General features: G+C 38.3%; 2 protein-coding genes across 2 annotated transcripts in view; both read left to right on the top strand.

Annotated features, from left to right (window-relative positions):
• Nucleotides 1-4,105, top strand: part of ZC3H15 (zinc finger CCCH-type containing 15) — a 12,469-nt gene extending 8,364 nt beyond the window's left edge. The window contains exons 6-10 of the mRNA XM_075710674.1: nt 917-1,099; nt 1,796-1,942; nt 2,110-2,214; nt 2,458-2,584; nt 3,300-4,105. Coding sequence (XP_075566789.1) covers nt 917-1,099; nt 1,796-1,942; nt 2,110-2,214; nt 2,458-2,584; nt 3,300-3,493 — 756 coding nt within the window. The 3' untranslated portion in view covers nt 3,494-4,105. The remainder of the gene's footprint in view (nt 1-916; nt 1,100-1,795; nt 1,943-2,109; nt 2,215-2,457; nt 2,585-3,299) is intronic.
• Nucleotides 4,106-19,973: 15,868 nt separating this feature from the next.
• ITGAV (integrin subunit alpha V) lies at nt 19,974-68,041 on the top strand. The gene is made up of 30 exons (XM_075710090.1): nt 19,974-20,131; nt 24,824-24,951; nt 37,101-37,192; nt 37,697-37,811; nt 39,773-39,834; nt 41,455-41,500; nt 43,034-43,159; nt 43,874-43,918; nt 44,108-44,151; nt 44,239-44,295; nt 44,764-44,816; nt 45,243-45,445; nt 47,307-47,498; nt 47,610-47,655; nt 48,249-48,350; nt 49,111-49,169; nt 50,199-50,353; nt 51,922-52,059; nt 52,791-52,858; nt 54,036-54,183; nt 55,358-55,450; nt 56,506-56,585; nt 58,739-58,819; nt 59,865-59,970; nt 60,943-61,101; nt 63,810-63,923; nt 65,524-65,637; nt 65,731-65,838; nt 66,864-66,986; nt 67,367-68,041. The coding sequence occupies exons 1-30, from the start codon at nt 19,974-19,976 to the stop codon at nt 67,460-67,462; spliced, it is 3,111 nt and encodes a 1,036-aa protein (XP_075566205.1). The 3' UTR covers nt 67,463-68,041.
• Nucleotides 68,042-71,766: the final 3,725 nt, after the last annotated feature.

Below are 71,766 nucleotides of genomic sequence, written 5' to 3'. Positions count from 1 at the left end.
TATTTAAAAAACCCAAAACCACACCAAAGTTCTTTCAGTCATCATAAGGTTGTTTCTCATGTAAAATATAAATGGGTAATAGATTAAGTGCTTTCAAAATAGAAATGCTAAAGAATTTGGTGATTATATCTAATGCATCTTACTTGTATAGAAGATTAAAGTATTGTGATTAGTTAGGTCTGTCTTCGCATTCCAGTGATTCCTAGATATATGTTACTCAGTACATAAATAAGCCAATATAAGCATATGAATTTAAATTTTCTCCTGTAAGCCAAAATGTGCTAATTGAGTCATTTGTAGTTCCTGACCTCTAACTTCAAGAATATTCTTTAGTTTGTGCACTAAATGGTATAATATCTTAATCTCAATTTTGTTCTTCAGAACTATTTCTTTGTCTTCAATACCAAATAATTAACTATTCTATTGATACTGCTTAAATTTGCAAAAGTTAAAATTTGATATGGCTAAGTGTGAACTATGAATTTCTTGTTAAAAATTCCAGAATGGCATCTTTACCTCAGGATCATGAGCTGGAAGGTTTAACATCTGAGGCAGATTCAATTTATTATGATTAAAACTACACTGATGTTGGTGAGCAGGAAGAGAAAGACTGTCAACATGCTTTTACATGTGCAGCTGGGTTTACAGTAATACACAGTTGCCAGTCTTCTGAGTCATCCCGTCTTTTTAAATTGGGATTATATTAAGGGGAAAAAGCTGTTGACTACATGAGTTTTAGATAATTAGTTGCATGTCTTTTGTTTACTTTTTTTAGTAGCAATGCATTTCACATGTTTCTTCTGTTTTGAGCACAACTGGCTTTGAATTACTGTACTACTGTACACGTAGTAGCTATACATGTAAAATGCTGGGGATGAAAAGAGAATGCAGTGCTAACAACCATTGTTTTATACAGGTCTGCAAATATTTCCTTGATGCTATTGAAAACAACAAATATGGATGGTTTTGGGTCTGTCCAGGTGGAGGAGACAACTGCATGTATCGCCATGCACTCCCTCCAGGTTTTGTATTAAAAAAAGATAAAAAGAAGGAGGAAAAGCAAGATGAAATTTCTTTAGAAGATCTAATAGAAAAAGAGGTAAAGTTGTCAGACAGGTACCTTTTGGTGGTATTTGTTTTTTGTTACTCTGAAGAGACAGTTGTAAATAACTTCCTAATTAATAATTAAAGTATAAAATGTTTTTATAGCTGTGTGAGCTAGGGTGAAGGATGCATAGTATTTGATTGATGTTTTTGTTTAAAACTATTACCTAGTGAATAGATTAAACTATAGCTGCATACTTAGTGCAGGTGTTGCTCATCCTCTTTTAGGGGGCTTCTATTTCTTACTGCTATTTTTCCTTTGTCTATTACAACTGTTTCTATGGGCCTTTCTCATCCCCAGCTCACTGCCTCCTTAGTTCTCACATAACTCTGTAATGAGGAAGCAACACAAAGTGAACGGGGCCTTCTGAAGGTGTTATGTTGCTGCACTGCTTATTTCTGTCATCATTGCCTAACAGTGTCAATGTGAGGAGAACCTGAGCTATTATTGTTGGTTTCTTTCCTCCTCCACTTTTCATGTTAACTTTCATGTCAATGTGTCTTACTAACTGGAAAATCATGTGTTGAGTCAAACTTGATATGCGAAGTTGATATGCATGTTTTAACAGTGGTAAGAGTGAAGGAGTTAGAAATGTTTTCAGTTAGCTTCTGGAAAAGAGTAAATAAATGTCTAATTTGTTCTAGCCTTTGGAAACAATTTCTAGCATTAATCAGTCTCTCTACCTGACAGCGTGCTGCCTTAGGACCAAACGTTACCAAAATTACTCTAGAGTGTTTTATTGCATGGAAGAGAAGAAAAAGACAAGAAAAAATTGATAAGGCTGAGCAAGATATGGAGAGGAGGAAAGCAGATTTTAAAGCTGGCAAAGCATTGGTGGTATGTTCTACACTCCAATTCTTAATGTAAGAAGAAAAAGTAATAAGCTTTTGTAATAAGGTAGCTGGACTGGGATTGCTTTGCTTTTTTTCTTTTGTCTTTTTTTCTTTTTACAGCAGTATAAATTCTATCAAGTGATAAATTAACTTTTCTTTTTCTGTGACTAGATTAGTGGACGTGAAGTATTTGAGTTCCGACCAGAGTTGGTTGATGCAGATGATGAAGAAGCAGATGACACCCATTATATTCAAGGAACAGGAGAAGATGATGAGGTGAAGAACAGTATTAACTTGAATAATATTGCAAGTTACATTCAAGTTTGAAAGCTTAATTTGAGACCTCTTACAGTGCAATTAATAAGCTTTGGTCTTAATTTAACACCACTATAGAGTATATTTTGTCAAAAGTTTGGTGTTGAAAGGAAGTTTTGGTGTTAAAACTTTTCAGAAATCCTGCAGAAATTAGAATTTCTGTAGAAAAGTAATTAATGGAGAGCATCTTGGTTTATTTTTCAGATGGAAGACCCTGTGTGCATAAATGATGTAGACTTGAACCTGTATGTCCCAAAGGCTGTAGATGAGACTGGTATTACTGTGGCTAGTCCAGAGCGGTTCAGCACATACACTTCAGTAGAAAAAGATGGTAAGTTCATTATTTAGGCATCACTAATGTGGAATTGAATTGTTAAGAGCTTCCAAAAGGTAGATAGAAATGAATTATTGATCTGGTGAAAAGAAGTATTTCTTTAAAAAGGGCGGGGGAGTGAGATTACTATGTAGTTACTAAAGAAAAAGCTTGTAGTAAATGCTATGCACTTCTTATTTTCTTAAATTAAAGTTTAAATAGAAGGTAGTGTTTATGGCCACTTCAAGGAAATCCTTAAGATGTTTGTTTTAGCAGTTTCCTTTTTTTTTTTCCAGATTTAGTAAATGATTGAATGAATATCAATGAAAATCCAAGCTTTTCTTCATATTCTCTAGCTAGCTTAAGTTAGCTTCTAATTTCTTAGAGCAAAGTCTTGATCTTGGTGTGCTTGTGGAATGCATACCCTGATCTCTAAGATCCTGAGTCTTTTAAGGGCAGACATGGAGTAGGAGCAGCTCATTAAGTTTGACCCAGTTATGAAAAGAGGAGTTGGGAGTTCAAGGTTTTTTTTTCCAACCTGTTTTAATTAGTGATGATCCAAACCTCAATATTAATTGGGTACATGCAATTTAACCAATGTAAGTCTACATAAGTTTCAAATGAAGTAACTTCTTTATAGTTTCAAGATTTTAAAGCCTGTTTAGTAGGATTGTGAATTAGTGATTAAGAAACTTGTGACACTGAAATGTGTAAGAATTATTTTTATTTTCAGATAATAAATTAAGTGAAGCTTCTGGTGGTGATATAAACAGCAGTGAGCAAAATGAATTAGAGGAAGATAATGATGGAGATGTGGAGTTGGAAAATGGAGTAATTGATGCAGTACCAGTTGATGAAAATCTTTTTACTGGAGAGGACTTGGATGAACTAGAAGAAGAACTAAACACTCTTGATTTAGAAGAATGAATTAAAAAGCTCAAGTGAGGAGTTAAATCTGTGTGACAAAGTGAAACCGACTACATTTTTTCTCCTTTTTGAATAGAAATCTTAAAACAGGATGTTTATGGTTACCCAGCTGATTCTGATGAGCACGTCATATACCAGGAATATTTTCCTTCAATCTCATCTACTCCGATCTTGACTATGCTCACAGTAAAATATTCAGAGTAGTTCAGAATTACCCAACAGCTGAATTTCAGAAAATGAGATTATAACTTTCAACTAAAAGTAGGAAGTGTAACTGCTTTGCCAGTATGCAAGTATAAGTGGGCAATTTGATACCAGGTACAGTATAAAAATCAAAGTATACATTCTTCACCAGAACTGCATTTTTATTAGTGATTGTGTTGATTTAGAAGCTGCCTGAAGTGTTGTTAGGCAGTATACTCTTAACAGAGCTGATGCAGATTATGCTTCTTTAAGTGGTGATTAGCTTTATTTGATCAGCTGGATACTGAAGATTGTGAACTGATACATCATACAATACGGTGCCCTCTGTTTAAAATGTTTTAAACTTTCCCACCACCTTTTGCCAACAAAACTGTAAATAAAAACTACCAACTTTAAAATACCTGTGTTGATTTTTCTCTGTTAGAATATCATACCAAACTGTTAGTAGCTTCATTTTCTAATACATTGATAAACATTTTTCTCTGCAGTCCCGATACAGAACTGATTATGTTGGCTTCAGTTAAATTAGGGCTAACTGCAATTACAATTTTTTTTTCTACACTTCATGCAGTGTAAAATTCATCAGCTGAGTCTTTTCTCCTACTGTTCTTATCTCCTACCCATCCATTAACTGATTTGATACATGCTATAGATCACTCACTGCTATTTGAGTCTCAGTCTTTTCCCACTGTGTTTTGTATATTAGCAAAGACATCAAGCTCTGTAGAGCAGGGATGTTACGGTCCAAAAAATGCCTGTCATATCTTTGGTGTTCTATAAATAGCACAAAGTTACGCAGTAGTAAGTTGCCTCAAAGCAGAGCAGTATTGTACCCTGCTATGCGTGCCCTGCAGGGGGCACTTACTGTCAGGCTTAAATGAAGCCAATGTGCCCTTTTAAAATTCATCGAAACCCTGCCATAAAGATTTCTCAGTAGTGGTGCTTTCTCAAGGGGGCTGTAGGTTATGCCTCCTTGTCATACTCCTAATAGTATCTGCAACAGTATTGCTGTACTAATGATACTGTTTGTATCTATTTTTCTAAAGCTTTTAAATTGCTACTTAAAGACCATTAAGATTCATGGCATTGTTAGTGAGCTTTCTCAAACTGCTTTTGGGTGGTAATATTAGCTCTGATGGTTATTTCTGACACTGCTAAATTGACTCTTGTATCTTGAATGCTATTTCTAAAATAGCTGACTTTGACATTTTTTGCCCTTTTGGGGATCTTTGGAATTTGTTTTCTCCCATAGGAACAAGAAGCAGTGTTTGGGAGAAAGAGGCCTACTGAAATTGACTTCTAAATGTAAGTGTTTAAGGAAAAGCTGCAATATCGGATATAAATACTTATTTATGGAGATTTTTCTCCTGTGGCCATAAATAAACAATGTCGAGGGATTATTGTATTATACTGGCCAGCAATAGGATACCTGGATATCAGGACACGTAAGAATGCAATTCCTATTTGAATGTATGATGCATAATTTTTCAAAGTTGTATATTTTAAATGGGAATAAAAATAACTTAATCATTATCAAGGATGAAAATGGCTTTCTATATTTTGTGTCTTAGAGGCTGATATATTGTATGTAATACTGATTTCTGTAATACTGATCTCTTTCACTGATGTAAATAGGTTAAATCTTTGCCACAATTGTGTCAATGTTAATTATTTGCATTTTGAAGTGGAAGAATGACAGGGTAACTCATGCTAATTTCGGCTAATAAAACACTGAGATAGATGGGCAGAGAGTGCGTGCCTGTGCACTCTTTTGGGTCTAAAGGGCTCAGTTGTGATGCATAACTCCTTTGTGCGTGCATCATTTAAACACTATCACCTTGTGTAGTATTTAAATATGTTGAATATCCGTAAGTTAGTTAAAGACAGACTTATTTCATAGGCAGTAGTTACTGACAGATTACTTCACGTGGTCAGCAAACAATAGTTTGCTATCCTTTCTTGATTTTTCACCCTTTCCTTTCAACTTATTCTGGCACATCTCCTGACTGGACCTGTTCTAGCCTTCTTGGCTTGGTTGGTCTGTCTAGATTTCTAACTGTGAAAGCAAGGTGACTGCTTTTAAAGAAGTCTTTGTTAGTGTAGCATTCAGGCATACTTTTAAGGATTAGTAGCAACGTGCTGCTACTTGTTCCTTCTGCTTGAAGATAAGCTTGAACATAACTTGTTCAAAGGTCTCAGTCTTGTGAGTTAAAGAAGCCTAAATTTGCAGCTGATGGGGAGTTTCAGTCAATAAATACTCAATTAAAAATTAATGCAAAGGCCTTACTTAGGGTAGGTTAATTATTAATATTTTGGAAGTGAGCACTGTGATAGAATGGAGTCCACCTGAATGTGACTTACCACTGAGTTGTTCCTACTGATGCAAGTTTCCCGAAATTAATCCAATGTAAAGTGAGTCACTCACTTATGGAAAAATGAGATATAATCTGAATCCAAAAATAGCAGTATCTTCAGTGACTGTCCAGTTTGTATGGGTCAAAAATACAGTATTTCACTTTTACAGGAGCAGGAAGGCTTGGTCTGAGACACTTGCTGGGTCAAGGTCAGACTGTAAATGATCATAAGCCAGGGAATAAACACCTCTGCAATAAACTTTATTCCTATCCCTTGCAGCCTGCACCGTTTGCATCACCTTGTTTTTCTCTTAACTTAAATGAGTACTGTGCAAGAAGTGTAGTGTAGCTATGGCTTTAACATTTCTTGAGGAAATAGGCTTGTGTAGCACTCTGCCTTCACAGCACCTGTGTTAGTGGACACCTGTGTGGACAAAAACAATTTTAAAAATGCTGCAGAAAACCCATGCCTTTCCTTCCTCGTGTTTGCTCTTGTGGAAGTAGACTAATTGTTGGCTTCAAATCTTGATGTATGTTAAAATCCCGTTTCTGTCACACAAAAATTGCTTGAACTGCTTAAACTGGCTAGCTCTAAATTCTCATAGGATTTTTTTTTTCTTAAGACCTGCGTGACTGATTTTTATGCTTGCCACTGCTTTGTTACTCAGAGCTCCCTACTTGTTTTATAATAAACACTGTTGATAAAGGCCTGGAAAAAATTTGGAGAAAAATGTAATATTTAAGGTCAGTCTTTACATTATCTGTTAGCTGTTTGTAATAGAAATATTGCCATTTCTTAATGGACAATGCTCCCCAACTGCTTTTTATCAAGGGGAGGTTTTACTATTGATAAAGTTTGGATGAAGCAGTGGTACTTTTCTTGGCAATTCAGTATTATCATAAATAGATTGTGTTTATTTAGCAAATAGATTGTACAGAAAGAACTTACACATAAAAATTAATATATTTTTATTAATATTTTCTTTCATAGTTCTTCAGTCATAAGTGTAGAATAACAAGTGTCACAAAAGTATGTCTCGGACATGGTGAATGCGGATTTCTACTTATTTTGCAATGTTTATGCCCCTTTTTAAAAATTACCTAATATAATAAGCAATGCAGGCTTAAATATTTTGGAAGCGTATGTATCTTGCAAATTATATACTTGGAGTTTCATAAACAGTGGTTGTATTCTTGTTCTATGTGCTGCTTTTGAATAACTTACTGAAACTGTAGAGTGATTAAGTGACTAAACTAAAAATCTTACAAAGTTAGATGTTTGTTTCCCTCACAGTGAAATTATTACAGCCCTAAGTTGAGAGAATGAGATTGCTCTCATATGCAAATATCTTTCATATATATTCACCTGAAGTATCTCAAGAGGAATACCCCCTGAATAACATCAATAAGAATAGGAAGAAAATTTGAAGAATGAGATCTGGGAATGCCAGAGGAACTGCCCAAAAAAAAAAAAAAGTAACAGTAGCTGCGCTGCATGAGGCCGAGACCATTTATCACACTCCAAAAACCAGACACATGGGGAAGAAAGAGGTAAGAAAAGGACAAACCTATGTACTTCTTGGGACTGCATGTCATATGTAGCTTCCTACTATTTTTAATCTAGAAGATTTCCTCTCCTAGATACAGCCTGTGATGGCTTTCTCTTCCAAGTATGTTCCCTGTTTCTCCCTTGAATCCCTATACATTTTTAGCATCTTCGGGAAACCAAACAGTTCCACAGCTCTGCTACATCTTGTTTTGAATATGACTCCTATTGGCTTGTATTATTAGATCTCTAGGGAAAAATACTTAGAGGAAGTGATATCCTATGCCTTCCTTTGCTTTGACTTAATGCCAAGTAGAGAAAGTGGATATAAAAAAATGAGTTGATGTATTTTAGTTGCGAAGAACACAATCTCTTGATGTATTTCAGTGCTAGAAACTTCTTTACAAAATTAGAAACTCTCTCTCAAGGTGCTTGATTCTTTGCTACAAATGGGCCTTAATCAGCAAAATCTTTAATGAGGCAAATAGTCTTTGTTCCCAGTTATGTGCTGGATGTATTTTATGTAGCTATGATCACATTAAGTGCTTTTACATTGATATCTGCAAATGGCCCTTTTTCCCCTCACCCTAGTATTAGAGGCTTAGAAGTGACCTTGGCTTAGTCCGTCACTTTTAGTTCTTCTGTTTCAATAGATGCTCTGTCTCTTTACAGAGGGTGGCTGTTGCTAGTATTAGCGATAAGGCCAAGATGTTTTATTCATTTATGATGTTATGGCCCTAATATGTGACCACATTAGGGTCCTTCATAGCACATTATTGAAATGAATGGCAAAAATAATCAGTTCTTTTGATCATAAAATAGCAGCATTTCATTTGTGTTTAGTGAAAGAGACCTCAGAGGTAACCTCTTTATTTTACATTTCTGATTGAAAATTGTTAGAGTGTAATATATTTGGACATAGATTTGAGCAAGGCTGTCTTAAAACTAGAAATGTTCCCAAAGTACACCCAATCAGAACTCAAAAATGAGATGGACTCCTAAATTAAAGCAATATACAATGGAAAAGAAACCATCACAACTTTCCTTGAAGGTGGGGCGGAACCCAAAACAACCTACACTACTATATACATTGTGTACAATGCACGTAGCATGGGCAACAACCAGGAGGAGCTGGAAGCCCTTGTGCAGCAGGATGGCTATGACATAGTCGCCATCACAGAAATGTGGTGGGACGACTCTTATGACTGGAGTGCTGCACTGGATGGCTACAAGCTCTTCAGAAGGGATAGGCAGGGAAGGAGAGGCAGTGGGGTGGCTCTGTATGTTAGGAAGTGTTTTGACTGTGTAGAGCTCGACAGAGGTGATGATAAGGTCGAGTGCTTATGGGTAAGGATGAGGGGGAAGGCCAGCAAGGCGGACATCCTGTTGGGAGTCTGCTATAGACCACCCAACCAGGATGTAGAGATAGATGAAGCGTTCTACAAGCGACTGGGAAAGATTATGGAGCTGTTCATATTGAGTGAACTCAACAGGCAAGTGCAGGTCAGCCAGGGGATCAGGCCCAGTCAGCACGGGTTCATGAAAGGCAGGTCCTGCTTGACCAACCTGATTTTTTATGACTCGGTGACCCGCCTGGTAGATGATGGAAAGGCTGTGGACATCATTTACCCTGGACTTTAGCAAAGCCTTTGACGCAGTCTCCCATAATATTCTCCTTGGGAAGCTGGCAGCTCATGGCTTGGATGGGCGTACTCTTCGCTGGGTAAAAAACTGGCTGGGTGGCTGAGCCCAGAGAGTAGTGGTGAATGGAGTTAAGTCCAGTTGGCGGCTGGTCACGAGCAGTGTTCCCCAGGGCTCTGTTTTGGGGCCAGTCTCATTTAACATCTTTATCAATGATCTGGATGAAGGGATTGAATGCACCCTCAGCAAGTTTGCAGATGACACCAAACTGGGTGGGAGTGTCGATCTGCTGGAGGGTAGGATGGCCCTGCAGAGGGACCTGGACAGGCTGGAGCGAGGGGCCAAGGCCAACTGTATGAGGTTTAACAAGGCCAAGTGCTGGGTCCTGCACTTCGGTCACAACAACCCCATGCAATGCTACGGGCTTGGGGAAGAGTGGCTGGAAAGCTGCCTGGCCGAAAAGGACCTGGGGGTGTTGGTCGACAGCTGGCTGAACATGAGCCAGCAGTGTGCCCAGGTGGCCCAGAAGGCCAACAGCATCCTGGCTTGTATCAGGAATAGTGTGGCCAGCAGGAGCAGGGAGGTGATTGTCCCCCTGTACTCGGTGCTGGTGAGGCCGCACCTGGAATACTGTGTCTGGTTTTGGGCCCCTCACTACAAGAAAGACATTGAGGTGCTGGAGCGTGTCCAGAGAAGGGCAATGAAGCTGGTGAAGGGTCTGGAGCACAGGCCTTATGAGGAGCGGCTGAGGGAACTGGGGTTGTTTAGCCTAGAGAAGAGGAGGCTGAGGGGAGACCTTGTTGCTCTCTACAACTACCTGAAAGGAGGTTGTAGTGAGGTGGGTGTTGGTCTCTTCTCCCATGTAGTTAGCGATAGGACAAGAGGAAATGGGCCAAGCCTGCGCCAGGGGAGGTTTAGGTTGGACATTAGGAAAAATGTCTTCACGGAAAGGGTAGTCAAGAATTGGAACAGGCTGCCCAGAGAGGTGGTGGAGCCACCATCCCTGGAAGTGTTTAAAAAACGGGTAGATGTGGCACTTCGGGACATGGTTTAGTCTAGTCTACCCTTAATTGGTTTAGTGTGGGCTTGGTAGTGTAAGTTAATGGTTGGACTGGATGATCTTAAAGGTCTTTTCCAACCTAAACGATTCTCTGATTCTATAAGTAGAATCATTCCTGAAGGGAAGAGAGGAGCAAATTTTTATAGAAGGCTCACAAGGCAAAATGACATTCTTTATGCAGTCAGCCATTAGGGAAATGGATTTTATGGATGCTGCATCCTTGGACCTGTGTTGGAATGAAACTGTCTTGTCAGCATATAATATGGGTGTAGTGCATCTCTTGTAGCTGTAGAAAATCAGCTAAAACCTTACATTTCTCAGGCCTCTAATAAATTTTAACAGGCTTGCTGTTGTAGGAGACCTTTTGTCCTGTTCATGTTTCATCTCCATTCATGTTTTATTCCTTGGTTTACCTTCTCACACTGAGGCTGTCAGTCTTGTGCTCTGAATGCTGCATGTAAAGACTGGATTGAAGACGATACGGTAGTTTGGTCTCTATGCAGTAATACAAATCCAGTGCAAACTCTCGATCAGTGTTTTCTACCAATCTTAGTAATGTCTGACATGTCAAGTAGTTTAGCTGTCATGGTTTGGAACAGTAGACTACTTAAGAAAAAGATTAATTGATGTCCACTTTAAAAATTCCATGGCTGCAACGTAATGCCTCCTTAAAATTAGATAATGGGAACATTTCTAGTCAAGAAACCTTTAATCTTCACTCTTCATCACTTTCTTTTGTTGTCTTCTCTCTCTTCCAAGTATAAACAGTGCATAAGGGAGGCTTTTCTGACTGACCTCTCTAATCCATATCAACTGGCTTATTAATTGCTGTGTAAGCCAGTGGGCTGTGTTCTCCCTTTGGGCTCCTTCCACAGGCATGGAGCAAAGCACAGTATTGCCTGGTAGTGTGCTCTCCTAACATGGCTCTAAACAATTCAGGGTTTTGTTTATAAAATGGAGAGAAAAAGGATTAGGGAAGTTGGTCAGAAAGGACATGGCAAAGATGTTATCTCTTTAAATGTCCGTCTGACTAGAGTCAACATGATAAGAGGGGATAAGCTATAAGGTATCAAAAGGAGTTAACTGCTGTTGTCTAGCTTATGTGAACTTCTTTCTTGAGTAAGAAACTAGTAGGTGTCAGAACTGCATGTTTTGTCAGTAGTATCAGCCTTATACCACAGGCTTTTCAGTCTCTTTTCTTGTCAATACAAAAAGTCTGTATTCTATAAATAGTGGTTCTGGATTTTGTGTCCCACACAGAAATACAAAGTTACAGTCTGCAGAATACTTGCTATACATAAATAATTGGCCATTATGTATGGGGAGGCAGGAGGAAGTGGAAAGAGGACTCTTTCCCCCAGGACAGCAAAAAGGAAAAAGCTTTTAAATGTGCTCTTTATTCAAAGCACAGAAGTGTCTGCAACTTTGATCACTGATAACTCCTGTCAGCATTAACTGGCAGGCTTCATTTTGATAGATGCAAAAAAAAGTTTTCACCAGCAGCACCCAGCTGGCAGTCTATTGCAAAAAAAAAACCTGGCAATTGCAGGCTAATGTCTTAAAGGCAAATAAGGACTTCAAAACAAACCCACACTGAAACTCCAAGCCCCCTGTTAAATGCTTAGAGACCTGATTCTGTTTTGATCCATTTTCTTTAGCTTTATTCCTTGACTTAAATATTTATTCTTTAACCCAGCAAAGATGTAGTTACCAGTATAACATTTTGTAGATAACAATGTGCTTTCGTTTAATATTAATGCCGGAGAGGAGAGTACTCCTTGGATGTAGAGTATCAAAATATAACGGCTTTCAAAGTGAGGGTGAGTTTGGGTTCTTAGCTTGTTTTGGGAGAAAGGGGATTTTTGGATGGGGAAGACAGAGGAAGTTTGAACTCTGAGGCATTCTGTAAGATGGTAGCATGTCTTCTGAAGTCAAGAGGCTAGAGCTGATGGCTGAACTTGTTTATCAAGGCCCGGGATGCTGGGGCTCAAACACTTGAAACACTTTCTGAGAGTGAGGGGGAGGGGAATATCTTTTTCCATGTCAGTTTGTCTTACTGCAATCTTTTAGTGGTTTTGTATTCAAGTGTAAAAGAATATTCAGAGTAACAGGTTTAGTATGTTAGAGGATTTCTGAAGTATTAACACATCATGATATCCCTTTCCCTATCGGATAAAAAGGAGCCTGGCTCTACTTTACCCCATTACCTTTCGATCCTATTTGCTCTGCATGCTGTTATTATTTTGTCTTATAATTCTTCAACACGTTTCAAGACTGAACTCATTACTAAGCATAGAGCAGTCTGAAGAATCTTTTTTCACATTGCTAACCAGGGAATTTTTCATAGTTTTAAACTTGGTTTTGTTCCAAATCCTTTAGCAAGAACACAGAAGTGTTACTGTAATACAGGAGCACAAGAGGACAGATGCTTCAAGGCAAGATGTGGCATTATGTTTTTGGAATAGTAAATTAAAAAGCAAAGACAACTGTTCTGCGAGACTGCACTTTATTAGATTACTTGGAAAATGTATAATGAAAAAAATGATAGAAAAAAATCTGAAAAATTCTCAAAAAATGGGGAATAAAGTTATAAATAAACTGTCATGCTTTACTAAACAGATTATTTGCACTATCGACAGGAATGGCAATACCTCTGTAACAGGAAGTAGTGATCTCCAGTATTTCTGTAAAACCAGAAGTAGGCATTTTCTACTTTTCTTATGTTCTTGCCTCATCTTCTGGAAATTCTCCATAAGTGAAATCTACTAGAAAATGATCCTTGTCTTCTGTGCCTAGAGATCCTGGTTGCAGGGAAGTGTTCTGTTTCTCTTTGTTCCTAGTAGAATACTGTTTCACAAGTACTTCTGCCAGGCATAGTCACTTCCACTTTCTAAATAAAAACTGTGTGTGTGTTCTAGTAATGTGCTCTGTATGCGTTTGCTAAGGCTGATGGCCTCATGAGAAAGGATGGTACCTAAAATTGTATGAAAACAATGACAGGTAAAAGAAGGGAAAGGTTGTTAGGAAAGAAATTTAGATGCAACCAAGAATAAGATGACAGACAAATAATGATTTCTTCCTCGCCTTTGGGGAACTATACAAAAGCAGTGTGTTCTAGAGGATCTTTTGTGAATGTAAAAAGGTAAATCCATGGCATAGAGCGAGCAATTTACCTTCCCTGGAAAGGAAGAAAAAGGTGGAGGAGAAAGTGATGAAGAGACAGTAGGGATGATTATTTATTCAAGCGTAACATTGGCACTCTTGTATTAATTGTGCCGGCCGTGTATTTACTGGCTCTGCAGGATAAGAACAGAAGGGTGGATTAGGAAGAAGCTCAGGTCTAATCTGCAGACAGAATCACCCTATAAAGGAGCTGCCACTGCAGTACTAACTGGCATAGGGAGCTGGAGTTTTTTCATCTAGCTGTCTGATGCTGTGTAGCATCTGAGTAGCTGTTTCAGTACGGTAGGAGAAGCAGAAATACAGAAACACCTTCTGTACACCATCTTGCATAGGATATGCATATTAAAGAGCAAAGAAAGCCTGTGATTTCGGTGTTTCCTCTCATCTGTTTTCTTTTCCTACTCTAGAAGCAGAAAACCAACTCCATTACACTCTCTGTATTAGCAAATTCTCCCCATGCCCTTCTAGAAAGCTCTGCTGAGACCTTTCCCACCAGAAGACAGAGACCCTCATCTCTCCCTGCCTGTCTCCTGAAAGCTTCTCCACAGTTAGCCCAGGGTGCCGTGCTGATTCTGGAGGTAGGTGTGGCAACTTCCCAGCCTTTCCCCTCTGGGCTGGTGTGTTCCCACACCCCATCCCTTACAGAACAGGGTGGTATGTAACTTCTTGTCTATTACATCTCCTATATGCATGGATATTATGAAAACATTTTTGAGATTATGTAGAGAATTTTAGAGGTGGGTTTTTTTCCCCCAGATCAGTTTCTCCTTTATTCCATTATTTCCTGTGTATCCTTTTCTCTAGAGTAAAAATACTATTTAAAAATATCTTTAAAAAATATTTAAGTCTTTAAGGGTGTTACTGAGTGACATCAGGATATGTTTGTTTGTTAGACCTGCAGAAGTGCTCTGTGAAGTAAAAACTGAGACATACATACAATTTTATAAAGACTAATTTTGTCAGACTGAAGAAATATGAATCCTTTTGTAAATCAAGCAGAGCTGTCCCTGAATTTGATGCTATGAAATCCTAATGTAAAAAAAGGCCTGGTGAGTAACTAGCATCCCGTAAAACACTAAAAGGGGATGGTAGAAAGACATTGACCAATCCTGAAGTAATACAGCTATCAGTACTGAACTAACCAGAAAAAAATCCTGGTATGACTCACTTCCTTTTGAGCTGGAAGAGTTCAAACTCTATGCTGAGAGTTGTTCACCAGCTAGAAGCTGATTTTTAAAAACAGTCATACCTTTGTTGTCCTAAAAAAAAACATTGCCCTATAGCCTGTGGCTAAGGACAGCTTTTGCATAACACCTGAATGAGATTTTGCTGGTATGGTGAATTGCTCATAGGAGCAATAAGGCAAATCAAGCTTGCAACATTGCTGCATGTTTCTCACCCAGTAGTGCTTCCATAGTTTTTGGATTTAATGGGTTTTTTCTTTCCCCAAGAAAATGAACACTAAACAAAATAGAAACAAAAGGCATCAACTGACCAAAAAAAAAAAAAGTAAAATCCATCTTTTTGGTCAAGTTAGGCTTGCTTTCTACTGCCTTGTTAGAAACTGAGTTATTTCTTAAAAGATGTGTCCCAGGCAGCTAAGCTGCTTTTACAGGTCCAAGTGTCTGGACGGCACAAGAGCAAAATATGTAGTTAAAACTCTCATGTCAATAAAGGCTTTTCTGGGAGACTAATAGTAGTATCGGTGAACAAATCAGTAGTAATCCTTTCTTTGCTCCAGATATTAATAGTACTGATACTGTAAAGCACTGGATCTGCTAAGAGGCTGAAGCTTATCGCTTACAGGACATCTTGCTGAGCCTTTTAAGACAGCCCATGGTTCGTTTCTTGCTGATGAGTGTAACGTCATGAAGAGGCGACATAATTGCAAAGGAAAAATATTCTGAAATACTCTATCCATGTTACAGGCTGGAGACTCAGGAATAGCAAAAAAATTAATACCTGTCCGCCAAAAGTGCTTTACCTCTTGCAAAGTTTTATTCAGCTGTGTTAATAACTAGTTGTATGAGTAAAAACTAACAAGGCTAACAACTTGTAACAGGAAATTAGTTTTATCTATTGAGTAACGGAAAGCAGTTCTTTAGACTCCAAAGAATTAAAAAATAATTTTATTCAATTATAAAAACAGATAAAAATTTTGGTGTGTTGTTAAAGGGAATCCCAGTTCTGCCCACATGCTTGTGGTTAATTTTCACTACTGAATATCTTAGTCAGTAGCCTGCAAATTGAAAACTAGAGATAACAGGAGAGTAAATACAGAAACATTAATTCATTTGTTTACATTCTGTAATATGATCTCGGTAGCTGTTACCTATTTGTTAGTCATGCTGAGAACTAAACATGCTAGTAAAGGAAAACTGCATCTTCATTGAAAGGGTGTTTCCTGCTTTAAATTAACAGTAAAGTCTGTTTTAGGCTTTCATTCCTCCATCTGTGATTGTCAGACATAGTAGCTCAATGCAAGCAGTGGAATCAATCACTCGGTCTCTTCTGCAACAGAAAAATACTCCCCTTCATTTACAGGAAGCTTGGCTTTGATTAGAAGTATAATCCCAAGCCTGTACACTTCATTTTTTTTTTTCCCCATGTTGAGGCTGGGGGGGGTATAATACCATATAGGGACATGTGGCTATGCTCTCGGGCTGTCTAGACTGATTGAATCCGATTGTATTCTGAATTAAGGCCAGACAGCAGTGACGCCACGGCTTCCGCTTGCAACTGGTGACTAAACTCAGTGGGAACCCAGCAGGGCGCTCAGTGCTGAGTCAGGAAAGTAACAGGCTGCTTTACCTTTCTTGGCCCAAATGATGGGAGAAAGCGGATATGCGCTGAACAGCTGTTGAAAAAGCAATTATCTTCTTGAAGAGAGGAAATAGTTTGAAAAAAGATTTCCCTATGGATGAGTAACCCCTGACTCTATGTAAAGTCCGAGTTACTCCTCTGGCCTGTCTTCTAGCAGTTCGCTGACAACAAGCAGTAGTGCCGCACAGCCAATCCTTAGGAAGCTAAAATTTATCATTTAGCAAAACAATTCCAATATCTTAAAAATAACTTGCCCTTCACTGCTTGTGTAATGTTGTGAAGTTATACAGTCAAGTAGAGAAAATGAATCCTCCTTTTCCCTAAGCTACTGACTTACTGAGCAATGTACACATAAACCACTTTTTTCTTTCTTTAGTTTGTTGCCATGTCTCTCTGCTAGAATTTGGGAACTTACTAACCCATCTGCGGTTTTGCTTTCATCAGGTCTGTAGTATAACAGCTGTGGGAATAGTCAGAAAATAATAATAAAAATTAACCTTATTAATGATGTTTTTTTCCTATAAAGAGGCAGCAAAGTTAGGAAAATTAGCAACAAGTATCAGGTCTAGGTATAGGAAGTCTCCTATGGATAGAATAAGAATTTTTTTAGTTGGCTTCCTTAAGGAATTATTATTATCACTTGGTAGCAAGAACAAGTGACTGGAACACATGATTACCTGGTTCTTCTTCCTGGCTCTGCCATGAATTTACTTGAACAAAACAGTTACCTTCTGTGTACTGCTGTTTGTCAAGCTGTGATACACTTCACTGCAGACAGGGCAGTTATAAGAATGAATAAATGGAAATGTTTGGGGGGGGTCTTCCTATGTAGACCATGAGATTGCTGAAAAACCTACTCTTAAAATATACTTTTTTTTTTTAACTAGAAATATGAAAAATGTGTATTATTTATTGCTTACAGTGGAGCAACAGTGCCTCAAGGTTGTGCAAGTGTCAAGGCTATGCATGTATTTCTATATGGGAAGAAACAGTTCAGACCTAAAGCACTTTTAAAATGGAAAACTCTTAACTAGCAACCCCTTTTCAATGAAAACAATTCATTGTGGAATCCTCTCTCACTTTCTATCCTTGTTTTCCTTTTCCCCTTGTATTAGTAATTTTTCCAAATGACACTTGAAAAAAAGAACTTGTAAAAAAAAAAAAATTAACTGTAGGTAAGTAGCGGTAGGCTTGTCAAGAATCCCTGGTGTATAATACAGCTTACATATTTTACATCCAGCTTCTAAAAGGCTGCTGTTACTTAGCCTCTTTCTCTTCGTGTATTGTATTTTCTATTGGCTTCAAAACTACTTAATTTACCTTGCATGTTAACATAAAATCTGACTGTATTAAGATAGAGCAATATTGAGCTTTTTAATTTAAAGCAACTTTCTCTCTTCATTTAGTGAGAAATTGAAATGATCACCTAATATCAATGTTCAGTTCTTGGACTCCTTTTATATTACACATTTTTCTTTGTAAGCCTAAATATCATGGTATCAGTGAATGTAGGCTGATGGCACATTACTAAAAAAAGAAAAAACCAAAAAAAAACCCAAACCAAAAAACCTCAAAACAAAACCAAACCAAAAAACCAGTGACTACAAATCTGTACTCCAAGGCAAAAGAGGAAACTGATACTAATTCTGAGATGTGATTCATTAGTTGCTGATAAAGAAAGCACCTTTTTTTTTTTTTTAATGTGAAAGGTGCTTGGGCTCTTTGAAGGAATAACTCATTAAAAGGAAAAGACAACAGACAACACTAAACACACCTAGTTCAAAGTTTTAGTATACTACTTTGTCTACACTGAATTAAGCCAATTGCATCAAAACTTCAGGAATACTTAATGATTATTAAGTCATGTCTCTCTTTGGTAGGTTAACTAACAGTTCTGTTATAAACATTATGCTTCTGACTGTATTAAGTTGCCTACCAGTATTCCTGATTATTTTAATTATTTTTCTGCCATGATGATTGCTCTCCATTGAAAACATCCTCAGTGTCTTCTAATTTTGCTTGCTTGGATCTTGTTACCTCTACCTGATGCACCCGACTTTTTAGAACTGAGCCTGCAAAAGTCCACTTACAGTCCATTTAACAGATTTCAAAGTAAAATGATCTCTTGTAGAATCTAAGTCTGAAATTTCACCAGTGGTTCCCATATCCAGTTCAAAAGTTTGGGGGGGAGTTATACCAGTATTTTGGAAAGACTCTAACTGGTGTAACTTCCATTCTTTAAATTAAACTAGCCCTTTAAGGTAGGACCTTTAAGATAGGACTTTAAACTTCTTGTTGCACCTATTGTGCTAGAATTTGTCATTACTGTTAAAGAGGCCTCAGCATAATCTCCCCAAGATGTGATGTGTTTTCTGAGGCTTTTTCTTGTATAGTTTTGTGGGTTTTCATATGCTTATTTTAGAAATTATTTTCTTTCAGGATTCCCTTAACTCTGAATCTGTCCCTTGGTAAATACGTATGGGATATTTTCAACTTGTATTTAGGGTTTGAAACATGGTTATTTGTTCCTTTTACTTTTTGTCATGCTCACATGAGAAAAGCGAAGCTGTAAGTTTAGACTTTTGGTGGCAGTGGTGTGAAACTGATTATGTGGTAACAGTATTGGGGTTTATGAATTAATATTCTGAATTAATGTGAGTTAATAGCACTTTATAGGTGTTCCAGCACGTTTTCTTTTTCCTGAAACACTGCTATACTGAGCAGATGTTGAACTCTGCTGTCAAGTTGATGTAGGCAAGGCTGTGAGGGATTTGACAGCAGCCTACAACTGCCTGAGCTACCATGATGACAGGGCTTGCACTCTTTACTGGTGACGGATGATTAAGGGCCACAAACTGCGACTGAAGATGTTCAAGCGGGCAGCCGGACGCTTCCTCCCCAGATGGGTAGCGCAGTGGTAAAACAAGAGGCAAGATCTCAGTCTGGGAGGTTTTACAGACCCAGCTCTCCACAGCCCTGTACCCGCTGCTTGGCATCCCTGCCACTGGTGGAGGTGCTGTAGGGCTCTGCTGTGACAATTTCACATTTCTTCATTTAATATCCTATTAGCTTGAAAAGCGTTGTTGTTTTCTCTGTGGACGGGTCTACGCTGGCGCTTACGAGCAAAGAGTGAAGTGTTAACGTGGGATTGTCTCCAAGACTTTGTAAGAAAAGCCTGAGAAAGCCTTACCAAGAAAGACTTTGGAAGACAAAGCGTGGATGTGTTACCCCTCTCCTTCCTTCTAGCGCTTCTCAATAGCCCCTGACCTCTTCAGGGGCTGGAGTGCAGCAGAAACTGTCTTAAGACTCAGGTGCCCAACCAAAGGGCGATCACAGGGCGAGGACTTCCCCCTCCCAGCTGAAATTTAATCTCCCTGGAGCTCCAGCCCCGCGCAGCTGCGCTCCCCAGCGGGGCCGGGCCGGGCCCGCCCGCTCCCGGCGGAAGGGAGAGGCGGGCGGGGAGCGGCGCGGCGGCCCCGGCCCGGTGCGGAACAGGGCCCGCCTCCGGCACCACATGATGCCGCTTCTCCTTCCTGCCGCCCCTGTCCCGAGGAGAAGAGGGAACTGGGCGCAGGGCGGGAGGAAGTGATTCCGCTCCCCTCCCCGCCCCGCCGCCGGCTGCGGGAAACGCGCGGCCCCTCCGCCCCCGCTCCCGCCGCCGGCCGGGCCATGGCGCGGCTGTGGCGGCTGCTGCTGCTGCTGCTGGGCGCCGCGCTGGCCCCGGGCAGCGCCTTCAACCTGGACGTGGAGCACCCGGCCGTCTACTCGGGCCCGGAGGGCAGCTACTTCGGCTTCGCCGTGGACTTCTTCGCTCCCGACCCATCGTCGTAAGTGCCCCGCCCCGTCCTGCCCCGCGGAGCCGCTCCCGTCCCGTCGCGGGCGGCCGGGGCTGCCGCTCCCCGGGGCGGGGGGCCCGTCCTGGCGGCCCCGTGCTCCGCTCCGCTCCGCTCCGCTCGCCCTGCGCTGGCGGCGGGGCCGCGGCCGAGGGCGGCGTTGTCCCGGCGAGGTGCGAGAGGCCGGCGGGGGATGGGGACGAGGAGGGAGATGCCGGGGGGGGGGTGGGCGGGAGAAGCCCCCCCCGTGTCAGCGTCAGCAGCCGAGCCGCCACCGCCGCTTCCCGGTGCGGGCTGGGGGGCGAGCCGACGCCAGGGCGGCTCTGGGAAGAGAAGCCATTGACTGGTGGGAGCCGCTCGCTCCGGCCGGGCTGCGTGGATGGGGAGCGCTGTGGTGGAGCCGAGCCGAGCCTGCCCCAGCCCCAGCCGGGCTGGCGGCTCTGGCGGCCGCGGTGCGCTGCCCGCGGCTGGCCCGGCACGGAGGCGGCGGCCCCGGCTCCGGCCCCGGCTCCGGCCCCGGCTCCCCGGCGGGCGCAGGCAGGGGCAGCGCGGCGGCGGAGCCGCGCCGGCCGCACGGACTTGGCCGCATCTCCTCCCCCTTCTGGGATGGCTCTGGCTGCCGAGACCCTGTTACCGGGAAGCAAAACTCGATTCCGTGCGGTCCGTAGGCACCCTAACACGGCAAAAACTTCGCACTGCTGGATTTTCTGAATAGCCTTGCCAGGCTGGGGTGTATGCAGATAGGGGTGATAATAAATCCAGTATAAAAAGGTGAAGGTATGGTATCTTGCTTTATTACGTCTCGCATCTGAGGGTTTGTCCCGTGAAATTTCAGAAGTTTTGCCGTTCTCTTTGTTAACTGCTCTTTGCAGAAGTGCCGTGTTTTGAGCTGTGCTCTATCTGCCCGGGTCACAAAACTGCTGAGGAGTCTAGAGGAGAAAAAGTTCCATGTAATACCCTCCACATCTGCTTCCTGAACATGTTCTTCTTTCATGTTACATGAAAATTAGGCAATGTGTAGTCGCTGGTTAGCTGGTGCGTTTCAGGCTTTTGAAGCTAGTGACGCGGCTATTCAAACTTGTGGCATTGCCGCAATGAATTAGCCTGTATTTCTCAAATGTGGGCTACGTTAAGATCCAGCTTTTGTCGCTTTTTTCCACCTCCTTTCCGATCTTAAGAAAGGGCTGTAAAGCTGGAAAAGCTGCTGGCTTCCGTCAGGCCGAGGGGATTTTCTCTCTCAATCTTTAGCTTATAAAAACTTTAGAAGCAAATTCTATGGCTATTGAGCAAGTCTTTTTGCAGTACATCAGCTAGCCTTGTTTGCATTTCTTTATTGCCTACAAATATTAGAAGTCCTCCTGTCTTAACTTGCACGTGTTGCAACATCTTTCTGTTCTATCTTAATCCTGTAAGTCATAGTACTGAAAGAAAAAAGGTTCTATTTGTATCCCTCCCTTTATTTTTAAGCCAGCATGTGTGGCTGCAGAGTTATCAGGAGACTGGTGAATGCATGTAGTAAACTTTCTTGCTTGCCTTCCGATAAGGAATTATGTGATCCAGCTTGTGTTGAAATTGCTATTTGGAACTTTTCTGTTATTTTTGTAGTAACTACTGACCTCAGAGTGCATGGCTGTAAAAGAAAACAGTGTTGGGTTTTTTTGGTTTGGTGGTTTGTTTTTTTTTTAACTTTGAACACTAGTGGTTTTCAGACAGTATGGAAGACTCCTTAGTATTTTTAAGGGAATTTTCTCCTCAGTTTTTAGCTGTGACTAGAAGTTAGTCTGCATCTGCTAAGCTAAAGTCTAGTACTGCACTTTATCTTAAATTTAAGCTCATAATTGAAACAAAGTAGCTGTGCGACTTTTACAGGAATAAGCTCTGATGGCATTAAATTTTGAGTTTATGCCTATTGGAGACTGATGTTTTTGCCTCCTGAAATAGCCAGAAATGCTTGTATGCTGTGTCCTCCAGACATAGGCCCATGTCTTCCCCATCATTCCAGAAGGATCAACATGCACATAATGCAGGCTGGAATGCCTGCAGATTCCCTCAAGCTGTTGGAGGGGAAAGAGGTAGTGATGAACAGCGAGCTCAGCGATGTCTGCAGTTAAATGTTAGGTAGAAAACTGAGTGAACAGTTTTGCAGCATGATTAGCAAAAGGTGTTCAGTAAAATGAGCCTTGTTACATGGTTTCTATTGAGTGACGTGTGTCACTTGGCTCCTACACCTTTGTTGTTGCTTTGGTGAATTTTTATTTATCATCTGTTCTTTACATGAGTACTAGAGATTAAGTAAATTTAGTTGAGCTGAAGCTATTTGGATTGACTGGCCTTAGAACAAAAGAATTTTATTAGTTCTTGAACACTCAAGCTGCTGTTTCATAGTCTGTTTTGACCTGCTGGATACCAAAATAAAGCATATTTAGAAGTCCAGTATGAAAGACCTATTCCGGGAGTCAGAGTGGGAGTCTTGTATCAGGGTGCTATGTGGTACCTGACAGAGCGTGTAACTGTAACACTGAGTAACTGAATAGAACTTCATAAAAACTGAAAAAAGTTCCTCATACACACTATGTTTTAAAAGGATTGCATTTGATAGTCTGTCTTCCAGTATACAAGTACATGAAAATACCAGTTAGTCTTTATTGGCCCATGGCAAAGCACTGGCAAGTCGTTATTCCTGTAAGTACACCTACGTAAATCGCGCTGCTGAGGATGTCAGTACACTCCCAGTCTTGTCCGCAGTGTTGTGCTGGGGCAGATGGTTGGGTCGTGTAGGAGGTAGGCAGCATCAAAACGTAGCTGGTGTATTCCCATGGAAATAACTCATTTCCCTCTATTCCCTCTTTCCCAAAGTATGTGGACTAGAGACTTCTTTGTATTTAGGTAATTTGGATGCTGTTATAAGACCTATGACAAAATCTGCTCGTTTCGTCTATGGTTATAAAAATGCATTTTTTGCTTTGGGAAAAGAGGTGACTAAACCTTCGTGGAGTCCCATAATAATTCCTTTATGGGCAATCTTGTTAATAAACTTCATCACAAAGATTATCTTAAGAAAGATTTAAAATATGTGATTACAGTGGGAATGATTTATTTTTTTAAACAAGTATTTAATTTGGGGGGCTTCTCAAATGCTAGTGATACAAGAGTAAAGTGGGAGGCAAGTTACCACTTGTTTAATAGATTGTAATTATAATAATTAATGTGTTTCTTGGCATTATTATGTTTATTTTTAAGCGTTTCTGTTATGCCCAGAGAGGACATTTTAAGTTGATGAAAGCATTTCAAATTCTTGTTCTTGGAATCTAGAGAGTCTATGAATGGCAACTAAGGGAAACAAATGGATTGCCAGCTAGCCTAGATTTTCTATCAGGGTCCACACCAGGAAATTTTTAAGGTTCTGCAAATTCAAACAAGCTGAAAACTAGTAGCCTGTGTTGGTCTTTATATGAATTGAGCTTTGATGAGGTGCTACGTGTTTATACCTGGTATTTACACGTTAGCTCTGTACTAAAGTGAAATCCGGAAGATGACTGTGAAAACCGGAGCAAGTTTGATAAGTCTGGATCTGCCTACCTGTAGACATTCTCTCCAACCAGTCTTGCAGCTTGTTCAGGTAACCCGATTTCAAAACTAAATAACCATAATGCCTGATACGGGATGATAAGACTTGCTCTTGCAAGCTGTATTCTCTCTTGAACAGTCTAAATGGAAACGATAGAGAAGATTTCTGATGAAAGGAAACATTTAGTTGTACGTCTTCTGTATGCCTTTTTCCTGAGGAAGTCAGTGTGAAGTATAGACAGTGCTGATGAGTCAAGTGTGTCTCAAAGGTGACAGGGTTCCTGGAAGATGTTAATAACCTTGTTAGAAGATGCCAAGAACCTTTTTTGATCTGGCTTTTGATTTGGTCTGTTTCTGACTTTGCAACTTCTAATTAGTTTTAACACCCGCACAGGCATAATCTCGTAGCAGTTCCTGCTCGGAGTGCACTTAACACGTTCATCTAAGGAGAGATTTATAAAAGCACAGCAGATCTTAATAAGAAAATTATTACTGCGGAACGAATTTCAGTAAAGATTCATTAACATACTAACTTGTGGTTGACAGTCACTTGGGTCCTTGGAGATTCTTTTCAAAAGAGCGTTTGCTAATACTAGGCTGACTCACCACTTCGTGCCTTCTGAGCTCAGAAGCACTACTGTTTTGTTTATATGTTGTTTCCATTTTCGACTGACTTCCTTGAATTATGCTTACCTACAAAATTAACCAGAAATTATGCCAGCTGATGACTTTTTTAAATTACAGAAGTACACGATTATCTATTCCACTGCATACATACGTATTTTTGAAAGGAAAAAAGAATATAAAAGGTGTTTATCTCATTTTAAATATAATTTTAAGTAGGACAGAATACTTTAATTTTCTTTTCTTTTGTCCCTTCTTTTCGGTAAATGTTTGTTGGTTTGGTTTTTTTTTTTTGGCCTGCTTTTGCTTGCAGAAAAGAGGGACCCCAGACCTAAAACTTAATATGAATTTCTCTGAAACTCGAAAGTTGCTCTAATCAGGTTTATATTTGAATGGGCAAGGCTTTTGCTTTATTAACTCTTCAGATGTCATAAAGTAACAACGTCTGTGCCTTAGGTATCGAAACCTTTGTTTTATTTCTTCTTTTTACTGCAGGATATTTCTTCTAGTTGGAGCTCCAAAAGCAAACACTACCCAGCACAACATCGTAGAAGGAGGCCAGGTGCTCAAATGTAGCTGGAATTCAAACAGAAACTGCCAGCCGATTGTATTTGATTCCACAGGTAACATGTAGTTGACTGGGGGGGGGGGAGATGGGGTGTCTCTGCTCTAATCCTAGTGTGAGTGCAGAAGGGATTCAGATTCACGTGGGGTTTCTTGATGGTTGGTGTGAACGCATCTGGTTTTGGACTGGCAACTAGTCAAGGATATTTCCCCCCCCCCCCCTTCTTTTTTCTCCCCTCTCTCTAGAATTCTGTTGTCCTCAGCATGTGCTGAAAGCCTGAGTGAGCATACATTATTCTTCTTTTGTTTTAACCTATTTATATTTCTCCTCTCTACTTTCCAGCAATCCTACAACATTTAGCAACCTAATTCGCAATAAATCCCAAGGGGTTTATTGCCTATTAAGAACATGGCATGTGAGGAAAGATACTTTTTAATATCAGCAAAGGTGGTATAGGCAGAGATACTCAGAAGTTGAACCTGAAACTGGGAGTATAAACTTCAAACTGTGGAAAAAATGTCCTTTTTTTATTTTTCCCCTCGGATCTAGCTTCATAGCATTTGTGACATTTATGATAGCAGCATTCAGGGTAGACTCAGGTCAGAGGCATTACGCACCCATTTCTGAAGTATACTAAAGCTGAGCAGCAGCGATGCTGACATGAAACGTTTCACTCGGTCTTCACGCTCTGCTGCACAGAGTGATTTCCACAAGCTGTGGCAGGTCATATGAGAACGCCCTGCATGCGCTTTTCTGCTTGAGCCATTCAGTGTTGAACCCTGTTTTCCGCAACATGTTTCAGGCCAGCGGGAAAACCTTTCCATGTCATGGGAGTGGATTAGCAAGACCCATGTGGTAGGGCAGAGGAAACACCTGTGCTTTTAAGGTCTAGTTGGTTGTAATTCATTCTTGCCTCTGCTGGTATTTTGACTTGGCAGTCTAAAGGCTATTAGATTTATGCAGCCTTCGTAAATCGTGTGTGATGCAGTGGAGAAGCTGCTCTTGCAATTCCATTGTCAAGGAATACCACAAAATGTTGTTGGTGTTCACATTTCAGAAACGTCCATATATTTTTCTGAAAAGTATTATGTTACTAGTCCTCTTGAGAGGGGAAAAAAAAAAAAAAAAACCTACATAATGGTACACACAAAACCCAGGTCATTATCAGTCTCTTTACTTCACTCTACAGGAATGTTTCTGCCAGATTACTGAAGCCCTCTAGTAAGCTGCAAAGTGTGACATTTTGTCTGCATCAGTGTAAGACAATAAAAATTGCTTTCAATATTTTTTTTCTTTTTTTTCACTTTGGGCTTATTGTTTACTAGAATACAAATGCGTTGTTTGGTTGTTTTTTTTAACGAAAGAATCTAGATGTCCCTAATTAATAACCACCACGAATATAAGAGGCAAAAAACTTCTTGTAGGGAAAGATGAGCCACATGGGTAGGTTCTAGGTGCATCTTCCAATAGGAATTGCAGGGCATTTATCTGTTTATACTGTGAATGTTTGCAATAGGCTTTTCCATATGCCGGGCAGAGTAGATACAGAGGCCATGCTGCTTTGCCTGTGTCTGTGCTTAGGATATACAGTACTGGGCAAACAAACAGTGTTTTGCTTATAATTTGCCTTTAAGTCATGGGCATGTTAATAGCTTGAAATTTAACAGTAAAAATAGCAGGTCATAATGGCTTAAGAGGATTTCTTTCAGGCACTTTTTAATTCATTCCAGCTTTGTGGCAATGAATTGGGAAATAATGCATTTGTCAATTATTCTCTGGGTGAGAAGGGGCATTGTATTTCAGCATAATAAAATAATAAACGCACTGAGACAAAATAAAATGTCTTTTTCTTTGTGCATAATACAATGCTCGATTCCCTGCGTTATGATGACAATGTCTTACTGCCAGCACAGTGTAAACCCCCACCCCTGCCTGCCCCTACCTCATAAGGTGACAGGGGTTGGGGGAGGCTTGTGATTCACTTCGCATGAAATAGGAAGCGGAAGATTTGACCGCTGCCTTGTGCTGCTAATGCGAAGGTGCTTTTTGTGGATGATTAAATGCAACGTCTGCAAGAATTCAGGTTCATCCATCACTGCTTCAACATTTGCGTAATACGGTTTGTAACTCCAGAGGTATTGCTTAGCCCTGCAATACAAGGCAGATTTTTATCCACCACCACCCCCCCCCCCAAAATTATTTAGCTGTTTTGTTAATGAAAAAAGCAGCACAGGTTCTGCATAATGAATTAGATGGGTTTCTTCAGGGTTCTTTTCGGATTGTTTACACCTAATGAGAAGTCTGACCTGTGAAAATAATGAGAACATTTGTACTCGTGGCTTTTCTCTGTTTACCTGTCAATGCCAAACTCCATATGCGGAGTTGCAGAATTATAATCGCTAGATGGCATGCCCCTGTTCCTTCTGTTTCCCTGCGCCAGATAGCATCGCTGGCAGATCCCAGACCAGGCCAAGCTGCTGCGCCTTGCATGTGGTGTCTGAGAGCAAGGAAGAGGCCGTGTTTCTGTGCTGTGAACGTAGCAAGGGAATGGAGGAAAGAGCGAGTATTGTTCTGGCTGTGCGAGGTTGTATTTGTCCGCTTGTCTCGTGGTTGTATCACAAATAAATACGAGAGTAGGGTTTTACAGAGGTGCAGCAAGCAAGGGGTTTTTTTTTCCTCTCTCAATTATTATTATTTTTTTATTCTTAAATATTCCTTCTTTTTTAGTTAAGTTTTCCTCCAGCTTTATGGGTTCTTTTCTCTTCCCCATCTGTACAAAGGCCACACTGAGCTGAGCTGCACAGCAGTGGCTGCACAGAATTGTGTTTTATTTTCTAACACTTGCTTTTGGCTTTAATATCATGTTAGCACAGAAGTGTGGTCATTCACGAGACAAATGCAACAGCTATAATGTAGCCCAAGGGAGAAGGTACTAGCTTCTTTATGTTAATCTTTGGAGGAGTTGTTTTATGTTAATCTTTAGAGGGGTTCTTCAAGCCCTTACTTTATACCAGTGTTGCTTGTTACTTGCATTTACTCTCACCCCAGCTCCTCTGGAGGAAAGCGATAAATCGTTAAGTTGATAGTTCCTGTAATACTAAACTTACTACTTTGTGTTTTCCTTCCTGTATGTGGTAACTCAGCTCTTTCAGGAGGGGAGCTGGGCAGTAGGAGTCCATTCATCGAAGTCACATAGCTCTCATGCTGAAAATATATGTATTTCCTTCCCTTTCATGCCCTCCCCATCAGCGTGTAACACAAGAAACCCCTCATTAAAGCATATATTACAGTTTTTAAACTGCTGACTGAAAAAAAATGTTCTTTCACTGTTCCTACACAGCATATTTTCTCATTTAAAACAGCAATATATCTGCAAAGGGCAGGGGGGATCTCCCCTTGTTCTAGATCTCCCAGCACAATGGTTACACTCATGTAAGAATACACTAGAGAATATTCTGTATATATGTCTGTGTGCGTGTGTTTCCGTGCATGTTATACTAATTGCTTTTGACGTTCTGGTATACATGGTGGCTTTGGAAGGCAAAATGTTTATATCGCACATTAACACTTCCCAAATGTAAGGATGCTTCGCTGTGGGGCTTCTGAGCATTTTCGCATTGACATCAGTTGGCTTTGATTTAACATAGTTATGACTATGTGAAAATTGCATAACAAACATGTGTGGTAGAGAATGCCCTCAAGTTCAAGGGTGCGTATAGCTGTACTGCATGTGCTCGTGCGTACTTTTAAAGGCTTTCAAGTATCATTAGGCATACGTTTCAGGCTGGCTTTTGCTCTTAGAAGCACATAAAGGTTAAAGTGAAAAGGGAACCAACCACCTGAGCAAGCTTCCTCACATGCACGCTTTCGTTGACCCTGTTGCAAAACTGAAATACGAAGTAGTGCTTGTATCTGTTACTTTAACAGGTTATCGTGCAAATCTAGATAGAAATAGATCTGATTAAAAAGTGCTATGTTAGCGCTGAACTTTTCTTTGCCTTGTTCCTGTTCACCTTGTTAATTCAGTAGCTAAACCTACTACTGTCACAAAACTAAAGTTTCTGGTATTTGTATTCTTTTATATCTTGACTTCTTACTGCAGTTGCCACAGCATTACCACGATTTCAGTTGAATTGTTATGTAAAATACTTGGGATTTTTTTCCCCCTCTGTCTCAGTTAACTTTCAGAGTTTAAGAATGTGTAGGAGGCTGTATTTTTTCAGGACAAGCACTGCAGGGGGGAATTTACATTCTGAAGATAGTATATTATCCAAAATTGTCATAAGCATAAACAGTATTAGTAAATCCTTTCCTTTGCAAGATGTTTTACATTTCACATTTAAATTACCAAAAACCGAAAGTTACAGGTCAAGGTGGGTAAATATTTGTCTTTATTCTTATCTGTTCTCCACACCAGATAATTTTGTGACTGAAAATTTAGTTTATTTTTTGTTTTAATCCATAGCAATAGGGGAATGTTCTGAAACTTATAAAGAAGAAAGAATCTAGGAAAGCAAATGGTGGAAAAACTGCTCTTGGAGCTTGCCGAGCCCTAGTGCTACTCTTTCTACAAGACTGACTAGAGAGGTGGTTCCTCTCTTAGAAAGCTTAACAGTTGGCTTCATGGGCTAGCTGCTTAGCAGCTTTTTCCAGGAAAAACATATTTCTTGTGGGTAAACTGTAAAAGGAATGCACTTAATATAGCAGTCCATTTTCTGCTTCTGACCAGTTTTGAGACAAAGGTCCAAAAACATTTGTTTTAAAGACACATTTATTCTCCCTCCCCTTTTCTCCTTCCACAGCCTTCACGGACTAGCACAGCAAAGCTTGCATAGATAGTACCAAACATTACTGAAAGTATTTCCATAATCTTGCTCAGGGAAAAAAGTCTTGACAAGTTAAAGGTTTTTCTGTGAGTTGTATTTATTTTGTATAGTTGTTGTATAGTTGTCCATTTTTTGTGTATGAAATTAAACATGTTTTTTCTGTGCAAGAGGAGGATCAAAAGCTCACTGAGCCAGACAAAACCAGTGAGCAGAGGGGTGGTTAAATGGGCTTTTTGGGAAAATCAGCAAGTCATCTTTATGCTTTTATTTTATGTATTTTACAGCTTGGCATACATGGATTAGCAGGGTGGATACACTTAGCTAATTGTCTGACATCTAGATAAATACCTCCATTATTTGGCCATGGAATTTTAGAGAGCAGGATCACTCTGAATTTTCATTCTGACAAACAAACAAAAAATTCTTCAGAGACCTATGTAACCAGTTGGAGTTAATCAGAGTGTACACATGTGAGCAATATGTAGCAAATTAATGTAAACCAAATGAGTTTCCTATGTGCTTGTTTTCCAAAAGGAAACAATGTTCATAATTATTTGTATTATTTTACTTTTCATCTTTGGGGTTCTAGCTCTTCATCACTCAAGTAGGTTGGTAGAAACAGCATTTCTTCATGCTCCCATGGCTTTTCATAAAAATGTAACAAAACGGTTTTGTGACAATAAAGTTTCTCTTGCAAAAACCTGCCAGTTTTTTCATGAAAACTTTAACTGAGAAGTGTTCCTGCTCCAGTACAGGATGCTTGATAGCGCAGCTCTTTATGTCAGCATTAAAAAGTGCAGTACTGAGACTGTTTCAAGAGCTGCTGCACTTAGAATAATCTGATGAAATGCAGACAGCTCTACGAACTGTTATAAAGGAAAATATGCTCATAAACCAACTTTGAACGTCTATGCTAATGAATCACAGGTTTCTTGAGCAGATTTTGTTTTTAGCACAGAAAGATCTACTTGCTCAGACAACGTATTGTTTTGCTCTTCTGAGACATAGTATAACAGATTCACACACTGCCAAATTGTCATTCCTTCTTTTGGTAAAAGCTTTCCCTGCTGCTTTCATTCTCTGTATCAGATCTCAAAATTCAAGACTGGGGAACCTTACAGGAGCTGTTGAATACTAGAAACGAAGAGCGTCTCAAATGTTTTCAGCTCTGTGTGGTGTGTTTTTACTGCTTTGGAAAAAGAATTCAGCATAGCCTCTGGCTGCATAAAGCTTTCTCGCTCTGACAGTTGTACTGTCCCTCCTTTCCTCCCCTTCCCATGTGTTTTGATGCACCAGAGTAATTTTAGAGAAATGGTTTGTTCTCCAATATTTTTCTGTGCTAAAAGAGGAGAAAGACACTTTTGAAAAGGAAAATACTTATAAAAACTCTGCTGATTCCTCCTTGTGTTTCCATGTTGGTTTTTTTTTTTTTTTCCTATCCCCAAGTGGGTGATTCTAGACAATAGAAGTCTTTGTTTGGAAGCCTAAACCACCAGCTTGGCATGGCTGTATCTATCTGTGACCTATTTAGTTTGAAGTGGGTATTTTAACTGCCTTGCGCAGCTTCGTGCTGTACCATTGCACAGCGTAAGATCTGCTGATGTTGGGAAGCTATGTCTGGAGTGGGTGTCGTGAGCTTATATTTGCCTTTTGGAGATTTTGATCATTTGGAGATGTTGATCATTTGTGCAAATGAGTCAGTTGCTCATAGCTCCATCTTTTCCACTTATGGAATAAGGAGACTGATAAGGAAGTGTGGGATATGTCGGTATTTTGTGAAAATAACGTGCTTTAACAAAGTACTGTTTTATTTTTAGCTGATTGTTTTATTGGTATTGGGGTGCAATCTGTATGGGGATTTCAATCTCAAAGGCTATCAATTTAGTCAACAAAACAATAAATCTTGTGAAGACCATTCATTCATTTGTAGTAAAGTGGATTGATTTTTATCTCGCTCAATCTGTCATTACCTCAGTCCCATTGAAGTTTGTTATCCTTATCGTATGTGCTGGTATAACTGAAGTTTGCAATGGGCTCCGGGTACTGCTCTGAATACAAAAGAGGGCGGCAGAATGTATAAAACATCCTCTGCATCTCGTTATAGCTGACAGTGGAAAAATGCTCATGCTTTTGTGATTAGGTAGACTCCTGCGTGAATACTGTTGGCTCTGTCTTTGTGTGTAGCTGGATCTCAACTGTATGACAAGTTGGAAAAAAAAGTGTCTTTCTTATATTAGGCACCGGGAAAGATGCTTTTGTTCCAGCACTGCCTGGGGAAAGAAGCAGGATTCATACCTCGGAAGAGGGAAGGGGAGTAGTGGGAAGCTCTGTATTCCCGTCTCCCTGAGTCATTAACAAAACACTGTGGCTAAACCAAGGTTGCTAAACCACTACCTGCCTCACAGCATCAGGAGTTTCAAGTAAAGATAAGCTTGTACTCACTCGCTCTTGCCTCATTAACTAAGGGTGAAATCGCTGAGATTTGGGATGGAACATCTTTTATACCTTCATAGACCTTTATACTGTGTAAAGTTCTCATACTATGAAAACAGCGCTCTTGGATAGTTTTTTCAGTTTGCCTTTCTTTTGGCTAGCTGCATAAAGTTTCCCTTTACCTAGAGGGGGCAACATCATTAACTTTGAATTGGCATAGTTACAAAGAGGTTTATTTTAGTGGAAATTCTGTGAATTGGGTGCCTATCTAAATTTTACAACTTCTTATGTATTCATAGTATGACACCGAACCAGGCTTCATCAGTTCGGTGCCTCTTGACTGGTGATTACCTCAGTGAAGTCTGGCACTCTAGATCAGGGGCAAGTGGCTTAGTTCAGTTTTCTCATTACCATGCAAACAGGCGGGCTACAAGTTACAACTTGATCCACTTACTCAACTGCAGTCATTTTGTTGTAACACCATTGTTTCTGTAACTGATAGCATTTACATTGGAGAAAGAAGGTGCCAACTTTTGGCTGATAGCCAAAAGAAATTCAGCACAAAAGAACTTTTGATCTTTTTATTATTATTTGGAAGATGGCTTAGACTTCCCCCCCACCACAACCACTTTTTCTGCAATTTCCACTCAGCATCCCTCCACATTAGTTTCCATTTATAAATCTAAATCCCACGTAGCACAGTAAAGTGACAGCGTTCCACTGGTCCAGCAGCAACAACGCACCTCTGTAATGGATTTTCAAAGCAATTCTCTTCCCGCCTTGACAACTCCATCGCCCCACCTGGAAAGTACTTTGTGAGACAAAGCGCTGTTGACTTGGCATGTCAGCCCTTTTTCCCTAATGGAAGAGTTACATAAAATCATCATGTGATGTCTACTACAATGAGAAGGAGCAAAGGAAAAACCATGGCATAAGCTGCCTTTACAGATACAAAATAATACCCTATGGCCAAATGACATAATCCTGGAATTAATGATCCATCAAGTAGAAGTCCTTGTAGCGGCTGCATTTTAGCCTGACAAATAGCATTGTGTAAGATCTCTGAATGTGTTCTTGAATAAATCTAGGCAGAACATAGTTTGTGTTGCCTAGATATATTTGTTTGAATGCCTGTTTAAAATGTACATCATTGGTTTAAAGACATTTCTAAGGTATTCTTGAGACAGTCTAAATTGAAAATAACTTAGAAATACAAGAAGACCAGCAGTGGCTATAAGAACCGTTATAGCAGTAAGGCTGACTATATTCCATCAAAACGTTGGTCTGGATTTATAGATCCCTGTATGTTTAAATCCTACCTATATTACAGTTTGCTTCATTTAATGTAGGAACTATTTTTACCGGTTATGGGGGAAGGCTTTTGGGTTGTTTTGTTGTGTGTGTGGTTTGTTTTTTGTTTTTTTTTTTTAATAGCTACCACTGAAAAGTTATACCATGATAAAATAATAACAAAGTCAGGGTCTTTATTTATACTAAAACACAGAAGTCAGTCCTTTATCTTCCCATGACAAATCTACTTTACAGTATAGCTAGAACACCTTATTTAACTCTGATTTGCTTTAGTGAGGCCTCACATTTAAGTGTTCTTCATGTTTGTTTTCCCCAGTCAGGAACAGAAACACAAATTATTTCTCATTTAAAGCAAGGGGATTTTTGATGATGGGGTGTTTTCCAGATTTCCTCATAAAATTAGTTTCTCTTCTGAACCTGAGGGAAAGGCTCATAATCTATTTACACAGTGTTTTCCTGGGGAGAATTTTGGATGGGGGTGGGTAAATAAAGGTTACTTTTCTTCTTTAAGAGAGAGTTAACATCAGATTTGACCTGTATTTATGTTTACAATTTTTTATTTGAAAAGTCCATGTTTCCAATGTATGTACTTTCTACTTGATATAGTTTTTGTGTGTTAATGCACTTTCCTGTGTTACAGCCAGTCTCAAGCTGAACAGCAACCCCCTCTCCCCAAGACCTCCCCCTTAGTTTTAGAGAACCTAATGAAGCTTTGAATATAGGATAAACTCAATGTAAGGCATCTTAATCTTGTATCAGTTGTTGTTTTATGTTATGTGCATCTGCACTGACATTAGAAAATTTGGCTAAGATGTTTGTCAAGTCTTTTTGCAATAGTAGCATATTATAAATAAATAAAATTTATTTAGCCAAATTACCTAATGGAGCACATTTTACTATGTGGTGGGGTTTTTTTTAATGCATAAGAATTCCTAATTTGTTATTTAGGCCTTCAGAAATTGTGATGCTGGCTTCTGAAGACATGATGTTTGGAACATAATAAACTTGGGGTTGTGTTCGTTTGCTTTCTGATTTGCAGAGTTTAGGTTTTTTTATATGTCAGCTTCTGACTGAATCTCAAAGCCTAGATGTTTACCTATTAAAATAAAATTGAAGAGAGGTTCCAGTATTAGCCTCAATTTAGAGCTGAATCAGGGCTTTTTCAGTACTGTAGAAAAAATAATTTTGTCCTCTAAAGACTGAGGGAGGCTGTTTTTGTAGCTGCCATCCTGGACATTGATTCTTCCTTGGGTGGGGGCAGTGCCTGCAGCTCAATAATGTACAGGGAAAAGGCAGAGAGGGGCTGTTTTGGCAGCATGTGCTGGTTAAACTACTGGTTCCCCTCTTTTTTTTTTTTTTTTTTTTTTTAAAATCTTTTTTAATTGCTTTATGCTGTCTCAGCTGATGCATTCAGCTGAAACCTAAAGGAACTAATTTGCCTAACATCTGTGATAAAATCAGATTGCTGATAATGCCAAATCGCTGCTTACCTGCTATTGCAACAAGACCATTGCTTCTACTTGCTGCCTATTGTTTTAAACTTAAATGGGAAGTTTACATCCTAGGCGCATTTATAGTACCTAACGCAATAGGATTCTGCTTCACATTATAAAACTGCTGTACTACCTTTCATTTGAGTCATAGATATATAACATTGTATAAGTATCCAACAGTAGAGAAAGGTGTAAAATGCCATGCTGTAACTGTTCGCAAGTTTCACATTGTTTAAAGCTTTGTTTGGCAAGTAAAGCTGAGAGATTTCTTTGTATTTGAGAGTAGCTGGACAAATAGAGGGTAGAAGCCAAATCTGTCTTTCTAGGCTGCATAACCTTGGGTGTGGTTACAAGCAGAGCAAACCAATTTTAAGTCCCTGATGCTGCCAAAAAGGATATAATTCCCAGCCATATGTTTCTGTCTTCTCCCCAGCAGGCTAGCGCTACTTCCCTCCCCATGCAGTCAGCTGGGTTGGTCCCTGATCCAGTTGAATATTTTTTTTAGTAGGGTTCATTCTTAGGTGGTTCATGTTGTGACTATGTGACCAAAAGGTAGTAGTGCCAAGAGAGAGGCTGGCAGCAGGAACATATGGACAGGAGCAAGTGGGAGCTGCTACCCCTTTTGGTGGCAGCTTCATCTGACACTAACGCAGTCGTGCAACTGCATCCTTTGAGCGGAACTGTCCTTGGGTGGATTTTCATGAATTAAAGTCAAGGAAGGGAAAAGAAGATGATAAAACAGGGATTTTGGAAGTGTGCTCAAGACAATTCCCTGTTTGTAAAACGTCTTGATCTGGTTTTGGTTTTCTGTACTATGAGAAAGTGACATGCAGGTGTCCAAAACTATGTTTTTGTATGTGCAAGGGTGTCTATAAATGTTCAAGTGTACATAAATCTGTGCAGATGTGCTAGTCAGCAGGCCCTCCTGTTGGCTTTAGCACCTGTTCAATAAGAGAGTGGAGGAGGAAGTGGGTTTTTTAATTACCTTTGAAATTAGAAAAAACACAGTAGTTCACTGTGATGCTATGCACTTGGCATTGATTTCTACATAGTTCTAATCTAAGAGCAAAAGTAGTCCAGATACTTGCTTATTTTGGCTGACCACAGATTAAAATCACTTTTGTTGTCCTTTTCATGGGACTTTCCTAATGGAAGTAACACAAGCTCTCAAGACAAAACATTCTTTACAAGGTGTAAGACAAGCAAGGCAGTTTTGATTCAAGTGGTCACAGGTCTCTGATTCATAGCAGGGTTGGGTTTGGGATTCCCCCCAGCAGTCTGTGGAAGTGATGTATGGCTGTTGACCTCATTGACTCCTTTTGCTTTAGGCACTGTAAACCAGCGATTTAGGTGACTTTTTTACAAGATACGTTTTCCAGACCATTGCATCCATTTTCTCATTAGGCTGGCAAAGTTTCCATCGTTGTTCCAATGAAAGTACATAAGAAACATTAAATGATTTAAAGACTTTTAACATTCACACTTGCAGAAATACCACTTACTAAGTTGCTTCTACCAACCCTCATCACTGAACAGTTAACATACAGACACCAGTGCAAATTATCCCATGTTTAACTTACTCTTCTGTATGGCAAACTCTAGCATTTTTGTTACTGAATACCCTTTCACTTTACTCGTAGCTTATTAAGCATGCTAGTTGCCATGCTTTGAACGCTGCAGTGACATTCAGAATAGAGATGTTAACACTTAGTAGAATAGTAGAAGAATTTCTATCCTGATTCTAGCCAAAGGCAAAACTCACATAGTTTAATCAAGGCAATATTTCTTCTAGAAGCATTAGTCCTAACTTGGCTTTGGCACTGATTCTTGAGCAGTGCTGTAATCTGACTTGAAAGTCAAATATCTCAAGTATGAAGTATTTACTGTGTCACTGTCAAAGACGCTATAAACCTTGCGCTTTTACAAGAAATCATTATTGTACAAATGCTTTGTATGGAAAAATAGCTGTATTTGGCCCTAGATATAAAAGCCTATTTCCATGAAAGGGTGATAGCCTCTAATGTTGCTGTTTTCTGCTTTTCTCTGTATGCATGAAAACCAATGACTTAGCTTTTTTTTTTTTTTTCTTTTAATTACTGTACAGTTTCCTCTGAAATTATGCTTCTTTTTCATTTTCTTTGTAGGCAACAGAGATTTTGCTCCTGGTGATCCACTGGAATTTAAGTCTCATCAGTGGTTTGGAGCCTCTGTGAGATCCAAAAATGATAAAATTCTGGTAGGTTTTTGATGCCCTTCAAATGCCTCAGTACTGGGATACTGTAGTGGAAAAAAATGTGAAAAGATCCAGACAACTCAGAATTTAAACAAAATCCCACTAATCAGTATGGCTTATCTTTTTCAGAATTTATTGGCTAGCCTTTTTTAACTCTTTATAAACAAAGGTTGTAGCATTTTTGTCTGGTTTTGAGGAAAGTAGTAGAATTTATTTTCCTGAAGTTAGAATGTGTTGTAAGGAGTTCATCAAGAATTTATAACTGTTGCTTTAAGCAATTATTATTTCTAAAATTCTTGCAATAAATCAGCTATTTCTAAAAATACAAACTGGGGATACTTCTGCCCCAGTGCTAATAGTACAAATCTTCTCTAATAACACATGGTACATCTGCCAAAATTTTTTGGTTACTATTTTGTAGAAAATTGGAATTCCATTGCATTATTCTATACTCCCCAGCATTTTGAAGAGGAGTTTGTTTTCTCACTGCCCTGTTTTCTTCCTTAGGCCTGTGCCCCCTTGTACCACTGGAGGACTGAAACAAAACAAGAGAGAGAGCCTGTAGGAACTTGTTACCTGCTTGCTGGGTCTAAATCTGTGGAATATGCACCCTGCAGGTCAAGTAAGTGTAGAGCACTTTGTTGCTTTTCCGTTTGGAATTTCTCTTGTGTTATATTTTGTGTACATTTGAAGCGGGATGTTTTACAGGTATTTCTGCCTTCCACGTATGGCCTCATAGCAATTAGAAAGAAAGCTGAACTAGATCCAGACATCTGAATTCTCCTCCCGTTGACGTCCAGGATGCAGACCTTGCTTTCTCTGCTGTAGGCCAGAGGAAAATCTTAGATCCAAGTGTCATTGGAATTGAGGATTTCGGTTTTTGAAAGGACCACTTCTGTAGTAATCACTCGAGCAAAATCATGTAGCCAGTGATGTTTCAAAGACCAACTCTAGAATTTTCTGAAGCTTAGTTATTGTTATTCAAATAATTTAAATCATAGAATCATAGAATCGTTTAGGTTGGAAAAGACCTTTAAGATCATCCAGTCCAACCATTAACCCACACTACCAAGTCTACTCTAAGCCAATCAAGGGTAGACTAGACTAAACCATGTCCCAAAGTGCCACATCTACCCGTTTTTTAAACACTTCCAGGGATGGGGACTCCACCACCTCTCTGGGCAGCCTGTTCCAATGCTTGACCACCCTTTCCGTAAAGAAATTTTTCCTAATTTCCAACCTAAACCTCCCCTGGCGCAGCTTGAGCCCATTTCCTCTCGTCCTATCGCTAACTACGTGGGAGAAGAGACCAACACCCACCTCACTACAACCTCAGTTCAGGTAGTTGTAGAGAGCGATAAGGTCTCCCCTCAGCCTCCTCTTCTCCAGACTAAACAACCCCAGTTCCCTCAGCCGCTCCTCATCAGCCCTGTGCTCCAGACCCTTCACCAGCTTCCTTGCCCTTCTCTGGACACGCTCCAGCACCTCAATGTCTGTCTTGTATTGAGGGGCCCAAAACTGGGCACAGGATTCCAGGTGCGGCCTCACCAGCACCGAGTACAGGGGAACAATCACCTCCCTGCTCCTGCTGGCCACAGCATTCCTGATACAAGCCAGGATGCTGTTGGCCTTCTTGGCTGCCTGGGAGAAAGCTCATTTTAAAAGACAAGGTTTTGCACAAGTAGATTCTCAGTTCCATGTATGCATACATATGTAGTGATGCATTGTTTTAATTATATTCATCATTGAACATTTTGAGTCTTATTTTCCAAACGCTTTGCATCCATATCATGTAGTTGAGTTGGTAGATTATTCAGATGCTTATAACATTTTTTAAAATATAGAAGTCTAAAAGGTGAACACTCAAGTTAGGATTTTTTTTTTTTTAATTTGCTGAAAATCATTGGTGAACAGCAAGAATGAAATCCAGTGCGGTCCAACATAAAAATAAGTTAAATAAGCATGTATTAAACTAAATCATGCTAGTTAAATAGTCACACTTCCACATAAGGGGGTCTCGGCATTTCTACTCTGGAACTGTATAATTGTAAGATTAACTGAGCCATAATAATTCTTGCTGGGATGAGTCTCAGTATGTAGAGATTTTTTCAGCCAGCTATACTTTTTGTTTGTTCGTTTGTTTTAAGCCAATACTTGAAAGAGCTTACAGTTATGTACCTTTCAGATTTTTATTCCATACCAAAAGAAAAACTTATTCCCTATTTTCCAGATACCTTATTTCCTGAGTATAACTTGCAAATATTTTTCCCCAAAACTTTTGAAGATTAAATACAAAGGCATATGGAGTTGCTGTTTACTTTGACTATGTTGGGCTAGAATATATGTTAATGTTACATTTACGTTAGGCCAGCATTAAAGTTGTTACAGTATTTGGTTGTGAGTTTTTCATAAAGAGAAAATACCGATTTAGAAGAAAAAAAATGCCAAGGTTCAAGTTCAGGAGTGCAAGGTTATTTAGGAAGATGCATTGGGAAGTATCCACAGAATCATCTGATCTAGTACTGATAGTATTTATTTTATTTATTTTTCTCTCTCTCTCTTTCCTGTCCATTCTTTTTGTAGCCACTATTGATGCAGATGGACAGGGATTTTGTCAAGGTGGATTTAGTATTGATTTTACAAAGGTATGTGATTCTTTATCAATTCCTACGAGTCAACAGAGGGTTGCAAGTTAACAACAACCCTGATACAGACCACATACGAGCACAGCAATTATGAAACTAAATGTAAACTACCATTCCTGGTGGGGAAAAACACAACCAAACACATCCTGGTAAATAAACAAAAGTAACTTCAAACTACTCCAGTATTATAAACCTATTTCTCCCTACAACTTCACAGCAGCACGCTTTCATTTCTTGTGGGAATCATGTCTTGAACAAATAATCTGCTTTTCCAGCCTCATGCCATAAATCTCTGCTGCAGCTAGCCCTCAAGTGAAATAAACGGTAGTACTCAGCTTTTGAGACACTAACTTTGAAGGGATCGGTGTGTAGCTAGCATTACTACTTGAGGAAGAATAACACTGCTAAAGGGAACTAGTAAACAATGTTTTTGTGAGTTATGTTTTGCTTTCCTCATCAGCTAGCAGAAGTAGACTTTTCTTTTTTTGCTGTCTGCCTTATGTTTCTTCTGTTTTTATGTTCTCCTTGCCTTTTACAGCTCATTTATTTTTTTAAATGCACAATTACTTTTTAAATCCAAGCACAATAAAACTGTGCACAAATCTGGGAACTAACTGTAGTTTTTTATATTGTACAGTTAAATTGTTTAGCATAGTCTGGACATGTTAAGACCACGCAAGTCCTATTTGTGATGTGGCAATTTTTGGGATTCTGCACATCTTATGATTGGGTCATATCCCTTCTCTCTTTGCCCAAGGACTCTCAGTTTTTTTGCCAGAGGAAACTGCAAAGTGCAATATAGGACTATAAGTGTTTTTTTTGGCTATTTTGCATGCACCCCTCAGGCTTACTGTGCAGACTCTGGCCCCAGTTAAAACCAACCTTGGGCTCTAATCCAAAACCCTAGCTGAGTGGGTAAGCCTGGGTGTAAGGTATCTCCAAATCTCTGACCTAGATTTTTCTGAGTGGTGAATATGGGAGTTTTTAAGATTAAAACCTGAGTAAGTGGCTTAATTATGCAGCAGAGCCTATGGCCCAATTCAGTACTTACGGAGCAAATTCCCAGCGCTGGGATAGCTAATGTGGTTAAAGTTTCATAAAATGGTTTGTGGATTGCATTTGTACCAAGGAATGCGGAGTGGGGGAATTACATCACAGCTTTTCTCAATTAAACTTTTCTAAAGATAAGTTACAGAAAGTGGCAGGGGCAGAAGACGAAACTAGTTTTGTGTACTGACCTAAAAACATGTTATGATTGCCTTGTAGCAGTCTTAAAGTTTTCTCCTAATTGTATTTCTGTTGTCTTAGATTTACATGGGTAGAAGGGTCTATTACAATAAAAGCAGAATTCTGCCTAGAATTTTAAATGGGTGAAATAGAGAAACGAGTCACTGAAGGCATATTGCTTGTTATCTTAGCATTTTATGAGATGCATTTTTAATTAATCATTCCTTCAAAAAATAAAATGTATTGGGGTCAATGGAGCTACAGTGATATACATGCATGGGATTACATCCCATAAACATTGAACATGTTCTCCTGTCTTTACATAGGCTTAATGTGTTTTTTCTTTTTTTTTTTTTTTTTTTTCTTTTTCCTTTTCCCCTCTCCCCCGCCAAGGGAGACAGAGTGCTACTTGGAGGACCTGGAAGTTTTTATTGGCAAGGTGAGATATATCATTTAAGTCACAGAGAAGTTGACCTCTTTGATTTTTCTCTTTATCCTCTTAGTCATATGTATCCACACTCCTCCAACCACTGTCAAAGTCTTTGTCAGTAAGAAAACTAACAGGAGTAATTTTTCTTCATCCTTCAAAAGATTTCCTGAACAATCAAGGCAACCACAGGTTAAAGCTGAAGTAATAATTGTATAGATTTGTCTTTTGTCTTTTAAATAACTCTGTGATTGTTTTAAAGGCATGGTCCCAGGAATGTGGAATTTGTTTCCACCAGCAGGATAAGTTTTCCTTTACGTTGTTTGGCTTATTGTTCCAAAATCTACATGTTTTGTAATTTCTGACACACATATGAAGCATGTATTTTCAATGAGAAATGTACCCTGCAAAGAGAACTATCACTATTTTCCTTTGACGACAAAGATGCATTGCATTTGTTTATATTGATCTCATTGTGCCATGGTGCACATTTTACCTCTAACTGTGCTGTTTACACAGAACATTACCTACATATATTTTGCTAATGTGGGCTTCAGTCAGTATTTGTTTGCAGGATCACTGAGTGTTTGGCTATAGCTCTCTGTTCGAAAGATGGTGCTGCTACAATCAGGACATAGCTACCGAACTCTGCTGCCTGTTTTTTTAATGTAAATACTAATGTTTATGAAAGATTTTCTGGATTTCCTATATCCCGCCAGCCGATATGTAGATGCAGCAGCACAGGAGGCTTGTTTCCAGTCCTATGTTTTGAATTCTGAACAAAATGGAATGATTGAAACTAAACTGCAGATATGGTATAATATAGATTATGTTTGTGTATTCATTTTATTGCTTTTTGGCAAAAGTGACATCTCATCTGCTGAAACAACCTTACTCTCTACTACTACTACAAAAAAAAAAATCTCAGCCCTGAATAGAAGACAGTAGTATACTTTTAAAAACTAGATTTAATTTTCACCCCAAATTTTTATTCCACTGTCTGAGATGCTGGAGGAGTAGTTTTCCTTATACTTCATATATGTATGAATATATATGTGAAGTAAATGCTTTTCTTAAAAAAAAAAAAAAAAAAAGTAGTTTTGTGATTCGAGATTTAAAGTCAAAGAAAAGAATGTAATGAAGTCACCACCTAGTGGCTAGTGAAGTGAAAACAGAGAACATGATAATACACTGCGCTCATCTTATTAGCTTCTTGTCTGCCATATTAAGCTCTCGTGTTATGGTATTTAGACAAAGAATGATGACTTGGTTCTGCAATACTATAAGCACATGCTTACTGTTACCTAACTAAGCAGTAAGAACTCTTCGTGTGCTTTTGTGCATATGTGCATAAATGTTTGCTGAAGTAGGATCCAAATTTCCACTTATGTCCTTTCTAGTGCTGCTGCTGTTGGGTATTTTCTGGTTACTATTGTGGAAGAGTTGTTGCTTTAGAAGCAAGCATTCTGTAAATGTGTCCTGTTGCTTACTGAATGAGTGCACACACATTTTATTGTCGTTTTAAGCTGTTTTCTTTCTCTTTAGGCCAACTTATTTCTGATCGAGTGACAGAGATTGTGGCTAAATATGACTCCAAAGTCTACAGTACAAAGTATGATGACCAGTTAGCAACCAGACCTGCCAGTGCTGCTTTTGATGACAGCTACTTGGGTGCGTAGCTTGAAAAGGAGGAAAACTTAGCTGTACTTGAAAAACTCCCTTGTGCTATTCATATTTAAGTCTAAATCACACCATTATTAATTCAACATTTGACAGGTAACTGAAGAGCTACATACCTGAAAATGCAGTAATTCATGTATGACAGAAGTTTAGTTATCTTGCCATAGGCTTGATTCAAAAAGCACCTCATGATAAAATAAATGGAAACATTTCCATTTTGTGTTCTGATTCAGGCCAGATATGGGAATGGCCAAGGTATGATTTTTATGTGAGAAGTTAGTCACATACCTTTTTTTTAATAAAAGCAGCTGTTTCTAAATAATCTACTAAAACAAAATAAAAATGTGAAAGAATCATGTTTGGGAAGAAAAATAACGAAGAAAGTCCATTAGAGGAGACAGAAATCATCATTTAGCTTCATATATGTCTGTCTGGGTTCAGAAAAAAGCAAGGATAGACCAGGACAGTTCCCAGGATGATAAATTTAAAATTTTCATCTTCTGATCTCAAATTCATGGATGCTGATGAATTACAGTCTACTCATGTAGCTGTTCGTAGTCTAAGCTACTTAGAAGCAATATTTATTCTGTTGTGTTTTACGATGAAGTGAGAGGACTGTGCATAGAGACCTATGAAGAGTGTAAAGAGAGGTGAAGGATTTGATAAGGTTTTTAAAGCAATTTACTAATTTTGTCTGTTGATCAGGTTATTCGGTGGCTGTTGGAGACTTCAATGGTGATGGCGTAGAAGGTAAGACCCTTGCTGCAGTAAAAAAATCATGTTAGTAGGCTGGGCAGGTCTTTCAAATAAATGGTATAGAACAAATGATACAGTGCACAGGAAAATGCATAAAGCACTAGGAATGAGCTACTCTGTTCAAGCAAAGTCATTGTGCTTTGGGACCTGAATGTTATCTGGGTGTCTTGCTTTATATTTCAGACTTTGTGTCAGGAGTCCCAAGAGCAGCAAGAACTCTGGGCATGGTAGGAAATTTGAAACATTAAACTTCACAATAAATAAAAAAGATGAATATTGTTGGTATGTTGTAATGTGTATTTCTTTCTGTGCAGGTGTCTATTTACAATGGGAAAAACATGTCTTCCATGTACAACTTCACTGGAGAGCAGGTATGTAGCTTTATTCAGTGTGGTAGGTGACTGTGAGGCTATTCCTGTAGAGGGATGACATGTTGAGACAGTATTTAGGGTACTAGAACGTATAATATTCTGTATGTTATTACCTTATGTGCCAAAGAAAAATTTTATAAAGTCTGTAGGAATCCTAAAAGTATATGTTCTGTGAGTTCCCGTTTTGTAGTACTAATTAGAAAAACAGTCTAATTTAAATGAAGGAAATGCTGCCTATTTTGAGAATTGGGAAAGAGGACTAGATCATGAAAGGAGGAATGAGGAAGGTAACTGACCACTTTAAAACAGAGCAGGGAAGAGAAAGGAAAATACAAGGAGAAAGGAGACAAAAAATTTGTGGTATATATTATCATTTCCCTAACATCCTTTCTATACAGCTTTGTATAAACTTATTTGTGTGTTTATATCGCTACAGCTCACACATTTGGTTTCAATTTTGTTTTCTAGATGGCTGCCTATTTTGGGTATTCAGTGGCTGCCACAGATATCAATGGGGACAAGTAAGTGCGTTGTTCTCTCCACTGCCACCCAGCTTGTTTCTGGAAAGGAAAAAAAGAAGCTGTTATTAAAAAGTCTTTCCTACAATATAGATTGCTGTCTTCATTACTGGTTTAACATGTATCTGTACAACACACTTCTTGCTAGTACTCAACTTTTGTTTGAGTCTACTAACAATTGTACATTTGGTTTTGTATTTATTTGCATAAATACACAAGTGTGTGTTCACGTGCTTCAAACGCATTAAATTCTGGTATATTTGTGCTTACTTTGTCAGTAAATATTTGCCTTCAGTTGCAATTTAAAGATAGGTAACTTTCTTCTCAATATTGACTTCAGTGCTGAGTTAGTCCTACTAACGGATGCTTAAGAGAGTGAAACTGAATTTTCATGCTGTTACTGAAGAATCTTACCCTTCTTTGGTCCAGTTACACAGATTTGTTTATTGGAGCCCCTCTTTTTATGGATCGAGGTTCTGATGGGAAACTTCAAGAGGTTGGCCAAGTTTCCATTTGCCTTCAACGAGCCTCTGGAGGGTTTCAGATCACAAAGCTGAATGGTTTTGAGATATTTGCAAGATTCAGCAGTTCTATTGCACCTCTGGGGGATCTAGATCAGGATGGCTTCAATGGTAGGACATAATTTATTTTCCATTCATAGATGAAATCTAGACAGCACACTGAATGTGGATTCTGCACACAAACATTAGGCATTCTAACCATGACTGAATGTTGGACACTAAGGTATAGACTCCTTTCGATGCTTGTATGCTACTCCCAAGAATGCTAACAGGAGTTACATGTATGCATCGAGCAGAGACTATACCATTTAAACTACAGCATGGATTATCTTAGCTGTTACACTGATCAGTTTATTACTTTCTAAGTGATAAGTGCAGTAGAAAATTCGATGAAATATCTGACTCTTCACTGTGACGTGTTAGGACATCTTCAATATCATTTTCCCGTTTCTATTGCTTAAAGCTAATTTTCCTCTCCAGAAACACAGTGATGACTGAAAAGAAGGTTTTGTTTCAGAAAGCTGGTTAAAAATGTTCTGGTAGAAGAGATTTTCCTGAGAAAAAGTCTAGATTTTTTTTTTTTTTTTTTAAACTTTCAAAATGGAAGTATCTAGTGAAAACATCCCATAACAACTACAGCCAGCTGTACCAAGATCTGAGTGTCTTGAGCAAGTATTTGGATGAGAAGTATGAGTGTGGTCCACAGCTTCAGTTGTGCTCTGAAACCTGTTGCCAGTGCTTCTCGTTACTTTCACTTAGGAATGGAGAGCAATGAAACAGATGAGTCTTATAGTTTTGGGGGGGAGACTTCCAGGAGTCCTAGGGAGAACACTTTGTTTTGCAAGTCATACTCCAGTGTTTCCTAAGGAGTGGTAGGAATTTGAGTTCTGCAAAAAAATGCTTGTTTTTGTTTTTTCCATACTGCTTGCAAGCTAAGTATTTTCTGAAAGATCAAAAATTATAATAGGCTAATATTTCAAATTCCCAAGTAGCTCTAATTTATTTTTTAATGAAATCAGAGTATAGTTTGCATTGGAAGGGACCTTTTTGATTGCTAGGAGTATACAGAGTGAGTGTGAAGATGCAGTATCATTGCAGCTACTTACAGAAGACATTGGAAAGGTTACAGCTGATAGCCAAAAATCCAGTCACTTGATGAGATTATCCAAAAAATGTTTTGATTCCATCATATTTCAATCTGAAATACACTGTAGGTGAGAAAATCATAGCAAAAGCTGCCTCTTTTTAATTACTTTGCCATTATTTAGTCTGGGTTTTTTTGTCATTTTTCCTGCTCTTTCATTTTGGGAGTGTTAATTAAAATGCTTTCCATCACACTATGGTGCAAGATTGGAATGTCTACTGTTTTCATAAAGCTTGTAAAGATGAGTCAAAACTACAAAACAGTAAACTTTTGAGTCCTTGTTCTTTTCATGAAACTTTCTCAAATTTAAGGGAAGAGGAGGGAATAATGTAATTACTCTGTATCGTGTTTCATGTTTGGCCTTTGAACCAACTGTGGAAACATTGCATTTAGATCACACATACACTTCCAAAGCTGTCCTTACAGGTAGCCCAATTAGCTTTTTGTTTATTACTGTTTATTAGTCGTTGATAATGACTACTCTCAAATTTATTAAGCTTAAGAGACAGCATAATTGCACTAACTGAAAGTTCTCCATAAAACATATCGCCAAGCCATGATCAGGATAGACTGGAATTTGATATTTACCATTGTTTTAGGCTGATTTAAACTTTCCAGAATTATTAAAATGTCACACCCTTTGGAGGAACATGAGTGTGTTGATGAAGTGGGCAGATAGTCCCACTTAGTTTTGTGATTTAGTGCCAACAGTGATTAATTCTGGGTGAATTGAAACTGTAATAGCAGAAATTATTGATTGATGTAAGCACGAATATGTTCTTCCAGTCTGTGTCTGGAGATGCTGATGGTTGTGCTTCTGGTTTACAGATATTGCAGTTGCTGCACCATATGGTGGAGAGGACAAGAGAGGACTTGTCTATATCTACAATGGAAGAGCAAATGGTTTGAATGCAGTCCCATCTCAAATTCTTGAAGGGCAGTGGGCCGCTCGCACTATGCCACCCAGTTTTGGGTACTCGCTGAAAGGAGCCACAGATGTGGACAAAAATGGATATCCAGGTCCTTTGCTCTAAATGTCACTTTAGAATAACTTAATAGTAGCCCTACCTCTGACTAACAGCAATTTTAAAAAATAAATTGTTATGTATAATATTTTTCCTCTCTTCCTAGACTTGATTGTTGGAGCCTTTGGTGTTGACACAGCTGTTTTGTATAGGTAAGAATCCCTCTACACTTTTTCATAAGTGCAAGCAGAATTAAAGCTCAGAGGCATTCCTGAGTTACAAAAGAAAGCAGGATCAGGGAAGTCTGACATTCTGCCACTCCACCTTCCAAACTGCTGGAGTTAAAAAAAGGTTATACTGCTGTTTTCACTGAGTAAATCTATAGTTTGATATCTATTATTTATCTTTATCAGTAATCTACAGTTAAGAGAAAACATAAATTAGCTGTCTTCAAGGCTTTCTGAGTGAGTTTTCTATATTCTGACACATACAGGGTGCTGCTAGCTATTACACTGCAATCCCAATATTCTCATCCAACCTTGCTCATTTTGGGAAAATACCATATTTGTCTGTACTAGAAATAGATAGGACTTCCTCTTCACACAATTGTCCATGTTCTAACTCTGGCAATAAAAGTGTACAGAAAAGCTTCCTGCTTTTCCCTAATCTACTCCATAATTATTTGTTATTCTTGCAGTTTCACTAAATATTGTCTAAGTGTGTATGTGTATATTTAACAACTTGATGGGGAGGGTATTGTCTAACGGGGTGTTGAATGCTGTTCAAGAGGATGTTTTCTCTGCAGGGCTAGACCAGTTATTAGAGTAATTGCTGCCCTGGAAGTTAATCCAACCATTCTAAACCCAGAAAATAAAGCCTGTTCGCTGTCAGATGTAAAAGTTTCTTGGTAAGCAGGGTATCTTTGTTTTCCTTTGACGGGAGGGACTTTTTTGGGTTTTATTTTCATAAGCTTTTAATTTTGAAAGGATTCAGGAAGTGTAGTCAGCTAATTAAGAAAAGGCAATCAAACACAGATTTTTCTGAAAGAAAAAACAATACAAAATAAGAACTCTGACAACAGTGGAAGCACCAACATTGTCAGTCTAGCATCTATTGGAGACTCCTAAGCTACATCCTACCTGCAGAGATTGCCAGTTGTCTGTGTTGAGCAGAGTAAGATCTTCCCAAGGTGGTAACAGATCACACAGCTTTTGCAATGTTTTTACCCATTAGCTTACTTACTAGGTGAAAAATAGAGTGGGTGTATGGAAGACACTTGGGAAATGATCTGCTCTGCAAACTGGTTTTGGCTCTTGTTCCTGGACTATTATCCAAACCCACTTTTCCTTTCTAGTGCTAACTTCCTTTTCAATTCAGTATGTCAGCTTTAAAAATAAATGAGCCACGTGTTATTTCAGGAATCAACACTCTGCTTCACAGGTGACTATTCCTGTGTGAATCAAGACTCCAAAGCTTTGCATTGCTTGCATTGCTGTCTACTTATTAATAGGTTATAGTTTCTCTCCCACCAATAAAAAAATAGCTTTTGGGAGTGCACTAGAGTCTCAAAAGGGAATACCTTTGAACTGAGAGAAACAGTAAAGAATTTTAGAAGAAAATGAGAGAAAAAGCGTGTGAAATTAATCTATTCTTTTCTTCCAAAACAGCTTCAAAGTAAAGTTCTGCTTAAAAGCGGATGGCAAAGGAAAGCTCCCTAATTCACTCAGTAAGTTCTGCTAGTTTAGAAAGTTTAAAGTCTTTTTATATTGTTTGCAGACATGAGCACTGGTCATTGTTATTTTTCATTATTGAAACAGTTGGGTACCTTTCACAGCACAATCCTGCCAGTTCAGTAACCATATGCATCTATAAGACTTGTCTTCAGCAGTTTTTCTGCTGAAAGTTGTGTTGGTGTCAGTGGGATTTGAGCATACTTGGGACTTTAAGCATATGTTTAACCACTTGGTGGAACTAGTCTTGGAAAGTACCTTGTATGTTACGGAATTGAGATCAATTTTCATTGAGGGGATTTTTACACAAGAATATTCAAGTATGTGCATTGTTAGGCCTGAAAAATATAGACAATCCACAAGGGACTTCTCACATTTCTGTTGAAATCACAAATTTCTGATTGATATCGCTGATTTTTGCATCAGATTCTCTGGGTCAAAATCAGGAAAAGATTGTTTCAAACAGGTTTTTAAGTTGTCTCTAAGAGATTCTGTAGTGTGGCAGATGGCCTGCTACAATCAGGTTTTGTATATTGATTATAAAAGCTTTTCTGTATGGCATGTATAGAGGTGGCATGACCTGTGAAGATTCATATAAATAGCTGTTACATATTTTGAAATTTCATTATCTATATCAAATATGTGAAACAATTAGATTAGCAATACAGTTAAATAAGTGTTATGTACAAGATTGCTTTAAAATTTTCTGGGGGAAACAAAAACTTAACTTCTCTTGCAGTTCTGTAGCAATTATGAATTATAAATGTATCAGTGCTCTTCTGTGTGTCCAGTTTTTAAGCAAAAAGCAGGGTCCAATTTAGGACAACAAACAGTGCTTGTTAGTTACTGTATTGAGAACTAATGTAGTAACAGATTTTATATTGTAAGAACTGGAAGTTTTAAAAATTCCAAGTACTAGGTTTCCATTGTAGCTGAAATCAGCGTTTAGCTCCATTTCTGTTGGGAATCTGCACTGTATTTAATTGAATGAAATATCACTAACCTAAATGCTTTGGATTGGACAGATTTCCAAGTGGAGCTGCTTTTGGATAAGCTTAAGCAGAAAGGAGCTATAAGGAGAGCTCTCTTTCTCCACAGCAAACAGCCTAGCCACTCTAAGAACATGACTATTACAAAGGGGGGCAAAATGAATTGTGAAGAACTTGATGCCTTTTTGAGGGTAAGTAGCCATTTACATTTTAGGCAAATAATTTTTGGTGCATTTCTATTACAAGTTCCCTGTGTTAGGTGCTTAAAAAAAAGAAAAAAGAAATGCTAGAGAAACTTTATGCCTCATGGATAGACTTAAAATTACTAAAACTGTATGTCTGTCCTGGGTTATCGCTGCTGTCAGAGGATGAACGATGGATATTATTGTGACTAAGGTCCTGGTCACTAAATGGATTGGAAATTCAATTCTGAACTTTGTTATGGACTTCTTGGACAAGTCATCTAGGCACAAAATGAATTATAATTTCCAAGGAACATGAAAGTCAATAAGCAGAGGTAGTGCCTCTACTTTGGAGGTAAAAGAATAAAGAGAAATATGGATCTGCAATTAAAAACCAAAGATCAGCAAATAACAGAGGAGACAGAGAAGGTTGAAACACTAAGTTTGCTTTTTCTCGGTCTTTTTGTTTTAGTCCCCACAAATGCGGACAGATGCTAACGCAATAAAAAACTGTAACCCAGTAGAAGAAACACTGGCTGAAATAAGGAAAGACCAGTGAAAGTGTAGCTATGTAAGTTAGATGCAGCTCAGATTTTTCTCTGAGTACTTATAAATCAAACATAAAAAATACTTACTCCCCTCCAGAGAAAAAAAACAAAACCCAATAAAAATACTAGTAATCATTCAGGATTCATGGAGGATAGGTAGTACCTTTCTTTGACTGGCCTTGTGAGTGGGATATATATGGAAATAGACATCCCAGATTTCAGTGTTAGTAAAGCTTTAATATTTTCCACCTGACATTCTCATAAAGAAAGTAATGACACATGACCTCTATGAAATTACCTTAAATTGGATGCAAAACCAGTTGAAAACTATAAGGAAAAGAGTTATCAATAGGTTTCTGCCCACAGAAGATAGCTTCTGAAGTAAGATCCTGCAATGAGCTGTTCTAGATTCAGTAATTTTCATTATTCTCAGAAATAAGAATAATGAAGTAGAGTTTACACTAATAAAATCTGTGGCTAACATAAAGCTAAGAGATAGTTTGTAAGTACTCTGAAAGCCAAGATCACCATTTGATAAACAGAATGATTTGAAATGAACAATATGAAAGTCAGCAACTCCAAGTGCGAAGCAATAATTTTAGGAAGGAAAAATAACAAGTCCAAAGATTAATATCTATGAGGTATCTTAGAAGCATACTGAATTTTGTCTGACAGGAAAGAGTGGAACTGTATAGCCCTTTAGGCTCCTCGCTATTATAGTTCTATGACTTAATACTTCTGTATGCTCCAGTTTTCCATTTGTAAAACAGGCATGTTACTACTAAAATTGTCCATCTTCAAAGTACACTGTAGGTTTTCTGACGAGATTTTTCTAGTTTGAAAAGAGCTCGGAAGTCTTAATGTTGTTTTGGCTTGCTCATTCCTACTACAACATGAACAATAAATAAAAATACTGCTCTGTATGGCTCTTGGGATGACTGTTGCCTATAGAGACTTTTGAAGGATATTTTTGTTGTTGCTGTTTTCTTTATACATTCTAATTGTAATTCAAATCTTTGGTTTCCTCAGGATGAATCTGAATTTAGAGACAAACTAACTCCCATTACTATTTTTATGGAATATCGTCTGGATTACAGAACAGCTGCAGATGCAACAGGGTTGTACCCTATCCTCAACCAGTTTACTCCTGCTAATATGAGCAGACAGGTATACTTCTTACACAGTCTGTGATGAGACAACCCAGAACGTATTTTCAGCTTTCAATACTTATTTAATACTTGTGTTCATCTTAGGACTTCTGAAAAATTAAGATACCAAAATATACATCTAGGCTTTAGTCTTTGCATTATGGAAATATTGATGGTTATTGTATGCTTGTCTTCTCTTTTTTTTCCTTCCCTCTGTGTCAAATTTCTTTTTTGGCATGTTATTCCTTAGTGCTGGACTTCCTTTTCACGCATACTAATTAACAGTTTTCTGGAGAAAAGCAGAGTAATATTGAAGGTGTTAATCTTGAAGGATTGGAGTGTTTCATCCACTGCTCATGCTATGCTGCTCTATGTGTATTATGTTTATCCCTATAGTTCTCTTCAGGTTAGAAACATAGTTTTTCTATTTCTGCCCTTTATACAAATTTTTACACTTGTTTGTAAAGAGGATAGTGGAGATGCAACTCAAGATGAACAGATTATTCAAAGTATGGAAAGAGGATTAAGATATGTAGACATCAGTCCTAGAATTGCAGTGTGGCAGGATGAGGCACAGTGCCACCCATATATAAAACCTCATTTGTTCTCTTCTGAGACTAATGAGATGAAATATCTCATAACCAGCTATTTAGAAAAAAATTTATTTGGTGGTGAAACAGTATTATTGGAAATGTATATTAGAACAGATGCAGGAAATATTATAACAATATGCATTTGATTTTTGCATAGGCTCATATTCTGCTGGACTGTGGTGATGATAATATCTGCAAACCAAAGCTGGAGGTTTCAGTAGAAAGGTAAATGCATGAGCGAAATACTACAGGGGAAAAGTAACTTCCCTGCTTGAATTCTAAACTTCAAGAGCTGTTAAAAGGATGTATTGAAATAAGTAGGACTCCTCAATGTATACAATCTAAACTCATGCTTATTTGTTTTAAGGAAAACTCATTTTCTGCTTTGCAACCTATTGTCTTTATCATGTAATACAGGAAGAGCATGCACCACCACCACCCCCGCCCCCGCTATAAGTACACAGTATTTATTTGTATATTTGCTAAGATGGACATGGCATAGCACGTATAAACCAGTGTTAGCTGCAATTCTACCACTGTTCTGTTACTTAATACTAGATAGACACATGAAGATGTGAATGGGCATGACTTTATCCAGCAAGGGGTGGAGTAGGGCTCTGTTGTCATGCATATGAAAAAAATTGTTGGTATTGGTAGTATCTTTTATTTAACCTGGAAAAAAGAAACAAGTTTTAACTCATAATTCTTTTACAAGTTTGGGCTTTTTGTGCTTTGCATGCCCGAAAGCCATTCTTAGTGCATTATCTCTACTCCTAAATGTCATGTTGGTTTTTTTTTTTACGCCCTTAGTGCAGAGCTATAGCATATGCACATATATGTAGGTAGTACAGTTCACGAACATAATAATTCATGCAAATGCTTCAGAAACATTTTACATCAGTGCAGGTACAGTTAGGCTTCTTTGGTAAAATGAAAATACCTTGTTTGGAAAGATACTATTTTTGTATCTTGAACAAATGTATTACAGAGGTCTTGGCTGTATTCTGTAGCTGAGCCTTCCATCAAGTTTTGTTATAAATGTATGCTTGTACCTCTGCTAAGTAGGCACGTAATTCAAAATGTATGCAGTGATTTAGCTGTTCATAATTCTTTGTTCCTTGTTAAAAAAAGGTGTTGGTGGTTTCGTGGTTTATTATAAATTTTATAAAAAGGATTCTTACAAAACAGCGTGTGATATTTGCTCCATTTTTGTGATTATAGACACGTTTTTGTTTTAAACATGCCGTAGAGCTCTCCTGATATTCCTGAAGCATAGGTACTGCCCCTAGATTTTCTAATGTCTTTGTGCAATTTCTGAATGTCTCTGTTTCTGTAAGTTCAACCCGTTCAATACACTTTAAAATCTGAATGCAGAGCTCATTTCTACACTCGTTCTTTGTAGCGATCAGAAGCAGATCTATATTGGTGATGACAATCCCTTGACACTAATTGTCAGTGCTCAAAATCAAGGAGAAGGAGCCTATGAAGCAGAACTCTTGGTTGTTGTTCCGCCCCAAGCAGATTTCATCGGTGTTGTTCGTAACAATGAGGTAAAATTCCAACTATCTTTCTTCTTTTGCCATGGAATTCTGTGGGAGAGGGTCCGTCAGTGGTGTTTTTTATGCTTGAATCTTAAAGCAAAGCACCAAAAAACTTATAAGGTTCTTCCAAGCCCCAAGGCTATATAACACCTGGCTGGATGGTTCCAGTTTAAGAGCCTACTGCTAGGAGCAAAGGAGAATCATCTGTGTGATGGAGCTTGACACACAGAGTTTATCTGCTGCAAGTCTGTTTTTGAACAGTGCCCTTGTTTATTTAAATTTAGACTTAGCATGTCATGTGCTAGGTAAAGAGCTGGGCACCTGTGAGGCAAAAAATGATGTTGGGTATTACCATTCGCTTCTACCTAAGTATGTAGAAAGTCTTAGGTGTCAGTTATCCTGACTACACAGAACATTAAAATTTATTTCCTGATTTTCCAATGTATTATAAAATGTCTGTATAACTTCTGTTTCTTTAAAGATATGTGGGTATAGTCCAAATTTTGTTTCGGCCCATTATAGCTATATAAAAGTAATAAACTTTCAGATTTTCTTCATCCTTGTTTTTATTTAGTATAAACTATGATCAATCAATATATCTGTAAAGCTGCAGAATGTTAAGGGGAGAACTATTTTCCCCCTGTATCAAAGGATTCCAACTTTGATACCAGGTCCTTCATACGTGTTGGACCATACCTTGGATTGGTTCTCCAGTTTGCCTCTGCTACTCTAGAGCTTTGTGATGTGGCTTCATCCAAAATCTGATAGCTCCTTTAAGACCTCTTTTTGAGTAAGTTAGTAAGTATTCATGTTACTTTGCCTTCCAATCTTTATTTTCCTATGGAGAGTTTGCCTGATTGCCAAAGTTTCTTCACATAGGTTTTAAAGAATCACATGGAAAAATGCTTTAGGTCACAAAAATCATCAGTGCTACCAAATATGAGAGTATTGAATTTCTGGTTTTATAACCTTGGAAAGAGCATCTATCTCATATCAAAAATAACTTGTCTCCATGGAGACTTTTGTACTCAGATTTTATTTCATTTTAGTGCTTGACTGTGTTAGGATTGAGAAATTATATTAAAATTAACGCAGCATATCTAGAACTTTTCTCCAGACTTTGATTCAGGTGTCCGGATTTAAAGAATGACATGCCTTAAGATTTTTTTCTGGTTTATTGCAGGCTTTAGCAAGACTGTCATGTGCTTTTAAAACAGAGAATCAAACTCGCATGGTAGTTTGTGACCTGGGAAATCCCATGAAAGCAGGAACTAAGGTAAGGTTTGGTCCAACAGGTGTCTGGTAGCTCAAACAGGAGTGCAGCTGGCATTTTTCTTAATCACAGCAGTGCTTGGGCAGGATGTTTACTGACAGGAATTTAAGATTAGTTCTGGCTGACATTTAGCTGCCTACATGTTTGGTTAGTTCAGTGGTAATTGGTTTCAACTTTTCAGCTAAATTAAAGGCTGAAAGGAGTGTTCATGAGTGTTGTGATGCAACTCAAAAGGAGTAGTTCATTAAACAGTGGAATTAATGAACTCTGGTCCCTCATGAGTTTGTCTTTAGATTTATCTGATACGTATTTTTTAGTATATATTAAAGAGCTAGCTCGTAACACACCTTTCTCTTAGTGGAAACCTAGTAGGGCTTCTCTCTTCCGCCTAGTTTTGTGAAGTTTGAGAGAGACTTTTGTCTAGTTGAGACCTCTGCACTTCCACCAAATGTAGCTGAAATTGGAAGAATTAAAAAACCGTTAGTAGGACCTGGCAGATATTAAGATATGACATAATAAGTCTTATTTTCTGAAGAAATAATGTGAAAATCAGTTCACAATTATAAACACTTTGATGGTTCTTTTTCTCCAAGAGACATTTTGTATAGATGAATAAATGCTATTTCCAAAGTCTTTTAAAGTATATGAAGCCAAACTGTATGAATGTTGAAGGAACTATCATGCACTGACTTAGAACAAACCTTGGGAACTGAATTTAGAATCATTAAAGTGTGTCCTTTAGACTTTCTTTAGATTACAGTACTTTTTGCAATACGTAGGGAGGCTCAGTTATGTGTAAAAATGGCTGAAGCAAGGGGGTGAGCATGATGTAAGCTTTACATTTCTATTTTGTGGCAATGATGCATCGGCTGAAATCTACAGAGCGCGCAGTACATTTCTAGTCCTGATGAAGTGGACAAGTTTTATTTGCCCACTCTCTGTGTTCGCGTATGACCACAAGCCTCAAGCAATTTTCTTGTAGTACAATAGTATTAGAGAAGCTTTTATTGTGTATTTTATTGTGCTTCCACTGAACCACAGTGATTTTTTCTCTAAAGCTGTTAGCTGGCCTGCGTTTCAGCGTGCACCAGCAGTCTGAAATGGATACCTCTGTGAAGTTTGACTTGCAGATCCGAAGGTATGGAAATCTATGAGTATGTACCTTACCTGGTAGATAACGTGCTAAGTAAAAAGACTGAACTGAGCAGTTAATTTCACTCTGGACTGATTCTCTGGTCTTTGTCTCATAATTGTTTAAAAAGTAAACACATCTTTTTAATGAATTATGTTTTCTAAAATAGAGGGACGAATGTAAGAAAACAGTTTTCTGTTTGCAGTTTCTTTTGCTTACAGCTTTTAGACAGGCCATGGCACAAGTGGAATACTAACAATGAGGACAAAACCATTTAAAGTGTTTCAAGAAAAACTTTGTATTTTTGTACCTGCGTACTGTTGTGATCTCCTGACACTTGCGTAGTGCCACAGAATGACTTGTGTCTTTGGGTTTCTAGCCCTGTTTTAAAACTGACGTTTGAACTTTGAATTCCTTCTGACGTAAAGTCAGAATTTCAAATTTTATTTATTTTGAGCATGAGGTATAAGTCTGCATGTGATGGTCTGAGCAGAAGCAACATGCAGTGAACCATTTTAAGTGTTTTTACAGTAGCCAGCATAAGAAAGTCTATAAATTAAATGGAAGAAAACAGTAGTGTTCCTGTTAATTATAAGGTGAGCACAGCACTTTCATATAAATATGATATATAAATCTGAATTTATAACTACTGGACATGATATTTAATATTCGGAGATGTGATCAATAGGAATCTCTTTACCCAATACAGTTTTACATTGCTTAATGGACTGTACAAATACAGCTGCTTCCCCTCCCGCCTCCCCCATGGACCTTTTTTCCACTTAAGGCCTTCATTTTTTTCAATGTAGTGAATAAATTATTCTTACCCACATATGTATTTTTTTGTCTGTGAGAGTTAAATAAGTTTAAACCCGCCATTCTATTTTAATGATACGGTGGTTTGCCATACTGATCAAAGGCCTTGGCAGCATTAAAGATCTCTTTGATCTCACATTGCTGTCTGTTCAATTTTTTTCCCTCTTCTCCATCAGCTAGTAAGCTGTGCCAGTGGCATGTGACTCCAGTTCTTCTTTGCAGAAAGTGATCTTCTCCAGGGTGTCTGTCGTCTTCCCTAGGCTAACAGTGGTCACTAGCTACCTTTCACTGGGAATAAAAAAGAGTCAGCGAGGTTGCTTAAGTCATGCTTCTCTTCTGATGGAAGAGGAAGGAAGTTCATTTTACACCTTTTACAGAAGGAATTTCCTTACATGACTTCCGAATGCTAGAACAGTGATGCAATTGAACGCGGTAATCACAGTTCATAGTGACAGGCATTATCGAGGTATTATCTGGAAGAGGTTTTAAAGACCACATTAGTTATCTTAAACTCACAAAGCTAGATTTCTGAAGCTGGCGCAATTCCTAGCAGAACAACTCTAGTCTCTGAAAGAATGATGTATCTACAGGTTGGGAAGTAAACATTGTTGCATGTATGTTTTGATTACAGCAGCAGTGAAGAATAATTAGAGAATTCAGGAAGATCTTTCTAAAGGAAATTGCTTAGGTAGACCGCATAATCAAATGTGTCTAAGGAGATCAGATTCTGTTCCCAGCTCCACTTTGAGGGGAACAGGAGTGTTCTCTGTATTTCTTTTTCTCTGTTTACAAAGAAAGACCAAAGACATTTTATGTGTGATTGACTCTACATGCCTTAATATCTGTCATCTCTTGGTGTATCTGAAGTGGAGGATTCGGATGTTAACTGTATTCAAGTACTGGTTTAAACACTATGAAGAGGGGTAGGCAAAAGTAGCCCTAGCGTACTTTTCTGCCCTGGGACTAGTTTGAGGCCAAAAAGTCCCTGAGCAAAACAGATGTCCTGAAGTGGAACTCAGGGCTCTGCTAGCTATATGGTTGGTGTTATCCCACAGCGCTGGCATTTGAATTTTCTTACATGCAGCAGCTAAGAAACAGAGTCAGCATTAGCTTTGTGTCCTTTATCAACCTCCCTGCTGAGGGACCTCCAAATTGTGCTGAGGGTGGGACTGTCATGCATTTAAGTGAGAACTTGCTCGAATCTGATCCTTAGTTTTAGTAAATGTGCTTTTCTACAGTGGCTCAGGAGTGATGTTATGATGTTACATACAATTATTTTAAGGCTTTTTTTTTTAATACTTAGCTTATTTCACTTAAGAAATTAACTTTTATTTTCTCTGCAGTTCCAACCTGTATGACAACCTAAGTCCAGTAGCATTCTATCAGGGTGACCTTGCTATTTCAGCAGCTGTGGAAATTAGAGGGTAAGTATTGATACTATTTTAATAAATCTCTTTCTCAAATGAGCTTTGCATGTTTGCTTCTTTGTATTCAATGAACTTTCTTTCAGGTCTGCATAAGTTTTCAGGAATCCTTAGGGAATTTTTAATCATAAAGAAAATATGGTTCTCTCTAGCCACCCTTTGGACTTTCAGATCTTAAATAATTACAAAATTAATTCCAAAAAGGAATGTTGTGCCTCTATTACTAGAGGATTTTTTTAGAAGAAGGAGAAAAAACAAATCGCCCCTCATTTTTGCAGTTGCACACATTTTTCCAGGTCACTTTCTTCCTCCACAAACTGACTGGGTTTTCATCTGAAAACCTGTGCATCCCTTTCTAAAACCAAAGTTGAAAATCCTGTTGAAGCTAAGTCTGCAATGCCCTCACCTTCTTCAGTCTTAAGCACAGTATTAATATTGTAATGACTCCATTATCTCTGTTACTTCTGCTTACCGGAAATCTATACTTCACACCTAAAAGCTATACCATCCTCTTGCTTAGCCAGTTACCTCAGATTCTTGAGTCATAATTTTTTTTAAGTTTCCACTATACTAATTTTTGTGACCTAATTTTGTTAATATCTGAGAGGTGGGGGGATAGCACAACTGAAAAGCAGTATTGCTAGCTTCACTGTTTTCAGTGCATGCTGAGTTGTTCTTATGACTGTACTGATAAGTCTCTACATCATCAATATTTCTCATTTTCGAAGTATTTCACACCTTGTGTTTTTTGGATGACATGTATGTATCTTAATTCTATTAATGGTTTACTAGATGTTGTAGGATGAATCCAAAGTTTAGGACAGGAAAAAATGTTTCTAAATATAAGGTTCATCTTTTCATGTAGAGAAGAAAACTGACATTTAATATACAAGCCACTCAACCTCTGTTCTTTCAGGTTTTTTATATAGAGAGGATGAAAAATTAGAGATTGTATTTAAGTGTGTTGATTTTTTTGAGATGTTCTAGAGAATTACATTTATCATTTTGTACTTCATAATAATGACCTGTTTGCTCCACTGTTTAGTGTGTCGTCTCCTGATCACATATTCCTTCCTATTGCAAATTGGCAGCCGAAGGAGAATCCAGAAACAGAAGATGATATTGGACCTCTAGTTCAGCATATCTACGAGGTTTGCAATTACTACTAATTTCAAGTACACAGTTCTGTGATAAATGAAAAGAAATCTTTTGGTGTAGCTTTTCTCTGGAGTAAATTACAATTTTTTTTCTTCATTTTGTTCTTTCATGGAAACAAAGGTTTGGGTTGGGGGTTTTTTTGTTTGTTTTTTTGTTTTTTTTAGTGCTGGGTCAACAATTGGTATCTGCAAGAAGTGTTGGAATGCCTGCAATTAGTGTAACAGGAGTGGCCAAATAGAAGAGGCTGATTTTTTACATTATTACATGTATTTTATTTTCTAGCCCTTTGAAATCTAGATAAAGCATTTGAAGTAACTTGAACTCAGAAAATGACTTATGGCTGTAAATTATTCAGTATCCTCATTTGTATTCCAACTGTTCTGAATCATTATTGTAAAGTCTTTTGCCTTGAAAAATTTTAAGTATTTAAAATTTCCTTAAAAGGATGATCATAGCATTAATCTAGATTGCTTAATTAAACAAAAGTTACGGGGAGAGCTGTGTGACTAAGAATTGTTAAAAGTTGTTCTAGAACTTAAGAGACCATTTATCTAATGAAACTTATGGGTGTATGGGTCTGTGCTCAGAGTATCTTGGCTGAGACACATACAGTGTCTGTGATTCATGCAATAGACTATAAAAAAACCATTTTTTCAAGGAAAAAAATTACATTTCTTCAAGGCAAAAAACCTAATGCCATTTAGCTTTTGAAGTAATTTTTCTCAAAATACAGAAGTAATTTTAAGTTTTGCCTGTTGGGGGACTTAAGTTTAGCTACCATTTTTAGGTAAAGCTGTTGATGCTATTGCCATAAGTGTTGGGGTTAGGGGTAGCAGCACTGTCATTTATGGCTCAAATGTAAAATAACAACTATATGCACATTAACAAAGAAGGTGGTATTGGTGGGTTTTTTTTGGGTTTGTGGGGTTTTTTTTTACATCTGTTAACTTTATTTTCATAATCAGCTGAGAAACAACGGTCCAAGTGCATTCAGCAAGGTGATGATGACTCTGCAGTGGCCCTACAAATACAAAAACTACACACTGTTGTATATTGTTCAGTATGAAATTGATGGTCCCATGAACTGCACTTCTGATATGGAGATCAATCCATTGAAAATTAAGGTAAGCAGGATTTTCCTTTTGTTTGAGTGGAATGAAGTATATTTATTTGTTTTGGAAACACTCAAAATACCGAAATCCCTGAGAATGTCTAGCACTGCCTGAGTTAAGTTTTTATCTCTTGCTGAGGAAAAAGACTGTGCTGTTTGGTATAGCACTTGTCAATGTATATAGCAGGTGAAATAAAAGGTAGACAATACATTGTCAAACCAAAGATAAATTTGTCTTGTTTCTTTTTGTTTGTTGTTTTATTTTTTCCCTTGAAGACAGTACTGTATGAGTTCTAAGGCCAAAGCAATGGAATTATACTGAATGTGGTTGTGAACAAAAACATTCCAGATGCTTCTTGGCTGTTTATGTAAATTTTCTGGGTTTTATTTCTTGGAAGAAAATGGCACTATTTTTTCTATTACTAGCTTATTTATCTAGGCCCTCATCCAAATGCCACAGAGGTCAGTAGGGGTGTTTCAGTGGGCCTTAAAAGCATGCTATCCCTGCCAGCAAAACACAGTTTGCAGAGCACAAAGCAGAAGAAACTCCTTTTTCCTAGGTTGGACTAGACAAAGAAACACCAGACAAAAACCAGCAAGTTTGACTGAGAGTAGAGCGCTGAATTCTACAACAATTTAGAACAAGTAGTAAAAATCAGTAAATTAATTCTAGAAGAATTTAAGCAAACATATGTATAAAAAGACTAAGGGAAGATATTCAATGTATAGAACAACAAGGAATAGTCAGGTATCTTTGATAATCAGAAAGAAACTGTAGTGAATATCCTGAGTGCTATCATGCAGCACATACAGGACAACCAGGTGATCAGGCCCAGCCAGCATGGGTTTATGAAAGGCAGGTCCTGCTTGGCCAACCTGATCTCCTTCTATGACAAGGTGGCCCGCTTAGTGAATGAGGGAGAGGGTGTGGATGTTGTCTACCTAGACTTTAGTAAGGCCTTTGACACCATCGCCCACAGCATTCTCCTGGAGAAACTGGCTGGTCATGGCTTGGACAGGCATATGCTTCGCTGGGTAAAAAACTGGCTAGCTGGCTGGGCCCAAAGAGTTGTGGTGAATGGAGTTAAATCCAGTTGGCAGCCGGTCACAAGTGGTGTTTCCCAGGGCTCAGTATTGGGGCCAATTCTGTTTAATATCTTTATCAGTGATCTGCATGAGGGGATTGAGTGCACCCTCAGCAAGTTTGCAGGCAACACCAAGTTGTGTGGGAGTGTTGATCTGCTGGAGGGTAAGATGGCCCTGCAGAGGGACCTGGACAGGCTGGACTGATGGGCTGAGGCCAACTGTATGAGGTTCAACAAGGCCAAGTGCCGGGTCCTGCACTTGGGTCACAACAACCCCATGCAATGCTACAGGCTTGGGGAAGAGTGCCCAGTGGAAAAGGACCTGGGGGTATTGGCTGACAGGTGGCTGAATATGATGAGCCAGCAGTGTGCCCAGGTGGCCAAGAAGGCCAACAGCATCCTGGCTTGTATCAGGAATAGTGTGGCCAGCAGGAGCAGGGAGGTGATTGTCCCCCTGTACTCGGCGCTGGTGAGGCCGCACCTGGAATACTGTGTCCAGTTTTGGGCCCCTCAGTACAAGCAGGACATTGAGTTGCTGGAGCGTGTCCAGAGAAAAGCAACGAAGCTGGTGAAGGGTCTGGAGCACAAGTCTTACGAGGAGCGGCTGAGGGAACTGGGGTTGTTTAGTCTGGAGAAGAGGAGGCTGAGGGGAGACCTCTCTACAACTACCTGAAAGGAGGTTGTAGTGAGGTGGGTGTTGGTCTCTTCTCCCAAGTAACAAGTGATAGGATGAGAGGAAATGGCCTCAAGTTGCACCAGGGGAGGTTTAGATTGGATATTAGGAGAAATTTCTTCACGGAAAGAGTAGTCGAGCATTGGAACAAAGTGCCCAAAGAGATGGTTGAGTGCCCATCTGTGGAGGTGTTTAAAGGACGTGTAGATGTGGCACTTAGGGATATGGTTTAGTGGTGGACTTGGTAGTGTTAGGTTAACGGTTGGACCTGATGATTTTAAAGGTCTTTTCCAAGCTAAACGATTCTATGATTCTAATATATAAATAGAAATTTCCTGTGCTTTTGCTATACCATTTGTAGTAATATATTTTTTACAACTCTCTTGTTTTCTCATATAAATGTGTTATGTAGAGGACAAGTAGTGTAGCTCTGCCTAGTCCCATATGTAAATTTGCAATTTTACATTGGGAATTTCTAAGGGATTACTGAAATAATGTATTTAAACCTACTGTATACTTTTTCAAGCCCCTCCTAAAAAATGCTTTGTGTATGTCTGGACATGTATACACATGTACAGTGGTATGTGGTACATCACTACCATACTAGTGCTATTTTTTCAGAGTTAAAAAATGAAGTATTGAGGAATAAAAGATTGCAAACTTGAATTATTTGTTGCAGTCAGTATTTTTTTTTTTCTATACATGAAAAAGTTTTGAGTTGGAGAAGAATTAAGATACTCAAGGCTCTGTGTTAGTTCTTAGTAGAAATTTGCATCAGTGATCTAGAAAAGGCAGGAGTAACATTTTAATTAGAGCTGCGGGTAAAGTCAGGTTCTGAAGAATGGCTAGGATAGAAAGAGAGAAACCTGACCAGTTATATATTTTCTTGACCTTAACTTTGCTGTCTGCAAATATTTAAATGTAAGGATTATTTATTATTTGTGTTTCCTTGGTGTATCCTAGGTTTCTGCTTCTAAAGATGATGATAAGAATGAAACGCTTAGCAGGGAAGATAATCGCGATCATCGTATCAGTCGAAGGGATATAAGTGCCATTGAAGGAGATGTGCATACTTTGGTAAGCTCTCAGCACTGATACGTTGATAGTATTTTCAGTTTTCTTAAAATGAAGATGGAGATGAAAGCTCCATGAGATGAAGAATCATTTCAGAAAATCCATGTTCTATATCTAAACGGTTAACAGACAAAAAAAGTCATATGCTCTGGAGCGGTTTTGGTTGGTAGGTTTGGTTGGGTTTTTCCCCAGTGTGCATCATTTTTCCTCAGGGTAGTCAGCCAGTGAGGCATATGTGTACAGTTTTGTGCTGTTATAAGTCCTTAAAAACAAAGGTCAAGTTGGGCACTTCATTCAGTGTCAGTCTTCTATATTGTGCTATTCTCTGAATTTGAAAATCAGTACTTCACAGGAAGCAGGCTGGTAAAATAGGATAACTGAGAGGAAGCAGGTGAGTGCTGCAGTCATCATCTTTGGTACAAATTACAGTTGATTTCACAACACGTTTCCTAGCTCATCAGTGGACATTTAGCAATCAGACATGGGGAGGACCTGTCCTTTCTAAATAAGATTGGAAATAATCTGTAATATGAAGTAAATATATTACCATATCACTGTGTTTGTAACTGCACTTACAGAAATGAACCTATCCCTGCTTTGGACAAGGCAGGACAGGCAGGCAGCTGAGAGAAATGCTTGGGAGTTTAGGATGGACCAGTGGGACTAAGGCAGTACAACCCTGATTCCAGAAATATTTAGGCTTTGGAGAGGGCAAAAAAAGGGTTGAGCAAAGAAAATGAAAATAAGAATTAATTTCTTATTTTAATGTTAGAAAAGTTACTTTATTTTTTTCAGATACAAGCTACAAATATTCTTCAGTATTTAGAAATAGAGTTCTTAAGGTGGTTTTTTGTTCTTTTTTTTTTTTTTTTTTTAAAAGGCTTGGGCTTTGCCAGATCTTCCCAATGACTTAGCAGGATTTCACCCCAGAGACTAATATCCAGTATTCATAATAATTTCACTGAGTTGTACTTAACACTGGCAGATGTACCTACACTGTACAGTGCTTTTATCTATAGTACAGCTAAAACCACAATTGTAAAATGAAGCCTTGTTTTGCTCTGCTTTCTTCTTGAAATGCTGATGGTTTAGCATCAATATTATCTGATGGATTTTAATGGAAATGTGGTTGAGAAAGGCCAGTTGAATTTCTGTAGTCCTAAATATGGCTTATAGATTACGTGAGTAAGTCAAGTTTGAAGACTTCTGTTGAATGCAACAAAAGCGTATTTTGTTAGCACCAAGTGCAGTTAATCGCCATGAGTTTTCCTATAAAAAAACATGGTACTGTGAATTGACCAGAAACCATCACCACCACCACCACCCCCCCCAACAATTTTTTCCTGCGTAGGTACATAAAGTACATACCTTAAAGCTACTGCCTGCTGTTTCACCTTTGGCTCACATAATATTTTTCTGAATGCAAACTTATGGGACGCTATAAGTAATTATTCAATACTGGGGGTTGTTTAATGTATCTGAATATTAATGGTGCTTTGCCATGAAAAGAGAACAATAAAGTATGTCTATGAGTAAAGTAATACCATTTACGACTTTTCAAGTATTTTCGTATTTGGAATATTCTTCCTATTTTTACATGCAGGGCTGTGGAACTGCTGATTGTTTAAAGATAGTCTGTCAAGTTGGCCACCTGGAAAGGGGAAAGAGTGCAATACTGTATCTAAAATCACGCCTTTGGACCCAGACTTTTATGAGTGTGAGTGACTGAATATTCTGTCCCTGCTTCTGAAATAAAAAAAAGTTATTTTTGTATCCACGTGCAATACTAATTTTGTTTTTTCTTACACAGAAAGAAAACCAGAATCACTCCTATTCTCTCAAATCATCTGCTTCTTTCAGTGTTATAGAGTTCCCTTATAAGAACCTTTCCTTTGAAGATATCCACAATTCTACAGTAGTAAGTCATTTACATCCAGCTTGAGTTACCATACATAATTACTTCGAAATTATTACAAAAACAGTAATTGTTGAGTAGCTTTTTTGTGGCTTGGCATAACTGTAATTTTATTAAATACTTGATTCATATATTAATTTCAGTTATACACATACAACTGAGTGTAAAACAAAAATTTTTCTCCTAAAACTGGAGTTAACAATATTTGTAGCTTTAAAAACTTAACTGAAATGAAAAAAATGACGGTGAACAGTCCTAATATTCTCGTTAATGCCGTTGTTGTTGGAGAACTATTTTACTTGAAAATTGTCTTCTACAGTAGCAGCACTTAGAGCTTGAATAATACACCTTTATTATATTATATGAAGTACTATGTGAATGTGGAACAAAAAGACTATCTTGCCCTAGAGGGTTTCAAAGAGAAAGACGACATGGTGCAAACAGAAAGGAAGATATAGGCCATTTATTTGGGCTGCCAAATTAGAAGTTTTTGGTAGGCACTACAGCATAAAAGATCTTAAGAAAGGGGTTGAAAAGGACTGTCCTTGATTTATTTTTTAATATCGTTTCTAATGCTTATTATTAACTGGTTTTTCTCTCCTAAGCGTTGTGGAATTGATTTTTGTTTCAAGCAATACTGTCTCCTAAGAAAAAAAGGAAAAGCCCGTGGTCATTTTTCTCTAATTCCCCAATATTTCCAGATTCCTACAGTTTTTCTGAAAATCATCAAGCATTACAAAATACATGTTGCCATGGTATCACTGATTGCAAAACCAACCAAAAAAAAAAAGACATCTCAAAGCCCTGCTTTTATTTAATTTTTAAATCCTATTAAATTTAGGTCAGTGAAGCCTTTATGTCCCTATTAATCTATAGCTGTTTACTCACATTGGAGAGAAAAAGTAATTTGTGCTGGATTAAGATTATTTTAAACGTTACAGAATAAAGATATACAAGACTTAAATTGCATGAATGAACTTGGCATGTCACTGCTGTGCAAAGTGTGATTTATTGTGTTTTTCTATTAGGTTACTACAAATATTACATGGGGCATTCAACCACAGCCTATGCCTGTGCCAGTATGGGTTATAATTTTGGCTGTCCTAGCAGGATTATTGCTTTTGGCTGTTCTAGTGTTTGTTATGTACAGGGTAAGTACTGTAATTGGGATTTTGCATTGTTTTCTTTTCCCTACTAATGATGTATTACTTCAAATAGTACCAGCAGCTTGCAGAAATACCTTGGTCCCCTGATCATCTGAATCAGTTAAATTTTTGGATAACTGTAAGAACTTTTCAGCTTTGTCAGGAAGAAGTTGAATAAAAGAGCATGTCTGTGATTATGCTGAATTAGTCAGTTTAATTTTTCAGCTGATATTTATGGGCTTTGGAGGTCAAAAATAAGGAGAGAGTAGGAAGGGAAAAAAATCAAATAACTAATCAGTTAGGATCTGATCAAGAAGGAAAGAGAAAGGATGTGTGTATGTTTTGAAAATCACAATGCAATTTTTTTACTGTTCTCTGAATCACAGATGGGCTTTTTCAAACGTGTGAGACCACCTCAGGAAGAACAAGAAAGAGAACAACTGCAACCACATGAGAATGGGGAAGGAACATCAGAAACTTAAGCAGAGTTTTATCTGTAAGACATTCTGAGATTTTAAAATGCCTACATCTTGGTTACGAATATTGGTATTCCCCTTAAGGAAAGAACACTCACGACTGCAAAGCTGCTGGTCTCAGAAGGTATCAGTAAATACAAAATAGGAACGATGTATTTAAATCCTCCTTTTTGTATTGATTATGTTCATACATGTGACTAATGCACCTGCACTGATTTGTGTGCGAAAAAATTAAGTAATATGTAGTGTTATGATTTTGCTTATTGGGATGTAGGAGACGCCATCTTTTTTGATTCATGGACCAACTTCACATGAATTGCTACACAGATTCTGTGTTTGCTCTTGAAGCCAACAGCTTCCATAGATACTTGCTGGATTACATGTTTAGTTTTGATTGATTTTTGTTAGGAGTACACTACGTTTCATTTCCTGGCTCTTGAAAGCTAGTTGCACAAAAAGAATGAACATAGCTTGTTTTACAAAACTGAAGAATCTCCTTTGATCCATTAACTCTGCTGATGATTTTCCTCCTGCTCAAAAAAAATTACAGAGATTATTCAGTGGAATCATTCACATGTGATACCTATTCTGCATGCTTGTTCCCCTTCCTGCTCAGTCATCTGTCTTGTGGTTTCCCTCTAGACATTACCAATATTGTTCTCCGGGTCCTAGGTCTCACTGTAGCGATTGAGCCCGCAGAAATGGAAGCGAGTGGTAGAAAGCTGAGGATGGTGGACTTTCTATGGGACCTAGTGAAAAGATTCAGGGAAAGATCCAAAGACTCTGCTGTGTATTTCCACAGAGCAGGATCCAGGTGTTCCACAGAATTCTTGGCAGCATGGATCCATTCAGGTGCTGCCAGGGCCAAGATGTTGGACTGTGGCTGCCAACAGACGTGTCTGATGAGAAAACCCGTGGCCTTTATGTTCACGAGTCAAACCTCCGCAGGGTTTGAGGTTAAGTCTGTCAATTACTCAGGCTGAATTTCAGTTTCTGGCAAAACAGTGGAGGGAGTACTTTGTGACAGGTTACCTGATGCACTGTAAGGAAGCCGTTGTTAATTCTCCCATTCTGTGGTTGACCGTGTCCAAGTGCAGGATGGAGTAATATAGGGACTGTTTAAACTAGACTATGCGCCAGCCAAATGTATCTAGATTGCATCAGTACTCTAGCCACACTCGCGCCTGCCTTGCCACCTGCCCTGAGAGAACAGTGAGCTTGTCAAACGAAGCAGAGTATAGCTGGCAATGTGAAAGGGTTTGAAAAGAGAAGGTTTATTTGGCTTGTTTTGTTTCTTTCATTCATTCATTCATTGTTTCATTCATTGTATGTTTCATTGCACACAAGACATTTCATTGCACAAGACATTTCATGATGTTCAATACATTTCCTTACCAGAAAAGACACTAAATATTTTGTTTCACTGTTGTTTTTTAAACATACCAAAAGTTCAGTGCTTTAAAGCCGTGGGTTTATGTCATTCTTAGCTTGTTTCCTTCAGCATTGGTGTGGCAAAATGAAGTTTCTCAAACTTAGGAGAGAACACAAGAACATTGTCTATATGCATTTCAGTAAACATGTAACTGCAAATTAGGAGGTGGTTTGGCGTACAGCCATATGTAACTGTGTTGCACAAATCTTAGAGTGGACATACTTAAACTTATTACCAAGGTGCCTTATACAAGATTTGTTTATTCTCTATTCCAAAAAGGGAATAAATTACATTATAAACTCCCTGTCTGCAGCCACATACAGAAAGGAAGACTTCTACTGTAGTTATACCCATGAGATTTCTATGTAGACAAGCTCTTAAAAGGACAAAAACTCTGGTTTGGTTTGGTTTTGTATCTTGGGGTTTTTGTTCAAAGCTGCATCTCCCCCATAAATACCAGTAAACCCAGAATTATCTGAAATGAACAGTGTGATTCAGCTCTCATTTCTGCATCCTTTCTGAGACTTAAAATCCACAAATGGCTTTTGTTAAGTCCATTCTTACTCAGCCGTGATGGTATTTGAGTCATTAGGAGAGACAGCACAAAGTCTGTGGGGGCCAGTATGTATATCAGATATAGGCTTGCATATTTATCCATTTACATGGTTTTGGTTTAGGCAATTTGTTTAGATATAGTTAGTTTATATGACAGGGTATAGGGCATAATTCCACTTTCACTGAATTTTCAAGGTCTTCAGTGTGGCCAACATTTTATTTTTGTTTTTACTTCTAGAATTGTTACTAGTAATATAGTAAAGAATCGGGAGTCAGGCTTTGATCCTGGCCTCAAAATGTGACTTTTATAAAACACAGCTTCAGTTACTTACACAGGCTCCTAGTTCACACGCTTTGTCAACTGATTATCTATATGCAAGGAGATTGTTTTTACCCAGTCTTAATCTTGGTAGGTTAAGAGGTTTAAGAGACTGTCAGACAGATTATAGCTCTAATTCTTACATGCGTGCTTTCATTACATGTACACACCGTGTTGACTTGAAATTTATTAGACTTACTTGCATGTCTAGGCATTATAAGGAGATGAAAAAAGAAAAGAAAAAGCCACGATCAAGATCTCTTCAGCTTACATGGAAGGGATACCATAGCTTTGTTAATGTCAGTGCTAACTGCATCTTAATTTCACTGTGGCAACTGGAAATGCTCATTTTGCTGATTTTTCAGGATAAAAAGGTATATTTTATTGGTACAACTACTGTAGCTATGGAAAGTTTCTTCCATTTATTGAAGTTAGATAAAGTAAGACTTAATTTAAGTGATTTTTATTTTCTTGCATTCTGCTGGAGAATAAAAGCAAATAGTTGCTTCTCCCATGTCCACTCATTTCCAGTTTGGTTAAAAAAAAAAAAAAACAGTAGTAAATGCAGTATACAGGTCACTTACTGAACATAGATCTAGCACCCCAAATTCAGTTTAAAGTAACATTTGTGTTTCAGGAAGATTCTGAACAGGATGTTTTCCTGAATGGGGGTGCAGGAAACATTTGGTATCACATTCTAGATTCAGCAATAAGATTACAGACTACATATGTGCTTGTGTCAGTATAAATTTCATACTGACTTACAGGCATCGGTTTATTCTTATAGCAAATATTGTAGAACAATGTTAAAACTTTTAGAGAACTTTAAAAAAAATACATTTTTTTAATACATTTTTGGAACAAAATTAACGCTCTTGAGTCAATTGATGTGCATAAGATGCATACTGCAAGCATTAAAAAATACAAGTACAATAACATAGAATTAGTTCTCTTTTGAAAGTTGTTTCAGAAGTTATTTTTTATGAATATAAAATCAACAGCTATGTAATTATTTAGACAATGAAAACATTTTAAAAGTTATCTCTTTTGTAATGAAATATTAAATTCTGTAAGTACTCCAGTTTGCAATTATTGCAGCATCTCGTGATCAGTATTAAAAAGTTATTTACATTACGGAATGCATATTATCTATTACTGTATTTGACAATATTTAGAAAACATAAAGCAAGGACCTAATTTATAGGTTTACATTTCTTTCAAGAAACTACCAAACTGCGGAGATAGCTTTTGATTAAGCATGACTGCAAAGTCAAACATGGGATACCTTTGTCAGCATAAGTTGAAATCTTTGAGGAAATGTTCATAGATATCAGTATCAAGTTTATTTGTACCATTTTTCAGTTTTAAATTTTGATTTACATGTTGATCTTTGATTCACATAATGCTTGTGGAAACTTTAAGGAAGTTTATTTTATATGCTCTTTCTTTATAAACATTTGTTCCAAGCAAAGATTTTTAATATTTAGATGTTTCTAAACTTGTGTCCATGCTTAAATAGTCTTTAAGGTAAACTGTCACGGGTATTTTCAAAATATTTCAGCTATAATCAGCATGTTCTTGGTGATTTGAAGGATTCATGTTGCACTTAGATTTTTGCAACATTTGGGCTTGCTGTTGGTTACCCTGGCATAGGCCCTGCTGTATTTTTTCCTACACCTCACAAATACTCACAGAGCAGCATTACCCTGGTGAAAATCTAGTCTGGTTTTGTCTTCAGTCCAGACTCAGACCTATTCCACAGTCTAATGAAGTCACAGAAAACCTGACATTCATTGCAGCTGGCTTTGAATTGTGACCCTTTGTGTTCAATGCTGCTGGCTGTGAATGAGAAAAAAGAAGTACATAGGATTTTATAAAAGGAAAATGGAAATCCAAAAAATAAAAAGGCGGTGGCAGACTACAGATGAGCCTTACAGCAAAGAGATGATTTTGTTTGTTTGTCTGTTTCTGAGATGGGAGGAACCCGTTAGTTCTCCGTTGGCA

Source organism: Pelecanus crispus, chromosome 5, assembly GCF_030463565.1.
Source record: "Pelecanus crispus isolate bPelCri1 chromosome 5, bPelCri1.pri, whole genome shotgun sequence".
NCBI classification, from domain to species: Eukaryota; Metazoa; Chordata; class Aves; order Pelecaniformes; family Pelecanidae; genus Pelecanus; species Pelecanus crispus.
This window is presented reverse-complemented; position numbering and strand designations above follow the sequence as displayed.

What these genes read in the sequence shown, in the direction of transcription:
- ITGAV (XM_075710090.1), top strand. Translation starts at nt 19,974, where the DNA reads ATGGCGCGGCTGTGGCGGCTGCTGCTGCTGCTGCTGGGCGCCGCGCTG. An exon ending in CCAAAAATGATAAAATTCTG is followed by an intron (nt 37,193 to 37,696) that starts GTAGGTTTTTGA and finishes TTTCTTCCTTAG; the next exon opens with GCCTGTGCCCCCTTGTACCA. An exon ending in AGATCAGGATGGCTTCAATG is followed by an intron (nt 45,446 to 47,306) that starts GTAGGACATAAT and finishes TCTGGTTTACAG; the next exon opens with ATATTGCAGTTGCTGCACCA.